We start from the raw sequence: 64,716 nt of genomic DNA, 5'->3' as shown, positions 1-64,716 counted from the left end.
AAGAAAGATGATACAGTAAAAATAAAATAAAGTATAATATAGTTATTGAATTAAAAAATATTTAGAAAAAAAAAAAAAAAGGGACGGATAGAACCTTAGGACAAATGTTGGAAGCAAAGCTATACAGAGAAAATCTTACACAGAAGCATACACATACACCTTCACAAAAAGAGGTAAAGGGGGAAAAATCATAAATCCTGCTCCCTGAGACCACCTCCTCAATTTGGGGTGATTCGTTGTCTAAAGGAGGGAAGGAAGGAAGGAAAGAAAGAAAGAACGAAGGTAAAGTACAATAAAGTTATTACAATTAAACTTAATTATTAAGAAAAAGAATTTTTAAAAAAAAAGTCATGGACGGATAGAGCCCTAGGACAAATGGTGGAAGCAAGAGTATACAGACAGGATCTCACACAGAAGCATACACGTACACATTCACAAAAAGAGGAAAAGGGAAAAAAATCATAGATCTCGCTCCTAAATTCCACCTCTTCAATTTGGGATCATTCCTTGTCTATTCAGGTATTCCACAGATGCAGGGTATATCAAGTTGATTGTGGAGCTTTAATCCGCTGCTTCTGTGGCTGCTGGGAGAGATTTCCCTTTCTCTTCTTTGTTCTCACAGCTCACAGGAGCTCAGCTTTGGATTTGGCCCTGCGTCTGCGTGTAGGTCGCTGGAGGGCGTCTGTTTTTTTGCTCAGACAGGACGGGGTTAAAGGAGCCGCTGATTCGGGAGCTCCGGCTCACTCAGGCCGGGGGTTGGGGGATGGGGGAAGGAGGGGCACTGCGTGCGGGGCGGGCCTGCGGCGGCAGAGGCCGGCGTGATGTTGCACCAGCCTGAGACCCGCCGTGCGTACTCCCGGGGAAGTTGTCCCTGGATCCCGGGAACCTGGCAGTGGCGGGCTGCACAGGCTCCGCGGAAGAGGGGTGTGGAGAGTGACCTGTGCTCGCACACAGGCCCCTTGGTGGCGGCAGCAGCAGCCTTAGCGTCTCCCGCCCGTCTCTGGGGTCCGCGGTTTTAGCCGCGGCTCGCGCCCGTCTCTGGGGTTTGCGCTTTCCGCCGCGGCTCGCGCCCGTCTCGGGGGCTCGCGCCCTCAGCCGCGGCTCGCGCCCGTCTCTGGGGTTCCTTTAAGCAGCGCTCTTAAACCCCTCTCCTCGCGCACCAGGAAACAAAGAGGGAAGAAAAAGTCTCTTGCCTCTTCGGCCGGTGCAGGCTTTTCCCCGAACTCCCTCCCGGCTAGTCGTGGTGCACTAACCCCTTCAGGCTATGTTCAAGCCGCCAACCCCAGTCCTCTCCCTGAGCTCCGTCCAAAACCAAAACCCGAGCCTCAGCTCGCAGCCCCGCCCGCCCCGGCGGGTGAGCAGACAAGCCACTCGGGCTGGTGAGTGTCGGTCAGCACCGATCGTCTGTGCAGGAATCTCCCCGCTTTGCCCTCCGCACCCGTCGCTGTGCACTACTCCGCGGTCCCGAAACTCCCCCCTCTGCCTCCCGCAGTCTCCGCCCGCGGAGGGGCTTCCTAGTGTGTGGAAACTTTTCCTCCTTCACAGCTCCCTCCCACTGGTGCAGGTGCCGTCCTTATTCTTTTGTCTCTGTTTTTTCTTTTGCCCTACCCAGTTACGTGGGGAGTTTCTTGCCTTTTGGGAGGTCTGAGGTCTTCTGCCAGCCTTCAGTAGGAGTTCTGTAGGAGTTGTTCCACGTGTGGATGTATTTCTGGTGTATCCGTGGGGAGGAAGGCGATCTCCGCGTCTTACTCTTCCGCCATCTTCAAGGTCCCCCCCTAGCTTACTTTTTAAACACTTTTTCATTTTTAAATTTTTATTGAAGTATAGTCAATTTACAATATTTCAAGTTTCCAGCAAAGTGATTCAGTTATACAGGTATAAATATATATCTACTCTTTTTCAGATTCTTTTCCATTGTAGGTTATTACAAGGTATTGAGTATAGTTCCCTGTGCTGTACAGTAGGACCTTGTGGTTTTTCTATTTTATGTATAGTAGTGTGTATCTGTTAACCCCAAACTCCTAATTTACCCTTCCCCACCTTTCTCCTTTGGTAACCATAAGTTTGTTTTCTATGTCTGTGAGTCTGTTTCTGTTTTGTAAATAAGTTCATTTGTATCATTTTTTTAGATTGCACGTATATATGCTATTTGCCTTTCTCTGTCTGACTTACTTCACTTAGTATGGTCATCTCTAGGCCCATCCATGTTGCTGCAAATGGCATTAGTTCATTTTTTTAATGGCTGATTAGTATTTCATTGTGTGTTTATATAAACACACATACCGCATCTTCTTTATCTATTCATCTGTTGATGGGCATTTAGTTTGCTTCCATGACTTACATTTTTTACAAGGTCTTTCTGACCACAGTATGGAAGCTGAGTTGAGATGGGGAACAAGAATGGGATTTGAGGGAGTTGGTAGGAGAATACTGCAGTGAGCTGGATCAAGGGGGTTCTGGCCTGGAGCAGGTTGGTGGTAGAGATGAGTGTGTTGTCCATTGAGGCCTAATTGGAGGTAAACAGTTAAGAAACATTCTCCTGCTGGGACTTTGAGGTCTCTTATCCTCACTCAAGTAGGCTTCTTTGTCATTCTGGTGAAGTTTAAAGACCTCAAACTGGAGGGGAGACACTCCAGTTATCTGGGTGAATGGGCCAACTGAGTGGAATTTTGTGGATGCGTTGAAGTAGTTCTAGCATTGAGAAGGATAGTTTATGGCTCTGTGAATAGATTTTCAGTGCTAATAAGTATCTTTCTTAATTCTTAAAGTATGTTTTATTATTGTATTATAACATACATTTATTGTAATTATAACATACATGTATTGTAATAAAATATCTGATACTTCCAAGATAACCCCATGCAAAAACTTAAGGTGAACTTTGTACAATTCATTTTATATGCTTAAGAAACATTATAGGAAAATGTATTTTAAATAAATGCATAACCACGCTTAGAAATTTAGAAGTTTTATGACCTGTTTTTTAATATTTTTCATCTTAGTTTTTTCCTTTTAATTCTAATATATTCTGAAAAAATTTTTACTACTTTCCTGCCTGTAGTTTAGCCTATTATAAATCTGGTGAATTAATGCAAAGTTAATGGCTAGAGTTTAGAGTACCCTCTTGAAATGTAATAGCTTTATTGGAACAAAACTATATTTTGCCAAAATTATGTGGAACTAATGAAAAATTAATTGCTTTATAAAATGCTGGCTTTTATTGAAAACTAATAATTCCTGTACATCTCTTAATCCTCCTGCAAACAGTTGGCAGGAAATAAAATCTAAGTTTACCGGTTCAAATTCCCTAAGATCCTCACAGCCATTTTTATTTTTGCATGATCCAACCTTTTAACTTTTTTCACAACTTTAAGCTTACAAAAACAGATTTCTAATTAAATTCAGCCATATCATTCCCCTAAAGGGGATTTAGAAAAACCAAGTCTAACTTAGACTTGGGACCAATGAGCTAACACTTTTCCTTTCTTTACAGATCATGTTGGCATTTTTATGTATCTCCTTCTAATAAAATATAATGATTTTTATACTTTAAATTGATGCCTGGGACTATGTCTTTTATCTATTGTTTACTGTGTTTCAATCCATAAATAAATCATGCAACAAAATAAATTACTTAATCCTGTGTTTTATTTGGAAACATATTAAGGGATTGATACAGAAGGAAAATCACTTTATTGCCTCTGAATTGCTCACACTTTTATGGTTTTTGCATCGTATTCGAACACTATCAAGGTGTCCTATCAATAACAATTGTACACAAGAGCCACATTTGGAGATTTTTAAAGTTTTTGCTACTTTTTGATTAGGATATATTCAAATATAATCCCCCAAACTATCGTTTGTCATCAGCATTCACCATGATTCTACCGTTTTAATAATAATTCATTCTAGCGAATAACTATTTAGCAAGAAAATTATTAATCCCCAGCAACTTTTAAAAATGAGACCACATGTGATTATTTTATCCCTCGTTTCATGCTTAGCAGTCCTTCCCGTCTTCGTTTAGTAGAAGCGGCTTTCTTAACACTCTGAAAGAGAAAAACAAAACATTACTCAACTTAATTTGTTTATTAAGCTCTTTTAGCATGAAAGGGAAATAGTCCAAATTTCAAAACCAGTTTGGAGAATGCGATACACGTGTTATCGAGAAGCCTTCTCCTCCACAGACTTCTCCCCTCAAAAATGTTCTTTTTTCACACAGAGAATGGAGTCTCGTTTCTTAGGTTAATTGCTGGAATATGATGCATTTTTAGTAATTTCCGGATTCTATTCCAGGACATTTGGGATAGAGCCCAAGAGCTTAGCATGTTTTCCTTTTTTCATGGTAAAATTGTGCAAATATGCATTAGAGTGTGAAAACAAACAGTCTAATACATTTTTGCAAAGCTCTTTATGTTTACTGCTTATTGCAGATACCAGATCCTAATTAAAATGCGCTAACAAAAGCCAAGATACAAAGAACAAAGATATAACGAAACTTCATCTTTATAAAATATTTGTGATTAGTCCTGGGGGATGGATGGCCTCAATTCCCAGCCCTGCAGGGAATTCTAAAAGACTTCCCCAACCACACCAGGAGGGCGAGGAGATGTGGTATGTCTGGTGGCTCAGGAAATATAAACCATTCTGTGATTATTTTGGGGGGCTGTATACTTCTTAGAGAGGTTCTAATGATTCTTTGATTCAAAATCTTGAGTTTTTTCACTATACATTTGAAATCAATAGCAACCAACTTCAAAGAAGTTGTAGATTGTAGAGGAAGGGTACCAAGCATTTTTAAAGATTGAGAAAGCTTGTGAAAATCCTTTCTGTCCTGCAGTAGTCCTCAAAGTGTGCTCCTGGACCAAGTGCATCAGCATCTCCTGGAAACTTGTTAGAAATGCAAATTCTTGGGCCTCCCCTCTCAGACCAGGTGCACCTGGGGCTGGGGCATCTGTATTTTAACAATCTCTCTAGGCAATTGTAATGCACATTAAATTCTGACAACCACTGATGTATCAAAATTTTTTTGTCTTCCTTTCTCTGTAACAGCACCCTTATTAATGCAAAAGTCTCCACACTCAACAGAGGTCTTCCTTGTATGTACCACAAAGATTTTGAGAGACAGTATATCATAGTGTTTAAGAACACAGGATGTAGGCCAGACTATCTTGACTTATAGCCCAGCTTATTACTGATCAGCTCTGTTTCCTTGGGTAAGTTTCTTCACTTTTCTGTGCCTTAGTTTCTGTTACTATAGAATGAAGATAATAATAGTATCTAGCTCACAGGAATTTTGTGAGAATGTAATACACTTAGGACAGCGACAGACAAATAGAAAGCTCCGAAAAAATATGAGCTATTATTTATTATCTGCTGAATACAGAGGAAATTGCGAAATGTAGAGAATCAGCAAAGCATCAATCCAGGAGGTGTTGAAACTCAAATTATGGCATATTTTTCTCTAATCATTCATTATTTCTTCAACAAAGATTTGTTGTCAGCTCAGTACAAGCCAGGCATCATAAAAGGTAGTGGAGATACGGCAGAGAATAAGGAAGATCTGATCCTCGGCTGTGTGATCCTTAGATGAAGAGAAAGAGGCATTAAAAAATATTTTCACAAATAATTGATGGACCACAACTGTGCTGAGTGCTGTGAAGGCAAAGTACAGCGTGCTGTGAGAATGTTTAACTGGTAAACTTAACCCAGCCAGGCAAAGAGATGCAGGGAGAGTGTGTAGGCGGAGCGGGTAGTGGGCGCCGATGGAAGGTCAATGAAACTTCCCTCAGGGAATCTAAAGCTGAGCCCTAAAGGATGAGTGGGAGTTTATTAGGCAAGGATGGATGTGAGAGCCGGAGTCCAGAGAGAGAACAGAATGTGTCACGACCCTGAGGTGTGTACGGGCTGCGTGCTTGGTGGCTGGGGTATGGGGGCAAAACAAAACTGAAGTATCCCGCCAGTGATGGATATCCATCATGGGGTTTAAACAAAGAGGCGACATTTGTTTTTAGAAGGACCTCTCCAGCAAAGTGGGAGAAATTGATTGGACGGGGCCAGAAATATTTCAAGGAGCCTGATGGCTGTAGCTGTGACAGATAGGATAGTAGCTGGGGCTGTGGTAGTGGGGGAGAGGGAGAGAGTCTAGTAGAATTGAGGAATTGTGGATATGGTGAGCAGGGAGTAGTAGGCAGAGGGAGGTGTCAAGGCCACGTGCCTGGGGCCATTTCCTTCAATAACAAGCACCTAGAAGGAGCATCTGTGGGGGCAGGTCATAAGTTCAGTTAAGTATGAGGGACCTCTGAACACCAAAGAAAAATACATAGAACGGGCAATTTGTTTTCTGAATCTGGACGTCAGAGAGCTGGAGACCTCTCCCGTAAAGGGAGTGGCTGGTATGTGTGTAGTAACTGAATTGACGGTAATGGACATGCTATCCAGGCAGACTTCAGACGAGAGGTCCTAGGATTTACCCAGCAGAATACCAGCATTTACAAGTGAAGTACAGGAGGAACGGGCGGATGGGTAGAAAACCTGGCTGGGATTTCATGGAAGCTAAGGGAAGAACGAGTCACCTGGGGCAAGGATGATGGGAACTGAAAGCATCCTTGGATTCAACTAAAGAAAGTTCCTTCACAACCTTAGTACAGTTTCTGAGGACAAATGGCTTGTGGAGTGAATGGGAAATGAGGAAATGGAAATCATGACATGGAGCCTAAGGAGGATGGTTATTTATAGAAGAGAAAGGTCAGCAAGTTCTGAAAATAGCAGGCAGAAAATCAGGGGAGAGGAAGAGGTTGAAGAAACGTGGAGAAGGTGTGTTGATAGTGGGTTTTTTTTGAGGTAGTAGGAGAGGGGAAACCACTGCATAGATGGAGAGTCTGGCTTTAGACAGACTTAGAAAGTACAGGCAGTTCCTCTGTTGTAACAGGAGGTCAGGGGGATGCGGTGGGTACAGATGCTGGTGGGTTTGTCAGTTTGGTGGTGGGAAGTTGCGAGGTTTCTGTTTGGTGGCTTCTATTTTCTCCGTGAGGGAGTAGGCAAGGCCATCTGTCTAGTGTGATAGAGGAGGTGTGAAGGTTAGAGATCTGAAGAGAATGAAGATTGTTTGAAATAGTCATTGAGAACAGAAAAGGAAGATGGTCAGAGAAATGTAGCACGGTTACTGTGAGAATCCAGACGAGAGGGGTGATGGTGGATTGAGCGTGGCAGGTGTGGTGGTGAGCCCCTGCTCTCACAAGGCTGATAGACACACGCACACACACACACACACACACACACACACACACACACACAGTTGTTTGCAACACAGTGTAGGAGGTGAAGCACAGGGCGCTATGGGAGATCCTAAGCGCGAGGTGTCTAACTAGGGACCTAAGACAAGTAAGCCTCAGCCAGGTGAAGAGATGGAGGGTGAGCATATCAGCGGAGAGGGCAGATGTGAACAGGCCAAGAGGTGTGGGGAGCCACGGCTCCCTTGGGGAGCTGAAGGAAGTCCCCAGGTACAGCATTGTGTGTGAGGGTGGAAGTGAGTGGATACAAGAGGAATTAGGCAGGAGGGGGATGGCGGCTCAGCATCTTCTAAGCTGGTGGTTTGAAGGTGTGGTCCCTGGACCAGTGGGGACCAGCAACATCAGTATCACCTGGACCTTGTCAGAGATGCAAAATCTCGGGTCCCGTCCCAGACCTAGCCTATCAGAAATTCTGAGAGCGCGGCCCTAGTGATTTATGTTTTACCACGTCCTCCAAGTCATGTTGATACACACTAAAGCTTGAGAACTTGTTTTAAGCAATGGGGAGATTGGTTAAAGTGCCTTTTTAGCAGGAGAATGACATGATCAGGGGCAGGTTTATGAAGATCTCTGGCCACAGTGTGGAAAATGGAGTGTCCTATGTGTGAATCCCAGCCAGGAATCTCAACAGGACTAATTCTTTAGCTGGGTTACTGACCCTGGGGCAGGATGTTCCAGCCAAGGTCTCCATGGTGACCAGAACCACCTGCCCCCTTGGAAGCTCCCTGATGAGCTTACCTCTCCAGCAGCTCTCTGCTGCCCCCCTCTGTCCACGGGCCACACTCATGGTTCCCAGACAGATGCTTCCCAGACCTCGATCAATCAAGTTTTAGCATCCCCCTGACTCTTTCTGCACCCTCAGCTTTGTCAGATGGATGGTCTCAGCTAATGTCAACATTAGACACTGTCATTTGACAATCTCTGAATGGATGGCTCTGGAGAGCCCAGGAAAGAGTACTAATCAAGCAGTTACCTGAGATATCTTTGGGATAAGGTTTGCTAATTTGAAATGAAGCTGTACCTTATATCCCTTTCCATTTCTGGGAAACACATTTGTGTGTTTGTTTTTAAAAATGTATTATGCTGATATCTCTCCAGAAAAGCTCTTTCAGAAGATAGGATCTGAAGGCAACTTATTTCTGGGGTAAAAAAAACCAAACCTATTTGTTTTTTTCCAAGACCAATAAGAATATGACATTATAGGACCTGGTGTGGGATAGGATGATTCCATCAACTTCCACCATCCATCTCTCTTTACAATTAAATTTTCTTGGTGGGTTGTCTAGTCTGCACATCATTTCATCTGGAGTTCGTAGAGAAAGATGATTTTCCTACAGGAACAGATTGGATTGGCACGGCTGCTAAAAGATGATAAAATCATTTCAGGGAGAATGGTATAGGCTGCCTTCCATCCAACGATAACCATGCAAAATAAATATGATTTCTCCTAAACATGCATGAGGCCATAGCTCCCAGTTATGGTGTCCAGAAGAGGGAGTTGCATGGGATTTGGAATCAGTCAGATTGGTGTTGGAATCTTGGTCTCACCAGTCACCAAAAGTAATTTACCTTTGGCAAATTACTTAACTTCTCTGGGTCTCCATTTTCTCTATTGTAAAATGGGTTGTTGTCAGGATTAGATAGAACAACATAATCTGGGGTATTTAGTAGGTGACACTAATTATTAATTTTTGTTTTCTGTTAGATTGTTATACTACGTTATAGGTGAAGCTAAGAAACAGTGTCTGAGAGCTCCAAGAATTTCATGCTTATGAATGTAAATTGCTGTAGAGTCTCTGGGCTAATGATGAATCCCTGAAAACAGGATAATAAGCAATAGGATCCTATGAAGGTTGATAGGACAGCTCTAGAACGTATTGTGACTATGGTCAAGGTTGATGGTAGATTCTACTCTCTCCAAACTTGTTTCACACCCTCAATTAATATGCAGCTATAGATAGCTTATTATTTTTCTACTGAACTGCAAACTAATGGAAGTCTGTGATAAGTGTCACACCAGAGGTTCAGTGAGTAAGGGGTAATTCAAGAATCAGGAGGAGGAAGAGGCCATTTGGCTCCAGAATGAACCAAACTACGCTAACACATAGATTACTTGACCAGCTATGTCCAGACACTGTCATAAGTTTTAAAGCTTCAGAAAGGAGACAGACTTGAGATGAGTCATGAAATTTGGGGGAGAATTCAGATAGCTGGAGAGAAGGGGGAGAATATTTAAGGGAGGGGAACAGCACACAAAGCCATGGAAAGGGAGGTTGGCTGGCTGTGATCTAGGGACAATAAGTATACCTGTATGGTTGGAGGGGAGTGTTACTGGAAAAGAAAAGAAAATTGTTACTGGAACAGTGATTGAGTTAGACTGAGAAAAGTCTTTACTGATAGAAGAGGAATTTGGGAGCCAGTGACCATTTTCAAATAGAAAAATTATATGATACCATGTGATGTCTTGAAAATTGTAATCAGTTTTCTGAGTACCAGTTGGGAGAGTAGAAAGAAGGTAGGTGGGCTCATTAGGAGGCTTGGCCAGAATCTACATAGTTGCAAAGGCTGTGTACAAATTAACATGGTGATGGGAGAATGGAGAGACGGTGGGGCAGAGAGAATCTCCCAGGCCTTGTGAGGGCCTGGGGAAGGGATGGGGTGAGGAAATGACAGAGAAGATGCAGTGGGTTGCTTCAAAGATGGCCTCCCATGAGCTCCACATCCTGGAATTCCTGTCTTTGTGTAATCTCATCCCCTTGAGTGTGGACTTCTAACCCATAGAAAATGGCAAATGTGATGGGATGTTACTTCTGAGATTAGGTTACAAAAAGACCCTGGCTTCTGTCTTGCTTGCCCTCTTTTGCTCACTCTGATGGAAGACAACTTCCATGTTGTGAGCTAGCCCATAGACTAATGTGGTAAAGACCTGAGGGTGGTCCCCAGCCAAGAGCCAGCAAGGAACTGAGGCCCTCAGTCCAACAGCCTTTGAATAACTGAATTCTGTCAACGATCTTGTGAGTGGATGTGGAAGTGAATCCTTCCCTACTCAAGGAAGTGGAGCCTGGAGATGACCACGGTCCTGCCTGACACCCTGTGATTATAGCTTTGCGCTGCATAACAAATTACTCCCAAATAAAATAACATACATGCATTATTTCACAGTTTGTGTGGGTGAGGCATCTGGGTCCTGTCTGGCTTGGGGTCTCTCACAAGGTAGTTAATATCAAGGCTTGACTGGGAAGGATCCACTTCCTCGCTCAGTCACATGGTTGTTGGCGGAATTCAGTTCCTCATGGGTTGTTGGACTGAGGCCTTGGTTCCTCACAAGCCGTTGGCTGGAGGTCTCGGATCTTTGCCATATGGGTCTCCCCATAGAGCATCTACAATATGGTGGATTGCTCTACCGGAGTGAGCAAGTGAGAGAACACTGGCAAGGTGGAAGTCAGCCTTTTGTGACCTTATCAGGGAAGCAACAGGCCATCACTTTTGCTATAGACTGCTCTTTAGAATGTGTTAGAATCCTTTAGCCATAGGTCTGGCTCATTTTCAAGGGGAGGAGCTCACACAAGCGCATTAATACCAGGAGGTGAGGATCACTGGGGACCGTGTCAGAAGCTGCCTACCACAGCGACAGTGATTTATCAGTTTTTGTGGTCTTTCCAAAGAGCTTTAGGCTCCTGGAGGGGGCTTGTGCTTAGTACATAAGTGCTTAATAAATATTTACTGAATAAATGAGATGACGCTTGCAAAAACTCCTAGAGGTCTCTGAACAGTAATTTTCAACTTAGATGTTAAGGCACTGATGGTCTCTTCAATTGGTCAACAGTGTAATGGGTATATAGTGAATTTCGGGGACAAAATTCTCATCCTAAGTACAAAAACCTAATTCATTTCATTGGGTGTAAGAACTCAGGGCTGACCTGTACAGTTGTGCCATATACAAAAACGCTTGGCTGAGGGGACAAGGGTGCCTAATCCAGTTTATAGTCCACTCACCAAGCTGTGCCCTGGCATGGGACTGCATCAGTGTAGACGGAAGCATGTCTTTTGGAAAGATGTCCACCCAGAAGGGGTACTTCTGTGTAAGCAGTGCAAAGGCCACACCTGTGGTTCTCTAAGGAAGTGTCAGCCTTCATCCCCCTCCTCCTATTTGCTTTCACCTGTTCTCCTTGAACTATACCCTCTGAAATGGGCTTGAGGGAGGAAAGGGAAAATGTTCCATTCACACCTGATGTTGGAGAGGATTAAGTTCTGTTTGAGGAGGCCTTTGAGAGTCCCGGAGAGAAGGAGCTATACAAATGCAGGCAAATTCCATCATCCCTGTTAAATGGCCAAGAAAATTCCGTGATACCACCCTCTCCCTGAGTGCTGGGTCTGACCTGACAATAGCAAACAAACAGCAAGCTGTGATCTGTTTATAATTCCAAATGAAAATCCACCCCAAATAGAGGCGAGAAGGAGAAAAAGCAGCTCGGCAACAATGTGTGCTTTGGCTGAGGACCTCAGGAAGCCTTGCTTCTGTGAACCTCAGCCCATCTCCCTCCCCTTCTCACGGTGACACCCGAAAAGCTCAGCTCACACCTCTGGCATGGCTGTGTATTGAGGATAAGGGTGTTGACAATAGGATTTAAGCTGCATAAATAATTGCAAATTGCTGTTCGGCCCCAGCAACTGCCAGCAAAACAAACAAACAAACAAACAAACGAGGAAGGAGATGATATTTGAAGCATAAGTTGTAGGGAGGGGGAGCCAGCAAGTAAGTCACGTGGAATCTGGCAGCCAGCTCTGGGTGTAAAAGACACTCTGACAAGGTGATCACAGGCCACCCACAGTTGTTAGGGAGCTATAAGAAGTTATTTTGACAGGACATGTGACACGCTTCAAACAGAGGAATCAAAGCCCCAAATGATCAGGGATATGTTACAGGAAAGTTCTAGTTTAAAGAACAAGCTACTCTAATAACTGAGGGATAGCACTAATGGGGGGCTTCAAGTATTCATTTTCTAACTTCCAGGTACTTCTGTTGGCGGTGGTGTGCGGGGCAAGAAAGAAGGAATGACAGAAACGTGGTTTATAGGAGCAAGGGAAAATGCCACGATGGCTGTCATTTTGTGCCCCTCAGTCCTCTAGCTTTCTCCCGGCACCAGTTTCAATGGCTTCACCAACACTCTTCCTCAAAGAACCCTGCCAGTGTTCTCCCCAGGATGCAGCCGAGGTAAGAAAGATTAGACCAGCCACACGTGTGCTTCCTTGGGTCAGGGTCAGGTGTTTGCATACAGTCCATCACTTACCCCAGCCTCTTTGGTTTCTATTCTCTCCAACATACACCTCACCTCTTGGTTCCACTTTCCCATGCATGCTGCTGAGCCCTTTGCTTGAAACCAGTCTTCTTCTTTCTCAGTCTTCTTTTGAATCACACCAACTCCAGAAAGGCATTTTTGTTAAATGTAGCAGAAGAGTTTTAAGTGAGAAAAAAAAATAAAGAATTCACTGGATAGAATGCTTGTTGAATAAAGGAATGAGAACACAGATGGAGGTTAGGGAGTTCCAGACTCTGGTGCATCTCTGTCGATCTGTGTGCCCTGCACTCTCCCCACTCCCTGCCAAAACCTTCTTCTGAGAACCATTTCCCCCTTCTCTTTCAAACATGTGCAGAAGATGTAGTTTTCTTTCACGGACAGATTTGCTGGTCACAGATTATTGGTGTGGAAGTGGCCATCTAAGTAAAACTGGGTATATCAGCTAGCTTATGCTGCCTAACAAATGACATCAAAATATGATGTCTTAAAATAAATGTTTATTTTTCTTCAAGAGTCTGAGTGTTGGTTGGACTTCTGTGCTTCATGCTTCAGATCTGCAGATTCCTGGGATGGCTCTGTTCAATGCATTTTCATTCTGGGACCCAGGCTGATGGAGCAGGGCCTACCTGGGGAAAGTGTTTCTCACAGCAATGGCAGAAGTTTAGGACGGCAAGTAGAAACATATGATGATTCCCCCTTTGTGTACTCCTGCTGGTCTCTGATCTTGCTTGGGCAAGTTTATTTCCCATTTTTTCTACAATATTCTTCCTCTGTGAGGTTAGATGGAAGCATTAGTGAATAAGGTAGGAGGTCCTACTCAGACATTATCAAAGAGGTGCTCAGAGGTATTTAGAAAAAGAGAGAAAAATTCACTTGCAAAGAGTGCAAAGGAGGCAGACTTCAGAAAGACTCACTGGTCTATCAAAAACATAACTAGTATTTAAGGAAAAACTGCAAAATTAATCTATTCATGGTGAAAACAGCAACTTGCTCACATGATTATCATATCCATGAAGGTCATGATACATCTTCAGACACCAGCTTAGCCAAAGTTGGGGATAAAATTGTTTTTGTTGCAGAGTTTACAGGAAATACTCATGGATTTTTTATTTGGGGGACTAGAAGCAAACAAGATGATCTTGATGGTTTTAAAATAGGTCTACACATATTTTGGAACTATCCCTTCAAAAAGTAGAGCCTAATTCTTCTTTACTTGATTGTGAGCCAGACAATGAATTGCTTCTAAAGAACAGGATGTGGGAGAAGAGATGGTGTGTAGCTTTCGAAATTAAGTCATTAAAGGCATTGCAATGTCCACCTTGCTTGTTCTTGGATCACTTTCTCTGGGGGAAGCCAGCTGTCGTGTCATGGGGACACTCACGGAACCCCAATGGGAGGGTCCATGTCGTGAGAAACTGAGACCTCCTACCAGCACTAACTTGTCGGGCATGAGTGAGCCACCTTGAAGGCAGATCCTCCTGCCTCAGTTAGGCCTTCGGATGACTGCAGCCCTAGACGACATTAACTGCAACCTCATGAAAGACCCTGATGCTGAACCACTCATCTAAGCCCCTCCTGGATCTCTGACCCAAGAAACTATGTGAGATGATAAGTGTTTATTGTTTTAAGCTGCTAAGTTTGGGGGTAATTTGTTATGCAGCAATAGAAAACTAATACAATGAGCCTATTGGTTTTGGTTTATCACAGTGTGTAGAGTGTTGTGGTGGTTGTTGTTTTTGATTGTGTTATGTAAAATGCTCAGATATTGGAAGAAAGACAGAGTGTCTGGCATAATATTAGTAGTCCAAGTCTCTTTCTAAGGTTCTGCATTGGAATTTAATGCACCAGTGCCTTCTGTAAGAATTTAACTTACATTCCTGTAGGCAATATATGAGACTGAATGCATAAATGAAAACAATGTGCTATCTGTGTACTAGGAATTCATTTACCCTCAATGACCGTTATAGGCAGCAAAAAACTGGCCTGACAATATGAGGCATTGTGGTAAAGTAGGATGAAGATTGATGCTTACTGGTTCTGTTGGGATCAGTTTAATCACCAGACATCATAGGCTGAGTGTCCAAGACCGTGAGCATTCCAGAGATCTATACAAATGTTTGAGAAGTGAAATAAATCATTTATTTACTCAGCTGTTTATTGATGGACATTTATTTTGTTTCCAGTCTCTTGTTGTTAGAAATAAGGCTGAAGTGAGTAACTTTGTACATATGTCATTTTGTTCTGGGTACTAGTATATCTGTAGGATAAATGCCTAGATGAGAAAACACTGGGTCAGTAGTTTCATGAATTTGTGATTTTGATAACTATTACTGAATTGCCTGTTTTCCTTCAGCCTTACCAATAGAGAGTGTTGTCATACTTTTGAATGTTTGCTAGTCAGGTAAATGGGAACTTTGTGTTTGAGGAATTCATAGTCTTGTCTGGGAAAACACTATCACTTACTTAATTTATGCTTTATTGTTACAAAAGGAGTCTGAGAACAACTTTAAAAACATAAAAAGATTTATTTTTGCATGCGTGTGTGTGTGTGTGTTTCAAAATGATTCTGAGGACACCTATAAAGATGTTTATAACAATACAGGAAAAAAACATACAGAGATTGGAAAATTAAGTAAAGAGTAAAAGTGGGAATGGAATTCTGATAAAGATTTAGTTATGACACAAATGCTTATGTCATTACTATGTAGTTGCTGAGAGAGTATTATAAATTTGACTCTGAGTTCCCTGGCAGCCAATATAAAGATGGAAACATGGTTAGTTATAAGAGTCACAGTGAATATAATATTAATAATATATCTATAATCTTTAAGCCATTGTATTTTTGTGATACTTTATTTGCCCCAATTAATTTTAGGTAGGTATATTATTGTCCTCATTTTACAGATGAGAGCCTGAGGCACAGGTAGTTAAGTAACTTGCCCATGATTGTGTAGCTAATTAATAAGAGGTACCTTGTTTTGCATTTAGACAGCATGGTTCCAGAGACCACATTTTAAATTATTATGTTATTTTTAGTGACCTCTCAACCAAACATGAGCCATTTAGGCAGTGGCTGTGATGAAAACATCTTAATTTTCAGACATTTATTATGTTTCCATTCTGTGAACTACTCATATGTAGGATGTGATTTGATATGATATGATATGACTGCTAAGTGCTGGAGCTGCATTTACCAATCTAAACCCCTCCCCTCTCCATTCTGGGGAGGGGTTTAGATTAACCCTTAGATCTTGCCTCTTTCTTGTCTTTTTGTCTAACTTTTATGGCTCTTTAAGGCCTTTGAAAGCCTAAGACAATTGTCATTCTCCTTCTCTGCCCTGCTCTGCCCCCATTTATCTGGAAGGAGATTCCCAGAGCAAACTGTGTTCAAGTTGTATGTATCTTCTAGGTCTCATTTAGGAATACTGGTGTTCAAAGCACTGGTCTAAGGCCAGTCTTCCAATCTGCCAGTTAAAGGAAGTTTCTGAACACGTTTGTGGTTGGCCACTCATTGTACTGCCCCAGGAAAGACATCAGAAGGGATTTTATGCCTATTAAGGTTGTCAAAAGTTGGTATAAGAATACAGATTTTCCTGTTTTGTTAAATCTGTCCAAACTCAGTCAACAAAGACCTAGACAATATAATGAATGACACTTTATACAAAAGAAGAATTGCCAAACAGGTAGGCACAGTGAAGCCACGATCATTAGCTCTTTGAAAATTCTACCATGACCACAATGTGCCTTTTTATTAGCTTTATACACACTGTGTGACTTTCAGAATATTCCATAATCAATATTCTCTCCTTCAGCTCCCCGAGAAAATAGAGGTATTCAAATCATATCTCCATGAATATCTACAGAGAATAATCACAATGTCTAAGATGCTTCCTGGGGAAAAAAGCATCCTCACAATTTCTGTAGGAACAGAAATACTATGATGTCTCTGGCTGGTAATAGTTCATATGACAAAAATGGTCACTAAGATGTCAACAAGTCAGCTCTTGATATCCAAACTGTTAGGGATTGCCTATTCAGATCTGTCTTCCAGAAGAAATAATAACTATACACTTTTCTTTCAATGATACTTCACAGTTTTCAAAATATTTTCATTGGTGGTGGTGTAGAAGGCATGGGAAATGTCTTGAAGGAGCTGGGTATTTTTTTTTTTTTTTCGGTACGCGGGCCTCTCACTGTTGTGGCCTCTCCCGTTGCGGAGCACAAGCTCCGGACGTGCAGGCTCAGCGGCCATGGCTCACGGGCCCAGCTGCTCCGCGGCATGTGGGATCTTCCCGGACCAAGGCACGAACCCGTGTCCCCTGCATCGGCAGGTGGACTCTCAACCACTGCGCCACCAGGGAGGCCCGGAGTTGGGTATTTTTATCCTGAGAGTCAGATTATGGGTTCCTCCTCCACACAGTAAAAATTTGCTGTTCTGTGTTAGTCATTAAGGTATTATCTCTAAGCTCCAAACCTGTCCTTTGCTTTGTGATCCTGAAGCTGGGGCTCTGCAAAACACATGCGGCTTTGTAAACTGACTGCATGTAGGCTCTGTCAATAGGGGGCACTAGAGGAAGACCGCAAGGTCCTTCCTCTTCCTGTGACTGTAACCCCAGCCCTGCTTGTTTACCCAGGTAGGGGCAATTCCTTCCTAGAGCAGCATCAGAATCTAGTTTGCCATTTCTCTAGCACTTGTAAAACCTTCACTGTGCTCTTTTCAGAGACGCCAGCACCACTTGGCTGGAGTGCCCTCCTCAGAAGTCTGGGTCCTAGCCACCAGGACCCTCCTCTGAACTCAGGGACACCAGGAACAGGTGAGCAGTGCCCCCTCCTCCGAGGCCTGAGCTTCAATTCCATGGAGCGCCTTTTCGAAGTCAGTTTTAATAATTTGAGTTTTAATAATATCAGTCTCTTCTCTTTATTCCCTCAGTCCCAGGGGCAGTAGCTATTTCCCGAAGTTGTTACCTCCAAGATACCTTAGAGTTCTTTCTAACTTTTAGTCAGTTAACAAATATATTAAAGTTTCTGTTTGAATAACTGGTGTCGTTTTTGCCTTCGGAGTAGATTCTAACTGATACATGTTCCGCATTCAGGCCTCAGAGAAGTGTCTTGCTAACACTGATGTGACCTCAAATTCATGATGTAAAGATCAAATGGGGGTGCTGAAAAAGAATTCTTTTGACTTTGTAAGATCCATTCACATGCTAGCAAGGAAAAGTTTGGATTGATGATAGAATGGATAAGAATGACAAAATCCTTTGAAAGTCTGTAGGACTGCAATGTTCAGGGTTGGGCATATCGGAAAGAGGGTGAAAAAACTCAAGGCAGGGTAACCTGTGCTGTCGCTTCTTTAAGGAGCTTGCTCCCAGCTCTACGGTCACTGCTATGAGACTGACTGATTACTTTGTAAGTTCATGCTATAGCAAACTCTAAACTGTTGCATGCTGTAGAAATGTAAGGGCCAATTGTTTTCAATAGTTGGAGAATTTTAGGCATCACCAAAAGTACTTTATTGGGAGGAAGGGGAATTTTCCTGCACCCCTGAAAATTGTCTAAAGGGTGGTAACCTACCATACCTATGTGCAAAATTGGCCCTGGTTTTCATGTTATTAAAGTTCGTGAGGTTTTCATAGATTCATATTTGTATTCATTTCTTTTCATTAATATTTATAGTCTAAAGAAAAATCTCTAAATCACCCAGTAAATATGTGAATATGTTTAATTAACTAATTAATTAATCAGGGTCGTGCCGAGCGGCTTGCGGGATCTTAGTTCCCCGAACAGGGATTGAACCCGGGCCCTGGCAGTGAAAGCCCCGAGTCCTAACCACTGGACCACCAGGGAATTCCCATGAGTAATTTTTTTTTTTTTAACAATTATCAGTATAGAAACATTTAGAATAAAAAAGTGCGATGGCCTTTTAATTGTCTCCCAACACCTATCATGTGTCGTATCTCTTTGAATCCTCTAACAACCATGAGAGACAAATACCGTTAGCCCCATTTTACAGATATGTGAATTGGCACTCAAAGATTTGTCCAAAGCAACCCAGATATAGATGGACAGTTCACACCTATTTTCCTGGCACTACTCCAGTTTATGACTGTTTTCCAGAGACATTATTTTAACACTCCCTTTTCCTCACAAATACCCTGATTTGGTTAATAAATTATATGGTCACCTGATCCAGCTAGTAAGTGAAAGAGCTGGGATTTGAGGTCAACCAAGTCCTATGTGTTTTCCATTGCTGTACACTGCCTTAGAGCCTCCTAAACCAGTTTGAACTTGTTGAATTTCATGGTACAAGAAGTCTGCACCACTGGAATTGGAGCAGATATTCCAGGTATCAGCCTAAACTTCTTAGGAGGCTACAGAGAAATCAGATCTTTCTAGGCTATTATTTCTGAAAACTATGCAAATAACCTTAGAAGATAGATCAATTAGCAGAAAACAAAACTCAGACTGGCTTAAGTAGAAAAGGAGACTTATTGGCTCATGTAATTGGAAGTTCAGGAGTTGGGTGAGTTTCACTATTGGTTGATCCAGTTCAGTGATATTATCAAAGACCTAGTTTTAGTGTGTTTTCTTCCCTCTTTCACTCTACTATCCAGTTCTAACTTCATTCCATGACTGACTTTCTTTGTGGTTGTAAGGTGGCTGCCATCAAGGTGACATGTTTCCACTTTCACATCTGGATAGAGGAGAAGGTACATTTACCCTTAACCAGTGAACAAAAACCTTGTTCTTTGCATTGTTTGGACTAAACTGAACCAATAATGGTGAATAGATGCTACGTACTGATTGGTTTACAGTTGGATTACTGATCATTCCTAAACCAATTGTCATGTCCAGGTTGATGTGGAGGTGGAGAAGGATTATTCTGATTTGGGCATTAATCAGGACTCACTCACTTCTGTGACTGGGGATGAAATTTATGGCTCCCAAAGCCCACGAATGGTATGAGGAGCCCATGAACCTGGAAATGGGGAGTGGATCCTGGTTAAGTTATCAGTGAATGTCCACTGGCTACCCAGCACCCATGCATACCCTTCTTTCCATTCATCCTCTCAGAAACACCCATGTTTCCCCAGTAGAGACAACCCAAAATTTGGTGCATTAGCTCCAAGTTTTGATTTTTTGGGTGATGTGGGGTCCACTCCATCACATCTGGGTGAAACTTCTCATAGTCTATTGGTATAGGACTATTGGTAATAATATGTTATCCATATACAACACAACCCATAGAAACCCCATGATGAAGAAAGAATAGGATAACTGGAAAAGTGAAGAATGAGAAACAACACATAATAATTACTAGTCCACAATGATATCATTCCTGCCGGACAGAAATGGTGAGAACTGAATTCCAATAGTGAATTCTATGGAGGGCCATGTTGGCTGCCCAAGGTCTTCTCTTTGGGAGGCTATCCCTTGTCCATTATTTTCCTTGGCTTTATCTGATAAGCAACATGGTATTGGTGGTTAAGAGTAAAGGCTTTGGAGTCAGATTGCCTGGGTTCTAATAACTGGCTTCTCTACTTTCTAATTGTCTGAACGTGGGCAAATTTCTTAAACTCTTTGCGCTTCAGTCTCCTCAGATGTAAAATGGGGTTAATAATCCTCGTCTTTTAGGATTAGTAAGCATGTAAAGAGGGAATGATTGCATGCAAAATGCTTAGAACATTGCTTCACATACATCAAGACATGTTATGATGATTTCAGGAAGGCCTTGGGGAGGATGATCTTTCTGAAGATTTCTTTGACAATAGAGCTTCCTTCATTGTTTAGTGGACTTCTGGCCTAATTGCTTCTGGTAAGTTCCACAGTCAGATGTCTGCTAGTCAGAGATCAGATTCATAGTCCTTGAGCTTGGCAAGTATATTTTTTGAGCCTAGGTATTAGCTTATGTGGAACTGGGCATAATTTTCTATCCTACTTGTGCAGAAACAAAAGTATCTCAGATCATTTCACTAATGTGTATGACTACCTAGATCTTGTTTCTTTTCTTTCTCTTCAACCAAACCTTCCACTAAGAGTAGCCATTGTGAACTATGTCCACAGTGGATATTTGCCCAGCATTATGTCAACCATCAGGCAAAGCTGGAAGTCTCCAGTGCTCAGCCACTCTGCTCTACTGAGGTTGGTGTTGTCTTGGCTGACTGTACATTTGTGGGCCTTATATTGCCTTTATCTTTTCTTAGCCAGGTTGACAGAAGCAGTTCATAGACAGATGAATGCCTCATGACAACACGTCAACCACCCACAAAATAAGCATCTGTTCTGTTCATGGCATCATACCAGCCACCATCCCCTTCCATTGCCATGACTCCAACTCCAGCTCAAGTTTGAGCTGCTCTATAAGACTTTTCTTTTATAAAGATCTATGGGGAGAAAATGTGAAGACAGACCTAGACGTTTATAGAAAGGCTTTATTTTGTACCTATTTTCATGTATCACCCAGACAAAACATGAATTCTACTTTTCCCCATTTTCATATAAAACTACATACACCACACTGTACATGTAAAACAAATTTGGAAAGGAGCCTCAAGCTGGCCTCTGAAATTGTGTAAGCAATTATCACATTTTTGTGCGCAAATGCAGTAATTATATGTGTAATTTGGCAGCTGGGTTTGAAAATTTGGCCTTAAGTGGAACATAGACAGGAAAAATAAATGTTGGAAAATGCCAATATTTTATAAAGATTTTGAATCAAATAATGGTGAAATTATTGCAAGCCATCTTAATTTTTAATTATAATGATCATTACACAATATACAATAATTTTTTTGAGGAAGAAAAGAACTATAGATCTGTTGCCCATCGTTTTTGTCAGAAAAAAATGCCTCAATTCTTAGGGAAGATAATTGTATTTTTCAGAGGTTATGGTACATATTTCAAAGGCTTTGTTTTCTTATGAAGAAAAGATAGTGATTGCCTACTAGTTCGAGTTCTATGACATATTTTACTATAAGAAGAAAAGGACTCTTTGTACTGGTTACTTTAGAGGAAAAGTAGTATTAACTCTGTGCTTTATTTGAGCTAGTAATCTTAACTTAGACAAAGCTTTCTTTTTAAGCATTTAAGTTTGGGAATATGAGATTATAGCCCAAATGAAGAGTAATTTAGATATCTTTGATCTAGATTTAAGTTGAAATTTTATAGTAAAATCATAGTTTTTATATTGTCATCGAGATTGAATCTAGTGCACGTGGCTCTTTCATGTGGTTATGAGTGCTGGTGACTTGGAGATGATGTAAGGAAGACCCTGGAGCAATGTTATCTTCTGTGGTTAGTAGGGCAATGGAGAGGTTAACTCTGAAGGCTCTGGAGCCAGCCAACCTGGATTCCAGTCCTGGCTCTACCACTCTGTTAGCCCTGTGACCTTGAGCCAGTTACTTAATCCTTAGCCTCTCTGCATCTTAGTCTCCTCACCTGGTAAAATGGGAGTTGTAACATGCCCACCAAATAGAGTCATCACCAGAGCAGAAGAAGATAGTCATACGTGGTAGAGTGTCTGACACTGGTAAGCCTCAAACATGATAACCATTTTTGGTTTTGATCATCATTTGTGGCTCAGTGTTGAACCAGTCATGACTAAGTGAGAAGGAAGGCTCTTCCAGCTCAGAATTGCAACGTGAGGGCAAGAGACAGTCAGTGTATACAGAAAAGTCCATGGGAAATCCAGGTTCTCCATGGTGAGGCAATGTCCCCAACAGCATGATAAAGGAAGTCCACGGTGTGGGTAGAGCTCAGTTATGGGACTTTATTTCGACTCTGTAGCAAACTATTGAGAGTCTGCTAGGACTGTGCTAAACTAGGGGATAAAGGAAGATGAATAAAGTCGCTCTATCAAGGAGCCTGCAATCTACAGAGGGAATGAAATAAGTGCCTGCATGACTATAATGTATGATGCAACACAGTCAGTGCCAGGGCAAATAAACAAACAAGATGCTCTGGGCATTAAAAAAAAAAAGGGAGAGAGAACATGCAGGTAAGTATTTTCCCCCTTCTTCTAAAATCATTCAAATCTTCTTAGAATAGGTAACTTTTGAGGCAGGTATTGAAGGTTGTGGAGATTTTGGTTAAGCAGACATAATAGGGCTGGAGATGAATCCAGTGGAGAAAAGAACATAAACGAGGCAGAGAGGAGGGAAGAAGGGGGCATCCAAGAACACCTGGGACATCCAACATGGTGGGGAGTCATGGAAATAGACCATTAAAGGAGGCTTGGCTGGATTTGGAGAGCCTTTGAATGATATGGTGAGAAGTTCGGCCTTAATTTAGTGTCCAACAGGCAGCGCTGAAAGAGCAAGGTCTTGAACAGATCTGATGTGCATCAGAGAATCACTTGAAGGTTTTGTTAAAACACATATTCCTGACACCCTACCCAAAGATTCTGATTCAGTAGGTCTGGGATGGAGCCTTAGAATTTGCATTTCCAATGATCTCACATGTCACACTGATGTGGTGGGCTCACAGGACACACTGAATAGCCCTGACATAGGGCACATGGCCTTCCAAAATGTTTTATTTGCAGGTCCTTATTAGTAAAAAAAAATCCAGTATACATCCTCACTATATGTATATTTATTTATTTCCAAATTATAGACAAACTACTGTGTCAGTACCTGTTATGCATGTCATAAGGTCTATACAATTATAACCCAAAGAGGCTGAGCTCATGACGAAATAAACAATTATTTTTATTTTAATTAGTAATGGCACAAAAGTCTTTTTGCTCTCACTGAAATTACTGTTAAATTTGAATATGCTTCATTGTTTTCTGAAACTCAAAATTTTTCTGATACAACTATTTAAATGTCTTTCTTAATTCAATTTTTTTCAGTACTTTGTTGTAGTGGTTTTTGCAATTGAGAACTATGTCTCACAAAGGCACATAAATCCAAAGGGAAAATTTTCCTTTATTGGCTGTTTTAAATAAATTCCATTCACCAATTATGGAAAGGTTTTTGTTAAAATGTGGCTAGTAGGTTTTCATCTTCTCTGATGTCAATCAGTTGTTCTTGCAAAGCAATAAATAGGTTTTACCATTTTTCATTGTTATCAAAATTCCACTGAAATTCTTTGTTTGGAAGAGTTAAAACTGGTTACAAAAATCTTATTTCCAAGCTTTTAGAATGTGCTGATATGAGATTTTAAAAAAATAGATGATATATTTATTAGTCTAGTTTTGTATCCTAATTACATAACAATGGACATCTTTCTAATGTGCTCCGTCAGTAGCCTGAGTTTCTCTCTCTTTTTTTTTTTTTTTTTTTTGCGGTATGCGGGCCTCTCACTGCTGTGGCCTCTCCCGTTGTGGAGAACAGGCTCCGGACGCGCAGGCTTAGAGGTCATGGCTCACGGGCCCAGCCGCTCCGCTGCATATGGGATCTTCCTGGACCAGGGCATGAACCCGCGTCCCCTGCATCGGCAGGTGGACCCTCAACCACTGCGCCACCAGGGAAGCCCTCTGTTTTTCTTTTTCAGAAGAAAAGGTAGTTCCTTCTTATTTACTATTGAAACATTACTTCCACCTTGAAGGGACAGATTGTGTTATTAATGTTATTGTTATTGTCTTTTAAAAAATACTTGATAGGTAGCATGTTATTGATAGCCTGCTTGTTATCATAGAAAAGCTTAGCATGTCTGGAGCACTTGTCTTTCTGTAAATATATGTTTTTAGCCCTTTTGAGTACTTTGCCATAAGCAAATCTCTGTGTTGTAGAAAATATGTTCATGGTTACTTCCCATTTCAATTTGTTCCTAAAGAGTCAAACATATTTTAAAGATTAAAAAAAGTAAACTTAAATTTACCACACTGATGGTGTTCTGTGCTTGCCTGTGTATAGAGCAGAGCAAGGTGAATGAATGTCACATATGATCTGCCTCAGTAATCTTCGCCAAAATCCTTTAAAACAGTTGATAAAAGGAGTGGCCCCATTACTTACACAGCTTTACCATTAAAGAAGTAATTTACTGTTGAGAATATATCTCATGTCTATATTTTACCTTTGACGGTTTGAAAAAAAAAGAAATTCTTCATGTATTTTATTACTGAAACACAACCAAGCAAAAACCATATGCTGAGACTTGATAAAATAGAAATAGGGATACTTTCATTATATATCAAACATAACACTGTGTAATTTGTCCCAATTCTTGATTTAAAAATAATTTCCAGGCTGCCAGCGGCCTGCAGGTAGCGGCGTGGGCTCTGAGCTCCGAGGACCATGCTGTGTGAGCAGCGGCTGGAGGAGGTGCAGGGTCCGTGAGCGGTTGGAGTTTGGGGGACCGGGCCCTCAGAAGACCTCAGGGTGCCAGCAATGGGGGAGGAGGAGCTCTACTGGATAGCTTATGGGATTTCACAGAGGACTCAGGAGATGATGAGGACCAAGGGGACCAGTCAGACACAGAGGATGTAGTAGACTCTGACTTTGACGTGGAGAAGGGGACTGAACACTCCGGTGATGGAGAATAGCCGAAAAGAAATCATGGAGCTGCCATCAAGGAGGATAAGAAGGGCTGCTCTGGTGGTGCAGTGGTTAAGAATCCACCTGCCAATGCAGGGGACACGGGTTCAAGCCCTGGTCCAGGAAGATCCCACATGTCGTGGAGGAACTAAGCCTGTGTGTGACAACTACTGAGCCTGTGCTCTAGAGTCTGTGTGCCACAACTACTGAGCCCGTGAGCCACAACTACTGAGCCACGTGCCACAACTACTGAAGCCCGCACGCCTAGAGCCCGTGCTCCACAACAAGAGAAGCCACTGTAATGAGAAACACGTGCACCGCAACGAAGAGTAGCCCCTGCTCGCTGCAACTAGAGAAAGCCCACGTGCAGCAACGAAGACCCAACACAACCAAAAATAAATAAATAAAATAAATACATTTATAAAAAAACAAAAAAAGGAGGATAAGGAGCCTCTTAAGAGCTTGAGGCCTCAAAATGTCAGCAGCACCTGGGCTGGTAACGCTCAGAAAAGCCGAGAAGAGAAGGCACTGCTCCTGCCAGAGCTACAGGACAGTGCCTCTGGCCGTGGGAAGTTCCTGCGTCCATCTACAGCTGTGCACACACCACATTCCTTCAGGTACAGGAGAAGCAGGGCCGGCCACGGGAGCGAGAGGGGCCCCACTGGGAGTGGAGGAGCTGCTCAGGGAGGCCAAAATCACAGAGGAGCTTGACTGACATTCACTGGAGACACATGAGTGGCCCGAGGCTGACGGAAAGAAGCAGGTTCCCAAGAGGCGGAAATGCCTGGGGTCTGTCGCCACCTCCCATTCAGTGACAGTGCCACTTCTTGGGGAGCCAGGCCCTAAAGAAAAGGACTCGATCCTGCTCCCACAGCTTCTGCAGGGACTCCCGGCGCTGGCCCTGGACCCGTCCTCCTTCCTGCTGGCGGTCCACGTGCCTCCATCACTTTTAGGGATGAGGGGACAGTTGAGGAATGGTTTCTCCAAGTGAGGTCCCCAAAGGTCCCTGCTGGAGAGGTCTGCCCAGGACCCTGTTACAGACATCCACCACGTCACTGCTCCAGCTTCAAGATCATCCCTGAGGCCTACAAAAGGTACATCACTGTCCATGGGCTTCTGCCCACTGCCTCAGCCCTGGGAACCTGGTCCATCACCTTCTGCGCCCCTCTAAGGCTCTGGGCCCCGAGCCATGCGCCAGAAAATTGTCATCAAATGAAGCGATGTCTTGTCCTCAGAAACCTCTTTCCTGCTCTGACTTGGGGCTCTTAATGTCCCCCCACCCCCTCACCTTCCGCTTCTCCTGTCATTGCTGATTTTTGTCCAGCCCTGTCCTGTATTTCTTTCCCCATCTTTCCCCTTAGTTCCTACTGGTTTTGTTTGTGTTTTTTAATCTAATAAAATAGAAAGATAAAAAAACAAAATTTCAGCAATGTTTTCCATGCATCTTATCAAAATGGGTTCAGATTCCACTGAAATTCTTTGTTTGGAAGAGTTTTAATCTGGTTAAAAAGTCCTGTATTTTCTGACAAAGGTGTCCATGTTGGTTTGTACCATATCATTTTGTATGTATTATTTCAGCACTCACCAAAGCAAAAATAAAGGATATCTGCAATTGCACATAGCCTTTTGTTTTTCACAGTTAAAAGGAAATTACATGTTTCCTGAAATTTTGTAAGACAGTGGATTGAGTAATGCCTAACTTAAACATCTTTCCAAAAATTGCAGCGGCTTGTCTCTTTGTTTCAGATGCTTATTTTAAAAAATGTCTTGTGAGTTGTGACTGGTTCGAATTATCATTAGCTTTTACTTCAAAGCACAATTCTACATATGCATATCAAAGTCATTAACCAATATGTCAAGATACTATACACACACACACACATATATATATATACATATATATATAGGATGAAGTTCACTGTTAATGAAAATAAATATAAATCTATGTTTTAAATGGTCTTTGAATTTTTTTAGCCACTTTCTTGTCACTGATTTTATATTATAACGTGTTAGATGAAAAATCTGTACTGGGGTAAATATGTTAATGCTGTCATTTTCTTGTTCATTTGAGCTTGCAAAATTGGTATTCTTGTCCATAGAGGGCTTCTTTGCAGGAATTTTTAAGCCAGGTGTCCACTTCCCAGAGTTAGTTAAAACTCAGTTATATAGTTTGTAACCTCACTGTTACCTGGATATACCTAAACTGTAAAGCACTAAATAGGCAAGAGCGGCAACAGGGTCCTGGTCATCTGCTCTGTGTTTAGGTGTCTCATGTATGTTATGTGCTCTTGACATTCTTACATATAGACCAGGGGAAGACAGCAGTATGAGTCTATGTATATGAAATGTAATAAAGCTTATGTAATTTTTTATTTTTAAATCTATATATTATATATATATATACACATACATACACACACATAATAAACATATGTTTCTGCAAACCCCCAAAACCATCTGTTCATTACCTGGATCTGTGCACTCCTACTTTGGAGACCACGGTCTGGGAGAATGAATCAGTTGGTGGAAGTACAGACAGGCTAGAGCAGAGGGAGATGGGAGGCTAGGATAAGAGACAAATGCAGTTTTCCAGGAACACCTAAGAAATAAAAGCCATGTCTGATCTTAAGGAGCTTTCAATGACATAAAGAGATGGAACATAGTCTCATGACGCAATTTCAGGACAGTTACAAAGCAAAGAATCATTACTTTGGACAGGACTGTAAATTCAAGAGTATGAGGAAGGAAGGAGCCTTGCTTTCCCCGTGGAGTCCTTGTCTCCTGATGCACGAACTTGTAACAGAGGGATTCATTGCCATTGACTACGTCAGCTTCCTCCAGGCAAATAACTCTGAGGGGAACATACAGTAGTTAGGTCCCAAACATTTTAGTATGAATGAGTTTTAAGATATTTTCACACTTTTCAGGGTTGTTGTGAGGACTAAATGTCCACCACCATGCCTGGCACACCGTATGCACTCAGTAATGAGTAGTCATTATTAATGCAGAATCAGCATGAGGGGTTTGCATGTGGGGAGGGAACATCCCTGTGCATGTCTATGAGGGGGTGTGTGGTGGATAAAGACAGGCTGAATCTACTTTAGGATATTATGTAGTTGTGTGAGAATGGGTAAAATGCATAAAGTACACCTTAGGTATGTATGTGCCGCACCTAGGGGCCTTGAAAAAGAATGACTAGTATGATTATGGAAATGGTTATATCAGAAGTGAACCTAAGTGGGGGAAGGGAGTTTTGGAAGTTAAGTTTTGAGTTGAGAGGTGGCCAGTGAGGTTTGGTGAAATTAGGAGAGGAAGAAGAATAGGAAAACTTCCAGATGGGAGTTTTAACATCAAGAGGCAGGTCACGTATAAAAACCTGAACTTCTCTAGTTTCTGTGTTTTTGGAGCTAAATTCCACACTTGCAAACAAACTTCTCATTTATTTATTTTCTAAACTTTTATTAAATGCCTATAGGTGCTAGGCACTGTTCTAGCTACTGGGAATACTGCATCAAACAAAAGAAACCAAGTCAGTGATCTCCTGCGGTTTCTATTTCACAGTGGGAGATAGACGTAAAGATAGCTGACTACAAGCAGTGAAGTGAAATATAGCAGGATCAGGGTTTGCAGTAGAGCTCTCTCTCTCTCTCTCTCTCTCTCTCTCTCTCTCTGTGTGTGTGTGTGTGTGTGTGTGTGTGTGTGTGAGATCGCACGTGTATGCATATCTTAGATTCCCTAGGACACAGAACCTGAGACAAAGCTTACATCCTAATACTTTTGGGAGGAGCAATCTCAGACCAGTAAAGGTGAGGGAGAAAGGAATGCAAAACAGAGCAATCAGGAAAACAAATAAAAGGTGGTGCATTTTTTAACTGGTCACAGCCTCAGAAGAAACGGGTGGGTCACTCAGGACATTCCCAGAGAGTCCATATGGAGCTTCCTACTTGGGGGAACTAACAAGAGAAGGAGAGCAACTTATGTTGATTTCCTTCTATTTCTGGTCTCTTACTGATCAAATTCACTTCTGGTTTGTGTTATCTGGCCTCTCTGGGCAGCTACTGGGGTGGCTGGAATCTTCATGGGTCCAGCTGGGTTGACCCCGGATTCAGGAGCTGCCAAGGGCTGACTCTCTCCCAGAAGGAAGAGTTGAATCAGCCAGCAAAGGTAAGAGATGACATCAGGGTTTTGATCACATGCACCGTATTTACTGGGGCTCCTCTACCTGGGAAGCAGGGCAAACTGGTGATGCCTGGGGACAGGTGGAACAGAACAAATCTGCAGAGGCACATAAATTGGATCCAGTCCATGAGCTCTTTTATGTATGATGGCCAAACCTCCCCAATAAGGTACTGTTTGAGCAGAGTTCTGAAGCAAGTGAGAGAGCCAACCACGTGGATATCTTGCAGAAATTGATTCTAGACAGAGGGCATATCAAGGGCAAAGACCTTCTTCAGGCAAGAACAGAAGGTGAAGGGCAGGAGGAAGCCAGACTGGCTAGACGGGAATAATTGAGGGCAAATGGTGGGGATGAGCTCAGAAAGCTTTAAATTTCAATCTACTTATACGGAATGAATCTAAAATATATAAATTAGTTGAACATATTATGCATTATTGGTGAAATGCATAATTAGCGGAGAGCCCTCAGCGGAGGGCTTTCTAAACCTTGGCCGGTCTTTGGCTTTTACTCTCAGTGAGATGGAAGCCAAGGAGTGATGGGATGTGACTTACATTTTTAAAGGATCTTCTGCCTTCTGGTGGAGAATAGATTGTAGAGGGGTGAAGGAGGAAGCTGGAAAACCAGCTTGGAGACGCTTACGTCAGGCGGTGACTGTGGAGGTGCTGAGATGCTGGATTCCAGTTATGTAAAATTAGGACTGTCGGGGTTTGCTCAGGGTTGGAAGTGGGGTGTCAAAGAAAGAGAAATCAAGGATGATTCTAAGAGTTTTGGCCTGAGCAACTGGAAAAGAGAATGAGTCTCAAAAAGACCAAGTTCATTTCTTTTGGTGGGACTTACCTATTTTGCCAATAAGAAGCTGTCTCTGACAAACATATGGATACCAAGGGGGGAAGGGAGGGTGGGATGAATTGGGAGATTGGGATTGACATATTACACTACTATGTATAAAATAGATAACTAATGAGAACCTACTGTATAGCACAGGGAACGCTATTCAATGCTCTGTGGTGACCTAAATGGGAAGGAAATCCAAAAAAGAGGGGATATATGTATGCGTATAACTGATTCACTTTGCTGTACAGCAGAAACTGACACAACATTGTACAGAAACTATACTCCAATAGAAATTAATTTAAAAAATGAAGCTGTCCCTGAGCAGGATTCTCTATTGTAAAATATTGCAAGTCGAGTTCACCGATAATGCATAATATGTTCAACTAATTTATATATTTTAGATTCATTCCGTATAAGTAGATTGAAATTTAAAATTTCCATCATGTATTAAGTCTGGTTATAGTGTCTCTATTAAGGAAAAAAGGCTTAATTAGCCCTAGAAGTAGTAAGTTGCCTAAGTGGTGTGCTCCGTGCGTTGGGGGAGGGGTGGTGAAATGTACTTATTTTTAGTATTCCTCCAATGAAAGGCAGGCTGGAACTCCCCATACAATGTTTCAGATTGCTGTTGCATGTTGTCATGTCGGTTTCATTGTTATCGATGCTCAGCTCTCTGAGAATATCTCTGGCTCATGCAAAAGGGCCTGAAATATTTCAATGATTTTTGAAACAAAGAGGTTTCCTCAATGTCTGTGAAGCAACGCTGACAGCTTTAGCGAATGCAGTAGTAAGCATTTATTACAGCACCAGCAATGCAGTTACCTGGCTGCTTTCTGTTCCATTAACAAGTTGTGAAAAAGTCTTGATGGAGCTTTTAGCCATCAAACATCATAGAGTGTTATCTGTTTTTCGAAGATTAATTCCATCTGAAATAGTGAAGCAAATGATAAACAGCTTAAAGGAGACCAGAGAAATAGATCATGTTACAGTTGAGGGCAATAATATCGTTCCTCACTTCAGAAAACTTTTCAGGAGAGAGAAATCTGATAAGAAAAATGGGTTGGGCCATGTTTATTGGATGAAACCTGTTAGGCTCTTCCTGCCAAGGTGTGTTAAAGGGGAGGGAATAAATAGTTACAGGTTAAAAAAAGAAAGATAAGATGTAGAATATTTTGTTTAAAAATATTTTTGGTTCATACAATTATTTGAACACCCCCATACTCTAAATATTTATGTTCAACTTGTGGTTTCTGAACAGACTGGGCTCAAACCCAAATGAGTCCTGGGGCCTAGCACAGAAGCATTCAGATGAGGTCTAGTTGGCAGAAGTTTTACTTGGGACAAAGATTTTAGTTGAAAAGGGGGAAATGTGTTCTAAATTCTTATTGAGAGAGGTCAAAGCACATGGCTGTTGGCAATGCCAAGAAGGTAAGACCACATCTGTAACTCACCCCTACTGAGCAGGAGAAACTGATCCAGGTTTTGGTACAGCTCAAGACACACTCTGAATGATAAGCAAACACTGAGGACCCAGCTTTTGCCCAGTGGAAAGACACACTTGATGACAAATAACTCTCCTTAGAGTTTTAGACAGGCACAGAGAATGATATGCTATTTACCCAGGAGGTAGTAGCATATGACATTTACCACCCCAAGGAGTTGTTGCAAATGGAAAATATGATCAATTCCAGAGGAGTCTTCAGACTACAGATGATACACTCATGGAAGTTTTAGTGCTTCTGCAACATCCCAGAATCTGTGGCCTTTGATGTCATTCACTAGTCGTCCTTTGATTATGAGCCTGATGTGCCATTCTTTACACCTTAACATAATATCTTTTATGTTCCAATTTCAGGGAAACCTGAGATAATAAAGTAGTCATGCATTTATTTATTCATTTAGTCAACATTTATTCAGCACCTGTTTGTAGGGGATTAGGCTAGGCAGTGATTAATAAGAAATGAAAGGCAATTTTTTCTTATCAAGATTGCTATTATCTGGTAAATAATAATAGTAATTATTACTATGCTTCCCCAGGCTACATAAATCCTTGTTGAAATGGGATGACACTAACAGTAGCAACACAGATTTCTCTGACTCTCATCTATAATTGCGGGACCTCTGCTTCTGGAAAAGAGTCCAGCATTTATTGCTGGGAGTCCCACATCGGTTCTGCTGGGTACCATTTATGGCCCCCATTTTTTCCCCCTGCTGCTCTGGCTTCCTTCTGGGTAGGTCTCCAGTTATGGGGCACTTCCCTGCCTCTGGGGCCCGGGGCTGAGCTGCTCTCCATGGGATCTTCCTCTTCTTCTGAGCATCACTGCCGCAGATGTTTGGGCTTCCTTTGGTGGCAACTGTGCATAGCGCTTTTTGGAGTTCTCAGGATGCCAGAGCCACACTGTATTCCTGGCAGAAGTAGATAATATATGTCTCTCCCAATCTGGGGTCACATGATGAAGCAGGGCTATTTGTGCCAACTGTCTTACAGAGCTCTACTGCCCCAGTTCTTCCTGTTGCTATTCATCGCTTCTCCTTCATGATGCTTCCTCTGTCCTCTCTCCTTCTCTCCATCCCCCATTGCCACAAAGTTCATTGGGGCTGGGGCTGGAGGGCAGTGAGGGCAGGGTGGACAAATCCAAGCGACACTTCGTAACTCAGAATCGTGCCGTCTTCCAATAACCACTGTTATTAGACCAGCTTTTCTATCTGATGCCTTTTCCCCATAGGGTAGGATTCTCTTAGTTCTTGTTGTAAATAGACTTGTAGTTGGCCGGGTTTATCAGGCCTGTGGGCACGCTCAAACATCATAGGCTGAAGTCTGTTAATCATTTACATTTGAATCTCATCACAAAGCATTTTCAGAGACAGTGTCTCATTTTTCTCACCACAGCCCAGGGTCATATAGCTTTGACTTCCCGTGCAGACTCCATAGTGTAGCATCCAGATCTCTTTACTCTCTGGCCTCCACATATCTCTGTTAATTTCCTCTCTTCCCCTCTCCATCTCTCCACGTGAAAGCTATGTGCCAGTTATAGAGGGAGAATCACGTGCAGTTTTCTGAATTCCCCACTCACCCTTTTACCTTTGTGACTTTACAATTGGGCTCCCTGGAAACAGGCTCTGAGATGGAGAACTGCATAGGGAGTGCTCTTGGGAGATTCACTCACAAAGAAGTGAGGAAAGCAGGATCGGGCATTGGGAGAAGCTGATGTGCAGTGTGGTTGCAACTGAGGTTTCAGACAGTCCTACAGAGAATGTAACCCTGGGCAAGACAGTTCTCTGAGGCTGAGGGCAATTGCCAGTGAGGAACGAAGATGTGAGCAGCCAGCATTTGATATTACCAGCGACTGCGGGAATGGGTGAGTCAGCCCCGAGGAAGGGCACAGGGGGAATACCAAAGTATCCATTATACATATTTTCCTTCCACTTTAGCGTTCTTACCTAGCTTAATCGCTCAGAATCATGCCATATTTTAGTTTCTTTTATATTTAAGTCATTTTTTGTCTTATACAATTAATTTTTCTTGGACTTTCTAATTGATATTTTGCCCCTCCCCACCATGACAAAATAAACATATGTTTTAATCTAACTGCTAAGCTCAACTTGCTTCTCTATTTAAAAATGAGTGGGGGGCTTCCCTGGTGGCACAGTGGTTGAGAGTCCGCCTGCCGATGCAGGGGACACAGGTTCGTGCCCCCGTCCAGGAGGATCCCACATGCTGCGGAGCGGCTGGGCCCGTGAGCCATGGCCGCTGAGCCTGTGCATCTGGAGCCTGTGCTCCGCGACGGGAGAGGCCACAGCAGTGAGAGGCCCACGTAACGAAAAAAAAAAAAAAAAAAAGTGGGGACTTCCCTGGTGGCACAGTGGTTAAGAATCCACCTGCCAATGCAGGGGACACGGGTTCAAGCCCTGGTCCGGGAAGATCCCACATGCCGCAGAGCAACTAAGCCCGTGCACCACAACTACTGAACCTGAGCTCTAGAGCCCGTGAGCCACAACTACTGAGTCCACGTGCTGTAACTACTGAAGCCCGCGCACCTAGAGCCCGTGCTCTGCAACAAGAGAAGCCGGTCAATGAGAAACCCACGCGCCGCAGCAAAGAGTAGGCCCCGCTCGCTGCAACTGGAGAAAGCCCGCACGCAGCAACGGAGACCCAACGCAACCAAAAATAAATAAAATTAAAAAGAGAAAAGAGTGGAATGGCATTGACAAAAGAATAGGTAAAGAAGATGTGGTGCATATATACAATCGAATATTACTCAGCCTTAAAATGAACAAAATAATGCCGTTTGCAGCAACATGGATGGACCTAAAGATGATCATACTAAGTGAAGTAAGTCAGACAGAGAAAGAAAAATATATGATATCACTCTTATGTGGAATCTAATTTAAAAAAATGATACAAATGAACTTATTTACAAAACAGAAACAGACACATATTTCGAAGACAAACTTATGGTTACCAGAGTGGAAACATGGTGGGGAGAGGGATAAATTAGGACCTTTGAATTAACATATACACACTGCTATATATAAAATAGATAACCAACAAGGACCTACTGTATAGCACAGGGAACTCAATATTCTATAATAACCTATGTGGGTAAAGAATCTGAAAAAGAATGAATATATGTATATGTATAACTGAATCACTTTGCTGTACCCCTGAAACTAACACAACATTGTAAATCAACTATACTCCAATAAAAGTTTTTTAAAAAATAAATGGAATGGGATACACTTTTTTCTTTTTTAAAAAAATTAGAAAAAATTATTTATTTATTTGGCTGCGTCGGGTCTTAGTTGAGTCACACAGGATCTTTGTTGTCGCATGCGGGCTCTTTGTTGTGGCATGTGGGATCTTTTAGTTGCAGCATGTGGGATCTAGTTCCCTGAACAGGAATCAAACCCAGGGCCCTTGCATTGGGAGCTTGGAGTCTTAGCCACTGGACTACCAGGGAAATCCCTACACCTTTTTCTTAGACATAATTTTCTTGGATTCCCTTACCTCCCATTCTGTTTTGGAACAATTGTTTCCTAGTTCTGTTGCATAGCTCTCCTCCTGGGATATGTTTTCATTGAACTCCTGCTTTAGAAATAATATTTCTTTTATTTGGCCATGCCACGCAGCATGCGGGATCTTCCCTGACCAGGGATTGAACCCGTGCCCCTGTATTGGGAGTGTGGAGTCTTAACCACTGCACTGCCAGGGAAGTCCTAGAAATAATATTTCTTAGATTCCATGTCTTCCTCGCATTTCTGTTTACAGCCTCAAGTTACTTTTTACAAAGGATTAGTGGAGATAAACTTTTTGTCTAAAAATGCGGGATTTTTCTATGAAATAGAATTTTTGGTTCAAACTAATTTCTGCTCATAACTTTAAAGGATGATTCCATCATCTTCTAGCAGCTAATGTTGCTGATGAGAAATCTGATGTCTCTATGATTCTCCTTCCTTCGCAGGTAACCTGTTCTTCTTTGGTGGCCAATTTTGGATCTTTGTATTATTATCTTCAGTAGTCTGAAATCTCATTAAGGTATCACTAAGGATGAGTCTTCCTAAGTTCATCCTGTTAGGCGCTTTGTGGTTGCCTTCAATCTCATAGGCTCTGTCTTTTCTTAGCTCAGGAAATTTGTCTCCAACTATTTTTTCACTTCATTTTCTTAGTTTCTTCTTGTATCTTGTTCATGAATCTCTTCAACTGATCCCCCCCTATATTTTCCATTTCTTTGTAATTCTCCTCAGTGTTTTGAGAGATCTACTCTTCTTTTTTTTCATCTTTTCTGTCAAATTTATTATGACAATTGTAGTTTTAATTGCCAAAGTCTCTTATCTTTGCTCCTTTTTATGACAATCAATTCTTGTTTTACAAATGCAGTTTTTCCAAACCTATGGCAAGGAAGCTGGACTTTCATACTCCTGAATCTCTCAGTCATTAGAATGCACAAGAGTGTGTCCAGTGGCTTGAAGGAAGTTCTCCAAAACAAGCTCCTGAGAGATCTATGGGAATCTAGATGGAGCACTGAAGTTATACCCTATTGATACAATTTTGACTGTGGTGTGACATTCTTTTATTGAGCTTTATGAACATGATGAAAATGAGCTGCATCTCATGTAAAATTTGTTAAAATACTATCTTGGAATTTCTTGGGATTTATCATGAATTTTCTGGCATTTTCTGGGTCTCACTTACTGGCAAGATGGAATTAAACTAGACAGGACAGGAAAAATAGTCAAAGTTAATTGGATTTATTCAAAGTGAGGAAATTAAGAGCTGCCATTACATACAGATTAGGGAGCCATAAGAGAGAAAGGGAGTTTTATTGCAAGGTGTGGACTTTAGTTGAAATCCATAGAATTTGGTCAGTTGTTAGAGGTTTTTTGGGCAAAGAACGATGAGACGGTCCAATCTAACATATGTATTCTCTCTTATTCACGATCTTCATTGTTGAAGTGGTTGCAAACAAGTAAGTATTTACTGTAAATAAAGGTTGAAAGATTGAGAAAACATTTCCAATGTCATGAGATGACAGTGCTGGTGAGTCACTTCCTTCCTAAGAACTTTAGATTAATCAAGACTTCAGAAGAACTTAGTTTCACATAATATGTTGCAGTTAGTTTTACATTACAAAATCTGATTATTTGCAAGTGTTTCCCAGGTTCAGTTGGAGGTTGAATTGTTCCTGAAGGCTTTTGGCATAATCTTCACTGTATTGTTTTTTTAACATCTTTATTGGAGTATATTTGCTTTACAGTGGTGTGTTAGTTTCTGTTTATAACTAAGTGAATCAGATGTACATATACATATGTCCCCATATCTCTTCCCTCTTGTGTCTCCCTCCCTCCCACCCTCCCTATCCCACCCCTCCAGGCGGTCACAAAGCACTGAGCTGATCTCCCTGTGCTATGCGGCTGCTTCCCACCAGCTATCTATTTTATGTTTGGTAGTGTGTATATGTCCATGCCTCTCTCTCACTTTGTCCCAGCTTACCCTTCCCCCTCCCTGTGTCCTCAAGTCTATTCTCTAGTAGGTCTGTGTCTTTATTCCCGTCTTGCCCCTGGGTTCTTCATGACCTTTTTTCCTTTAGATTCCATATATATGTGTTAGTATATGGTATTTGTTTTCCTCTTTCTGACTTACTTCACTCTGTACGACAGACTTTAGGTCCATCCACCTCACTACAAATAGCTCAATTTTGTTTCTTTTTATGGCTGAGTAATATTCCATTGTATATATGTGCCACATCTTCTTTATCCATTCATCTGATGATGGACACTTAGGTTGCTTCCATGTCCTGACAATTGTAAATAGAGCTGCAATGAACATTGTGGTACATGACTCTTTTTGAATTATGGTTTTCTCAGGGTATATGCCCAGTAGTGGGATTGCTGGGTCGTATGGTAGTTCTATTTTTAGTTTTTTAAGGAACCTCCTGTATTTTTTTTTTTTCTGAGGCATGGGAGAAAAGGAGTAACATTTTGCTCTGGCAAAACTTCCACATTTCTCCCTAACCCCTCTAATAAAAATATCTTCATTGAAAGTTTTCTTTTTGAAAAGGCACTAGATTGAGAAATTAATGCCCTTGGGAAAAAATCTGCAAAAGAGCTTTCCATTGGTGAATAGGTCCGTCTTTGCCTCTGTGGGTTACAAAATACTACCATTAATATATATGAGGGCATTGCTCAAAGCTATACGATCCACCTATCAAACAACTTGTTCATTTTTATAAATGTAATTGGATTAATGAATGCATTCATATAGGGGTACCAATTCCACTCAACCCCATTAGATGGAAAGCTTTCCTTTTACTTCTTGACTGTCTTTCCAGATGAGGTAGGACAGGGTTCTGTGAACATTGGGATGGATATGTTAAAGGCTACTGACCCATTATTTCCTCTAAGGCTTTGTTGACAGCCCTTGGAAATACCCAATATTAGTGTAGATTTTAGAGTCTACTGAGAAATATGCAGTAAGGGAATATTCACTTTTGAAATTTAGAGAAAAGGAAGTAGCAGTCCTATGGACATGGAGATGAAAACATTTATTAAATTTAAACATTAAGTGTAAAGTCAAATGAGCATTACCCTTTAATCTTATAAACTGTAAAATAAAATAAATCAAGTCCAGGAGCTTCAAGCTGGCACAAAAATGTTTCCCCTCCTCCCCTCTCCTACGACTCATCACATTAATATACACACAGGAATAAAACCAACATCATCCTTATCCATTTTTTCTATTTACCACTATCTCTTTTTACAAAACATTATTTCCCTATCTCGGATTTTGAAATATGGAGGCATTGATAACAAATTTCAAATAAGAAGAAAACCCCATACAATAGTAGGTATGAAAACATTCCCCATGGTTAAAGAGCTCTTGATATTTACCACTCAACAATTTCTCAGGCACCTATGAAAGGCTTTCAGGTTAACTATTGCAAACCCAAACATTATGGTCTTGTCCCATCCATCTTCAGAATCCAGGAAGCAGATCAATATTTGAGCTACAGGCCATTGAATCTAAAGCAAACCTTTCAAAGATGCTCAGTACAAACAAGTACAATCATCTAATTAATCACATAACATTTTAGAAACCTATTTTGTTATAGTGCTTACTATATAAAAATTTTTGGTCTTTGTTAATGGTCTATTATAGGTAAGTGCGCAGATTTATGCCTTACAAAGAAAAGTCCAGTTGAACATATTTTGTTTAAATTAATAAAGAACCATGGAGAGAATTGGGGGTTGAAGGCTTAGGTAATGAATAAGAGAAACAGATGTGGATGAAATATGACTTCCTTCGCGTGGTGTATTTCAGGGAATCTTTAATTTACCTGAATATGGCCATGAGTTATGCTTAGAGTATTGTATTAGAATTCCTAGTAGAAAGGGATTTAGATATACACGTAAAGTTAAATATGGTTAGACAGTAAAATATTGATTGCTTACCACAAACAATGCAGCAGGGTATCTAACACTTGTTTTCCTTGTGGAACATAATAAGGTAATTAATTTCTCTCTAGCTGACTTTTATTTGTGAAAAATTTTTTTTTGGTGGAATAGATTTAAATGTGTTTTGTTGTATGTCTCCAGCAGCTCTCTATTTGCGCTATAATAACCACGTGCAGTTTGTGGCAGCCGTTTTAACAATCATCACCTAGGAAATGGGGATACTTTCTTCTTCTTTTAAATAGTGAAATACAAGGCTCAGTAGTAAAACAGCGCTCTAGATTTAAAAGCTAATGACTAATAGGAGAGTTCTGACCCTCTGAATTGCCTTTACTGTTCACCAATGATTATGTCATTAGGAATGAATTAGATAGTCAATGAGGTGAATCTTCAAATCAAAGCTGCCACTTTGAAATTTTCAAGAATCTGTTCACTTGTAGGATTAGGGTAGTATTTAGTAGCCATTACTGCTCTATTGCTGCAGTTATGTGGCTGTGAAAAAGTTTTATTATAGTATGGTTTTCTCTCTCTCTTTCTTTCTTTCTCTCTCTCTCTCTCTCTCTCTCTCTTTCTTCTTTCTTTCTTTCTTTCTTTCTTTCTTTCTCCCTTTCTTTCTTTCGAGTAACTGTATTTTTTAAAGCTAGAGTTCTCTGATCATTTATTCCTGGTATGAACAGCAAGCTAGAGCCAAAGTAACCTACTATTTACTATCTGGATATCACAGGAGAACAAAGTGTAGGGGCATGAGCAGAGGTTAGAGGAGTACCCTGACCTTGGACATTCCAGAAATGTTGATGGATGGTGATTCTTGCACCTGCCTCTTATTATTTTTTCTGCATATTGTTTTTACTATCTAAATAATGTAAAGAAACGTAATGACTATCATTTTTTTGTCTTCTGGAAGAATCCATTTATGACTTTTTATATCTAATTTTGCATACTCTCTTTTTTATTGCAAAACCATTACTTTAGTTCTTTTGTGGGTACTCAACTATTTATATAAATGGGAATAATGGCTACAACAGTAGCTGACCTTTCTTGCATGTTTGCTGTTCTGGATGCCATGCTAGGGGCATTATTTGCGTTATCTCAGGTGGCTCTTTCTGTACACCATGAAGTTGCCGGGTGGGATAAAAGGGGAACTGGCTAAGATGCAGATAGTAATGTAAACTTTCATTGTGTACAGAGAATCACATTACTGATTGCAAACCTCCCTCCCCCACTCAGATTTACCGAGTTAAAGGACAATATTCTCTAAGAACACAGAGGAAAAAATATGATAAAACTGACTAGAGGGAAGAGAGCAGATAAATAATAATTCAAGCATGCAGAAACAATGTAAGAAGAAAACTTGCATCAAAAACAAAACAAAACAACTCCAGGCCAATGGATTGTAAGAGTTTACCACAATTCAGGCAAAGTGACTGAACTAGGTATTATGGAAATAGCAAGTATTATTTATTTTAAAAATTTATTAGTTTTTTTTTTTTGCCTGCGCTGTGTGGCTTGCCGGATCCTAGGTCTGGGACCAGGGATGGAACCTGGGCCCCCTGCAGTGAAAGTGTCAAGTCCCAACCACTGAACTGCCAGGGAATTCCCTGGAAATAGCAATTACTGATAAACATGTCTGGTGAATTTTCTAAAGTTCAGGATAAAGAAAAAATTTCCTCTGAGACTTTTTTTTTGATCCAGGGATTATTCAGAAGAGTGTTGCTTAAACTCTAGGTTTTTCAGACTTTCCTATTGTCTTAAAAAAAGTTCCTGGTCCACATGATACTGGTTACCAAGTGATTGGATCAGAATTACCTAAATGTGTTTGGTAGAATATTAAAGTGGGATTTCTAATTAGCTACCTTGAGGAAAGGGTCAAATACGTTTGGGAAATACCAAGTTAAACAAAGTTAAACAGGTTTATTTCCTGCAAATATTAGCTCCTTTAATCTAAGAAGAATGAATTTCCAAGAGCAAAGTGAAGTATGCAATGTTTCCCAGACATTTAGCCATTGAGCTTCCTTACCTGTGTTTTTTCAATGAATCTTTTGGGATTTGACTCTGGAGAATAAATTTTGGGAAAAATCTTGAGTTGTGGTTGCTGAGCAAATTTTAAGGGATGTTAAAAAGAATCATGGCCCCCATGTTTGAGAGCAATGGGTTGTTGATGGGTTTTTTCCACCAAGCTAGAAGTAAATTAATATCAAAGAGAGTTTAAAAACAACTCGCCCACTGCCCCATGGCTAGGGAGCCTGTTGCTTAAGAAAACAGTCACAGAGCACTTAGGTGAAGGAGGGAGGGAGGGAAGGAGGGAGAGAGAGAGAAGGAAAGAGAGAATTGGAGGTTGGTATCTGGTTCCTTGTATGTGTTAAGTCATCTGTAGTTCTCACTATAGAAACAGAAGTCAGTTATTTTGAACACATTCTTTTGTAGTCATCCCAAATGCTAATTTCAGACACTCCCTGTGTGTTGTCATATAGCACATAGAAATTCAGACTGAATGGGTTTCTGCAGTTTGATTTTGAGTCAGGATTCCAATGACCTGGTCATTTTAATGAAATTTTGGCTGACAGGCTTATTTCTGTTCAGTTTTGCTGCATGTTACTACAAGGCTGTGATACTCTACAGATGAAGAAACTTAGGTTCAGAGAGTTAGGGATTTGCTAGGGTCACACACACTGAATGATGGAGATGGTACTTGAACATTGTCTGATTCTCAGACTGTTCTCCTTGGCCATTCTCCTCAGAATGGGTTGTAGTTCTTGCCCAATGGGACCATGAAATATTTCCCCAAACATCTCACAGGGATGGGTTAGTAGGAATATGATGAATATAATGTTACCATGTAGTAGTTACTTATTAAAGAGAAAGAATTGTATGGAGATTTCCTTCCGTAAGTAAGAATACCACTCTCTGCCAAGACTGAAATTTTATTCAGTCCATAACCTTTGTAAATGAAAAAATGAATTATTCTAATGGGATGTTTAAAATTGGTTTTGTATTGTTTTCAAAGTGTATGCTCAAATGACTGATTTCCTGAATATGACTTTTGAGAAAATGACCTGTCAAAACAAAAGTCTGGTTTTTAAAATTATTTCCCTTTGAAACACAATTTTTTTAACACAATAAGATACATCCAATTAATGTTCTTTAGAGCAAAAGACATTCAATTAATTTCATATTTCAAAGTTAACCTCTCCGAAGGACAGAGAGTTCACATTTTAAAGTGTCCTTGATTCTAGTTTCCATACTTTATTCACTGCTAAACAAGCCCAATCTGGGGAGGAAAACTATATGGTTTAATATGAAATTGTGTGAGAACCTGATGAATTCAAATTTTACTTGATTGAAACAGTTGACTTTATTTCTGTTGTTAGATGGCATTCAAGGTTGAACCAAGTAGACCCCAAATGCACAAAGACTGTGCTATAATTTTTTTTCTTCTTAGAATTCATTGAGTTTTGAAGTCATTGGAACATTTGTTTGCTTTTTAAGATGTCTGCCATCTGACACATCCTTTGCTGGGTATTCAGAAACATGCTTACTTGCTCTTTGTTTTGTGTTATGAGGTGAATTCTTTCCCTTTAGCCTGGTTTATCTGCATCTGCAGTAATTAGTTGGGTGGTGAATTAAATGAGTTACACCTGAGTTAGTTGAGAGCTTTAATCTGCCTGCATGAGTAGGAAAATTCTAAGCTTTCAGTGAACTGAAAACTCGACTCATTGGCAGGATAGAGGGTGACAATGGTTGGAGCTAATGAGGTTCTGTTGGAAGAGATTGAATAATCATTAAAAAATCCATTCATTGGCTGATCCGGCTGTCAGGATAGGGCATCATCACACATATGGCATAGTTGCCTTGGCCTCTGTACACTGTGGTTAGTATAATTCTTTCAGGAGAGTCTACTCCCCAAAGCATCAACAACCACAATTTAACAATAGGAGCAAATGTATGGTGGACTTGTGTTTCTTAATCAAACTGAAATTCTGCATTTGGCTAACAGTATCCTGTATCGAAGGAAAAAAATGGCTGTTCCATCTTCTGTTTGTTTCTAAGAGCCAGCAACAAGCTCTTGGCATCAATATTCACAGTGGGTTTTCAAACACTCGGCAAAAACCATCAATAGCATCTGCTCACACCCCATCACCCTACCCCACATTCATTTGGGGGATGGTTGTAGCTAGCTGAGTGGTTAGATTCTGCATCCTTCTGTATTTAAACTCAGCACTATGGTCTAACTTCAGCCTAGTTAGAATGTTGCTTCAAAAGAGTTGAATATTATCTTCAGCCTCACTCATGAGGCCCAGGCCACTTGACCAAATAGCAGAGCCAAAGACTGTAGACTCCAGTCCTAGCCTCTCTGATTTACTGAAGGACCACGAAAATCCCTGGATAGAGTCAAGAGGCCACAATTTACATCGTAACTCTGTACGGGCTAGCTTTGAGATCTTGGTCAAGTACTTTAGTTTTAGCCTTAATTTTCCTTATTTATAAGTATGCAGATCAAATTATAATCCCTGTTCACCCCACAAGGTTACTTGTTTTAGCTGAGAGGAGCTTTAAATATTACTTCTAATATAATAGTTAAATAAGTGTATATTGTCTACCTTCTGGTCATAGGTTAATGCTTTGGAGAATGTCTAGCCCCATTCCACATGACAGATATTTGTGGAGAGCTATCTTACAACTGTTAACCATTATGTTTCCATTGTAAGCATCCCTCCTTGCTGCAATCATGGCGTGGTTTCCCGCACATTCATCCTTCTGTTCATACTCTGTTAGGAAGTCAGTGCTTTTCCCAATGTACCTGTTAAGATATGGCACCGAAAACTGAACACAGAACTCAAGTTGGAGGTCTCATATTGCCTTAATATATCCTTATTTTGCAGAGCTCAGAATGCAGTCCTAAGTTGCCTTAGCAGTGTTGGGCAGCTAGATCTACTGACCTCATTTAGATTTTCGTCCATGAAACCCATAGATCTTTTTCATATCAGCTTCACGTGCATCCATATCTACCTTCCTATACTTAACAATAGTAAGTGATAGCTAACTTTTATCAAGCACTTACAATGTACAAGACACTATGCTATGTGGTTTGCATATATTAAATGTTTAATTCTCATAACAAACTTACAGGAAAAATTTATTGTTTTCCCTGTTTTACAGATTAGTAAACTGGGACTTAAAAAATATATAATAGAGTTTTCTGTGTTGACCTTGTATAGTGCACCCCTGCTAAGTTCACTTATTAATTCTAGGATTTTCTTGTCTTCTTTCTTTCTCTTCTTTCTTTCTTTCTTTCTTTCTTTCTTTCTTTCTTTCTTTCTTTCTTTCTTTCTTCTTCCTTCCTTCCTTCCTTCCTTCCTTCCTTTTCTTTCTCCTTCCTCCCTTTCTTCCCTCCCTCCCCCTCCCTCCCTTTCTTTCTTTCATTCTTTCTTTCTTTCTTTCTTCCTTCTTTCTTTCTTATAGGTTTGTTAGAATTTTCCACATAGACAATCAGTTTGTCTTTTCCAATCTGTATATCTTTTCTTTCTTTTTCTTGCCTTATTGCAGTGGCTAGGAGTTCCAGGACAATACTGAGTAGGAGTGATGAGAGTTAACACCCTTGTCTTGTTTCTGACTGACAGGGGGAGAATTCAGTCTTTCATTATTATTATTATTATTATTTTTTGTGGTATGTGGGCCTCTCACTGCCGTGGCCTCTCCTGTTGCAGAGCACAGGCTCCGGACACGCAGGCTCAGTGGCCATGGCTCACGGGCCCAGCCGCTCCGGGGCACGTGGGATCTTCCTGGACCGGGGCACGAACCCGTGTCCCCTGTATCGGCAGGCAGACTCTCAACCACTGCGCCACCAGGGAAGCCCCAGTCTTTCATTATTAAGTATGATATTAGCTGCAGATTTTTTGGTAAGTGTCCTTTATAATTTTGAGGAACTTCCCTTTTATTCCTAGTTTGCTGAGAGATTTTAAGAAATCATGAATGGGTGTTGTATTTTGTCAAATATTTTTTCTAAATCTATTAATATAACCACATGGCTTTTCTTCTCTAGGCTGTTAATATGGTGAATTATACTGATTTCTGAATATTAAACCAGTCTCACTTCCCCAGAATAAACTTCCTTGGTTGTGTTGTATTATTCTTTTGATATATTGCTGGGTTTGATTTTTTTTATGTCTTTCTGAGGGATACTTGTCTGTAGTTTCATTTTCTTTTAATGTCTTTGGTTTTGGTATAAAGGTAATGCTGGACTTGTAAAATTACTTGTGACATATTTCCTCCATTTCTACCTTCTGGAAGAGAAAGTGTAGCATTGCTGTAATTTCTTCTTTACACATATAGTAGAATTTGCCAGTGAAACTATCTGGGCGTGGAGATTTCCTTTCCAGAATGTTTTAAACTACAAATTCAATTTCTTTAATATTTTTAGAATTTTCAGGTTATCTATTTTATTTTGGGTTTCAGTAGTTTGTGGTTTTCAAGGAGTAGGTTCATTTCATCCAAGTTTTTGAGTTTGTGTACGTAGCCGTTTGTTATGATCCTTTTAATATTTTGAGGGAGTATAGTGAGATCCTCTATTTCATTTCTGATACTGATAATTTGTTTCATCTCTCTGCACTCTTCAGTATTGTTCGAGGTTTGTCCGTTTTATTGATCTTCAAAAAATCTTTTTGTTTCATCAATTTTCTCTATTGTTTTTCTGTTTTCAGTTTTGTTGATTTCTGGTCTTATCTTTATTAGTGCCTTTTCCAACTTAAATGGGGCTCATTTTGCTCTTTCCTATTTTCTTGAGGTGGAAACTTAGAGAATGTTCTTTAAAAAAAAAATAGAAGCATTTCATGCTATGAACTTCTCTCTAAGGATTTTGTTCAGTTCAAAATATTTTCTAATTCCCTAAGGAAATTTTTTCCTTTTTATCCATGGATTTAACTGTGTTTTGTTTAATTTCTAAGTATTTGGAAATTTTCCTGTTATTCTTCTTTTATTGATTTATACTTTAATTCTATTATGGTCAGAGAATATGCTTGTATGTTTTAAATTAGCTAAAGTTTGATTGAGACCTCAGATATTATCTCCAGCTATAAAGGAAAATCAGTCTCCAATAGCATGTACCTTTCCAGAGTGAGAAGGCGGATCACTTGCATAGAAGTCCTTTTTTAAAGGTTTTGATGTATGGGTGGTATGTTTTGTTTTACAGCAATGAAAGGAAAAGCAGACCAAACTATTCTGAAAAATCAGAGATAAAATTTACGTTAGGTACTTAAGAAATTTAATGGGTCCAGGACTAGAGATGTGCATTGTGAGATAATTAAACCTACATTCTAGTATATAAGATACAGTTTGCTTGGTAGAACAGATTGGATGGGAACACCAGGATTGAAGGAAATTCAGAAGGTTCCTGAGTTCTTCCAGGAGGAGGGGGACCATATCTGTCTTTGTCGTTCACTGGATTCTCTCCTCTGCGGGCCCCAGGCTGGTGCCTGCCACTCCTTGTGGTCTGCTGAACCTCCCCTGGGATGTGGTTAGCCAGCAACTGCCGTATCTGTATGCCTGCATCTGTGGCTCCTTGCAAATTAACCCCTGGCCACTGGATGCCACTCTTCCGTCAGAGTTTTGATTTGCCCACCTCTTGCTATTAAAATCCTACCAGTGAATAATCATTTCTGGTTTTGCCCAAGGGTTACAGTGTGAAGTTTGATGAAATTGTTTAACTGATCATAACGTCCATCTCTCCAGAGAGCTGATGCCTGGCTTAGGTAAACCACAGAAAGTTTCAGTTCCAGTGTGCTTGTCTCCTGGGTTAATCTGAGTCATCAAAACCTCTTCTACTCCCTAGGCTGCTTCCTGCTGGGACCAACTTGCTGAGGCCAGAGCTTGACATTTTCATGCCTGCCCCTCTCCTTGACTTCAGTCAGAAGCCATTTGAGCTTAATTACTTTCTTTTTAGCAGTCTCCTCTCTTGCTGCACCTCCTCCCTGACCCTCTGGGCTGAGTGAGGTTTCCCTTTCACCAAAGATTCCCAGCATCTTAGATGCATTTCAATTACACATATTTTATTTATTTGTTTATCTGGAGAGACTGGCAGCAATGTGCATAGGTTTTGAAATTAGACTGTGGTGGATTACCTAAATGGCCCCTTTGCCATATAACTTTGCAGTTTCTCTCACTAAAAGGTAGAATATATTCCTCTGCCCTTACCTGAGTTTGTCCATGTAGCTTTCTTTGGCCAATGGAATGTTGCCACGGGCCATGTAACCAAGTCTCAACGGTGCTTACTGTGGTCTTGACAACAACACACCTGAGGCAGTCTGATGCTCCCAAAAAAGTGAGAGGCATTTGGAGTCACCCTGAATCAAGCCTGGTCTGGATCAAATGGCCCTCAGCCGACCTCCAGATCACTAACAGTAAATGAATGTAGGTTTAATCTACTGATATTTGGGGTGGTTTGTTGGCAGCATTTTTGTGGCACTACACAGATAGGCTAGGATTCCAATCTGATCTCTGAAACTCACCAGCTATAGTTTTGAAATATACCAGCCTTTTAAAATGGGGTAAGTAGTAGCTTCTCTTTAGGGTCATGGCCAGGAAGGGTAATTACATATGCAAAATGCCAAGTGTGGGGCCTTAAAGTCACCTTTACAGCTACTGGCCCATAGTAGGTACCCAATAAATATGTGTTGAGTGCATAATGAAAGCTTTAAAGAGTGATGGTGGGGACTACCCTGGTGGTCCAGTGGTAAAGAAGCCACCTTCCAATGCAGGGGATGTGGGTTCGATCCCTGGTTGGGGAACTAAGATCCCACATGCCACGGGGCAACAAAGCCCGAGCACCACAACTACTGAGCTTGTGCACCTCAACTAGAGAGCCAGTGTGCCACAAACTACAGAGCCCATGCGCTCTGGAGCCCACGCCACAACTAGCGAAGAGAAAGAAAACCTGCACGCCACAACTAGAGAGAAGCCTGTGCACTGCAAGGAGCATCGCAATGAAAAATCCCACATGCTGCAACGAAGATCCCGCAGGTCGCAACAAAGACCCGACACAGTGCAAAAAAATAAATAAATAAATAAAATAAAAAAGAGTGATGGTTGTGAGAAAAATCACATCATGGGATTTAAGGGCTTGTTTATAATATCGCAGCCATGGAGCGGGTCTCTAGAATTTTTTAGTGGCATTAATCTTTCTAAATTTCTGGGGGAACCAAGAGATTCCATGATGCCTGGAGCGTGGTATGAGGAGGTCGTTCTACACTCTTTTGAGACATCTTTCACCTCTGTCGTCTTCTGATCCCAGGATCCTTGTTTTCTGAGAGTCCCTTCCATCCCACATGTCTTGTGGCTGTCTGATCCTACTCCTTGGTGTTCCTATGTCATGACTCCTCTATCAGAAAGCCCGGAATTATCAAGGGTGTTTGAATAGGGAGATGTTGTCTGCAGAGGACAGGGGATGCGACGTTACTGAAGAGCCCTAACTTCAAGTTTGCTGGTGGTCCTGTTAGCAACTCAGATGCATAAGACCTTTTTTTAAAAAATGTCTTCCAGTGGTTCCTGAGTCACCCACTAGTTGTTGAATCTTAAGATCATTTGTCACTGAGTCCCAGGAAAGGTGCTAGGTGGCCTGCCTGTTTGTCCTCTGAGCTAATTGTGATGGGCATCTGTGATTCCAACCTTGGTATCATCTCAGGAGGGTCACGGATCTTTCCTAATTAATGTTTATAGCTCACTCTGGTCCACTGAGATGGAAACAGAGGGAGCAATGTGCCAAATGATTGCACCGTGATTTTCATCCCCCTGATTGATAATAGGCTCTGAGGATAACTAAACTCTGTCCTTGGTTTTAGGGCTGGCCGGCCTGAAAGTGTTACTGACCCTCACGTGTGAGCAGGTTAACTTGGGCAGTGGAGTGCATGAGATACAGCTGCAGGTTGGATAACTTCTTCACAGCTGCCACAGTCAGGCCTTGCCCAGGATTGGGTCCAGTTCTCTCCCTCCCAGCTTCAAGGGATCCAGGATTCAAAGTTGGACTGTCTTTGTTTAAAAAAATTATTTATTTACTCTTGGGTCTTTGTTTCTGTGTGAGGGCTTTCTCTAGTTGTGGCAAGCGGGGGCCACTCTTAATCGCGGTGCACAGGCCTCCCACTATCTCGGCCTCTTGTTGTGGAGCACAGGCTCCAGACGCGCAGGTTCTGTAGCTGTGGCTCACGGGCCCAGTTGCTCCGCGGCACCTGGGATCTTCCCAGACCAGGGCTCGAACCCGTGTCCCCTGCATTGGCAGGCAGATTCTCAACCACTGCACCACCAGGGAAGCCCTGTCTCTCTTTTTTTTTTTTTTTTTTTTTGCCCATTGTTTACTGCTTTATTTCTACCATGTTGAGCTGATTAGAAGCACTGTCAATGAACTTTGTTAACCAAAATTTCAGAAACAGAGACCTGATGGAAATAAGAGATGTTTATTTGTGGCCTGTTAAGGACTGCAGCCTGGAGACGCAGATTCAAGAAGCACTTGAATTATGTTCCACCAGAATACAAAATGCGGGAGGCTTAAAAAGGCAAAAACCACAAGGTTACATAAATTGTTTGTCAAGAATTAGGGTAGGAATTGGTAGGGAAGAGGTAAAATAGTCATTATACACAGATGACATGATACTATATATAGAAAACCCTAAAGATTCCACACAAAATGTGTGTTGAATGTATGATTGAAGCTTTAAAGAGTGATTGTGGTGAGAAAGATCACATTGTGGGATTTAAACGAATTCAGCAAAGTAGCAGGATACAGAATTAACATACAGAAACTGGTTGCATTTCTTTACACTAACAATGAAATATCAGAAAGGGAATGTAAACAAACAATCCCTTTTAAAATCACATCAAAAAAACCCCAACAAAACTTGAGAATAAACCTCACTAAGGAGTTAAAAGACTTATATGCTGAGAAGTACAAACCATTAATAAAGAAAACTAAAGATAACTCAAAGAAATGGAAAGATATCCCATGGTCTTGGATTGGAAGAATTAATATTGTTTAAAAGGCCATACTACCCAAAGCAATCTATAGATTTAATGCAATACCTATCAAAGTACCTGTGACATTTTCCACAGAACTAGAACAGATAATCCTAAAATTTGAAAGACCCAGAATTTCCAAAGCAATCCTGGGGAAAAAGAACAAAGCAGGAGGCATAACCCTCCCAGACTTCAGACAATCCTACAAAGCTACAGTAATCAAAACAGCATGGTATTGGCACAAAAACAGACACACGAATCAATGGAACAGAATAGAGAGCCCAGATATAAACCCACAACATATGGACAATTAATCTTTGACAAAGGAGGCAAGAATATACTGTGGGGAAAAGACAGTCTCTTTAGCAAGTAGTGCTGGGAAAGTTGGACAGCTGCATGTCAATCAATGAAGCTAGAAAGCACCCTCACGCCATACACAAAAATAAACTCAAAATGGCTTAAAGACTTAAATATAAGACAAGACGCCATAAAACTCCTGAAAGAGAACATAGGCAAAACATTCTCTGACATAAATCGTACCAATGTTTTCTTAGGTCAGTCTCCCAAGGCAATAGAAATAAAAGCAAAAATAAACAAATGGTACCTAATCAAACTTACAAGCTTTTGCACAGCAAAGGAAACCATAAACAAAATGAAAAGACAACCTACAGACTGGGAGAAAATATTTGCAAATGATGCAACCAACAAGGACATAAGAAGACATACAGATGGCCAAGAGTTGCATGAAAATATGCTTATCATCACTAATTATTAGAGAAATGAAAATACAAACTACAATGAGGGGCTTCCCTGGTGGCGCAGTGGTTGAGGGTCTGCCTGCCGATGCAGGGGACGCAGGTTTGTGCCCCAGTCTGGGAGAATCCCACATACCGCGGAGCAGCTGGGCCCATGGGCCATGGCTGCTGGGCCTGCACGTCCAAAGCCTGTGCTCCGTGGCAGCAGAGGCCACGGCAGTGAGAGGCCCGAGTACCACAAAAAAAACCAAACCAAAACAACAACAAAAAACCTACAATGAGGTACTGTCTCACACCGGTCAGAATGGCCATCATTAAAAAGTCTACAAATAAATGCTGGAGAGGGTGTGGGAAAAAGGGAAACTTCTTACACTGTTGGTGGCAATGTAAAGCAACCACTATGGAAAACAGTATGGAGGTTCCTCAAAAACCTAAAAACAGAGTTGTCATATGATCCAGCAATTCCACACCTGGGCATATACGCAGACAAAACTATAATTCAAAAAGATATATGCGGGCTTCACTGGTGGTGCGGTGGTTGAGAGTCCGCCTCCTGATGCAGGGGACACGGGTTCATGACCCGGTCCGGGAAGATCCCACATGCCGCTGAGCGGCTGGGCCCGTGAGCCATGGCCACTGAGCCTGCGCGTCCGGAGCCTGTGCTCTGCAACGGGAGAGGCCACAACAGTGAGAAGCCTGTGTACCGCAAAAAAAAAAAAAAAAAAGATACATGCACCCCTATGTTCATAGTAGCACTATTTACAATAGCCAAGGCATGGAAACAACCTAAATGTTCATGGACAGATGAATGGATAAAGAAGATGTGGGGGCTTCCCTGGTGGCGCAGTGGTTGAGAGTCTGCCTGCCGATGCAGGGGACACGGGTTCGCATCCCGGTCTGGGAAGATCCCACATGCTGCAGAGTGGCTAGGCCCGTGAGCCATGGCTGCTGAGCCTGCGCATCCAGAGCCTGTGCTCCACAACAGTGAGAGGCCCGTGTACCGCAAAAAAAAAAAAAGAAAAAAAAAAAAAAGAAGATGTGGTACATATACACAATGGAGTATTACACAGCCATAAAAAGGAATGAAATAATGCTATTTGCAGCAACATGGATGGACCTAGAGATGATCATACTAAGTGAAGTTAGTAAGAAAGAGAAAGACAAATGCCATATAATACCACTTATATGGAATCTAAAATACAATACAAATGAACATATCTATGAAATGAAAACAGATACAACAGATATAGAGAACAGACTTGTGGTTGCCAAGGTGGTAGGGGGTGGGGGATGGATTGGGAGTTTGGGATTAGCGAATGCAAACAATTATATATAGTACTGATAAACAACAAGGTCCTACTGTATAGTGCAAGGAACTGTATTCAACATCCTGTGATAAACCATAATGGAAAAGAATATGAAAAAAATATGTATAACTGAGTCACTTTGCTGTACAGCAGAAATTAACACAACATTGTAAATCAACTATACTTCAATAACATTTTTTAAAAAAGAATTAGGATTGGAGCTGGCAAGAAGTAAGAATGCTTGCTAAGCAAGGATTAACTGGGGTCTGAAATGATTACATAGTCATGGGGTGGGGGGTGGTCTTTGAAACTTAAAGGTTGCAATTGGCAGCTACTAGCAGATATTGTTTTGAAAATGGCTGGTGGTGTCCTTGAGTTTGATACAGTTCAGAGAAAATTCAAGTTCTCAGTGATGCAGGTATGTGTCAGAAACCACATCCACATGGCCATGTGGCTCCATTTCAGATGCCTGAACCACAGTTACTCCATTTAGATTTTTAAATGATCTTAAAGGTGTCATCTACCTGAAATCATTCAATTCCTGCTGCCCAGAGGGTGGGACTTCTTCTGATCAGGTCAAGCGGAGTTGAAAGAATACTACTGGTTCCTTACCTCAAATAAGTTCCCCTACCTCTCTGCTGAAAGAACTCCAGTTTTGTTCATATAAGTGCCTTTCAGGTGACTCTATCCCCAGCTTGGGAGTAAATCCTGATTAGTCTAAACCTCGTGTGGTCTTTTCATTGCTCTAGATGGTTAACGGCGTGGGGTGGGCATAGGACCCAGTTCTGGCTACTGGGATCTGAGGATCAATCTTCTGGTGCAGAGACATTTGGAAAGATATTTCCTCACTCTGTAAAAGGAGACACAAGGAAGAAACAGACCCTCGTCTGGCTGGTGGTTGTCCTGTCTACAGGTGAAACTTAAGTTGCGGCAACCGTCTTGTGACCATGATGGAAGATCATTGAGGACAAAGCAGTCAAGCTAAGGAGGGTAGAGCAGAAAAGACTTGGTCCTTGATGGTTTCACTGAGTCTCAGAATAAATCATCCTTGGAGCTATCCTCCTTTGGAACTTGTGTTATGTGAAACAATAAACTATCCTCATTGCTTAAACCATTTAAAGTTGAGTTTTCTGTGGGGTGCAGAAAAAAAAATACAAAATAACACCAAAGAAGTCGTTTGTCAGAATATAAACATTTCACATAGATTTCAGGGTGGCACTGGCTGCCTCAGCTGTTCTGTAGCTTCTCTCTCTTTGTTTCACTGCTCTTTGACTCTGGGTCATTCAGAGGCCAAGTTGGGTCTTGTCCTATGAGCTTCCTTTGTCCTCCATTCAGCGCTGGCAGACCCTGCCGACTAAGCCCTTGAGCCTGGTGCTCACTATGCGATGCATGAAGTCCACAGGAAGTGTAATAGGCAACCTCTGAGCATTTATGAGCAGTGGCAGGACAGCAAAAGGGGTAATTCAGGGAAGCAGATTTGCTTCATTTCCATTCAACCACTTACTAGTGATGTGACCTTGGATTGTGTTATTTAGACTCTGGAACCAAGACATCCTCCACGTAAGATGGTTATAAAGTTTGACCTGGCCGTTGCTCACCTCTCCTGTCTGCTGCTCTACGTGCTGTCTCTATTCCAGCCACTCTAACCCTCCCTCACATCTTCTGAAGTGCTTTGCTTTCTCTCACCACAGGACTTTTGCACATGCTGTTCTCTCTGTGAGGAATGCTTGTTCCTCACTCTGTCATCTCCCACCATTTGTTGAACTACATCCTTCATGCTGTCAGCTCAGGGGTCTCTTCCTTTCCTGAGTCTCCTGCATCAATTATCTTTCTTGTTGTTCTCATGGAACCACAGAGCGTTTATCACAGGTCCTAGTTATTTCCTCATTACTGTGATTTTTGCTTAATCTTGGTCTCTCCCAGTAGCCTGAAGTTCCAGGAAATCAGGGATCACATCTCATGTTAATATCTGTTGTATCCTCAGCTGTCTAGATCAGTGCTTTTCCTATAATAATATTCAATAAAATTTGTTGAATGAATGCATGAATATGCAAATTTCTGATATTTAGCAGAGCTCAGTAAATCGTAACTGCCTTTGTTATTGGGTTCTCTTATCAGACTTTCCAGCCATTTCATATTTTCTTATGTTCTTTTGAATAGAATCCAGAGTATTCATCACTAAGTTGCCCTTTACATATGGTACAAAGGAGCAGATGGTAGAGTGTCATCAGAAATCCCAAAGGACTTTACCTCTCTGAGCCTCAGTTTCTTCATTTATGCAGTGAGTTAGACCCTTGCTTCTCTGGCATTTGTAACACTCTCAGGTGCAGGGCAAGTCACAGGGGAGATATGGCACGCCTTCCTGGTTCATTGATTTTACTTGAATATTCGTGGAAAAGAAAACCTATCTAATTAATGAAACAAAAATGCCTTATTGAGTCGAATTACAAAATGTGCACAAATTTTAAGACAAGAGGATCCACCCTCAAGTTCCTGGGTGATGTGAGTGTGTGTCAGAATCACCCAGGCTCTGTTCCCAAGGGATTTGGCTTCTACTGGCCTGGAATCTATGTATATATTTTAAATGTGTATCAATATATGTACATATTTAAAAACACTCCACGGGATATTAAAGTACAGGCAAGGCAGAGACCACTGTTCTGGGGTATTTTGGTGGAAATATGAGACTCAGTGCCCTGGATGAATTCAAAAGTCCTTTCTAGTTTTCACCTTTTTCCTCTTGCTCAGTTCTTCTCAAACGATCTTGCAGTCCTAGAGTTCTACAGCTAGGTCTTTCAACAGCTACTTTCGGCTTTTCCCCGTGGGAGGGTTTTCACAACAATTCAGGCAATAAACTCAGGAGAATTGTCAAGCGTGCTTGGAAACCATCCTGCAGCCCCTGCTGGTAAGCTTGTCTCTATGTTTTCAGAGAAGAAAAATGCATGCATCTAAATTTCTTTTTCCAAAAAATATTAATTAATTAATTTATTTGGCTGCACTGGGTCTTAGTTGTGTTATGCAGGATCATTTTTAGTTGCAGCATGCAGGATCTTTAGTTGTAGCATGCAGGATCTTTAGTTGTGACATGGAAACTCTTAGTTGCGGCATGTGGGGTCTTAGCTCCCTGACCAGGGGTTGAACCTGGACCCCCTGCATTGGGAGCGCGGAGTCTTAGCCACTGGACCACCAGGGAAGTCCCACGTCTAAATTTCTTGGTGGAACGTCTGGCCAGCTCGGCTCAGTTTTGGAACTGGGAGTTTCAAGGCACCTCAGGCCTGCAAATATGAGAGGCTGCTGCTGCCTTCTGGCTCAGTTTCCCTACTGTCTCCCATCTGGCCAGTGCCTGGATTTAATTGAACAAGAGTCTGACCTTCCGCCTGAGCCTTTGTTACCGTGCAGGCTGCACCGCAAAGGATGTGAAAGCTCCCCTCTATAAAGCATTTCCACACACTGCCTATTTGAGCAGGCCCATCCAGAGATCTTAACGCTCAGCATACAGGGATGCTATGAAAATCAAGTGTGTTTTATTTATAAGTCCCTGTGCTCCCCGTCCCAACCTCCCAAAGAAAAAAAAATTGCAAGCAGCGAATGCAAATAATTTTTCAAATCAATCGTTTTATGAAAGTGCCTGTTTTTCTTTTATCTGTTTTAAGGACTAGAGAATCACATAAATGACAATTCCAGAAACTGTAGATTTATGACTTTTTAACTTTCCAAGTATGTTGGCACGGAGTAAAAAAATAAAATAAAATTTTGTAATTTCGGGAAGAGAATAATGTACTTTTTTATTAAAATGGAAATGACACACTGCTGCATATCTAAGTTGATTTAGTGTTTTTATTAGTTATATAACTGTTTTAATACCTCACTAACTATTGCGTTCTCCCTTAAGGTTTCCATTGTTCACATACCCTAGAAACAAATTGATAATTCTGAAAAAATAAAGTATTTCTTGGTTGTTTCCTAACGGCAGAATAGCAATCAGTCACCACAGGGTTACTACAATGGGCATCATTATATCTGGATCCTTATCAGTTTCACTATACGGGTAAGTATTATTGCTGTCTACCGGAACTCCTTTGGTGTTATTGCTTAATTTTAATTGTGATTGTAAAATGTGAACAATGTGGATCTTTAAACCACAATTAAACACCTGCTATACTTGTCTGTTGGCATTTAAAGATATATCGAGTATTTAAAAACTGCTGATTCAGATATGACATGGAGCATCTAAATAGATTTAATTTGAGAACGAATGTTTGCTTAAGGAGGAAGTGCCAGGAAAGTTTTTGGAAGTCAGATAGATGAGTCCAAATTTAAGTTTGACAGGAAAACACGGACTCGATAGAAAGTGTAATCATCATGCAGGATGTTCTCTGGCCTCCTCCTGCCAGGGCTCATGCCAGCTTCCTTCAGCAGTGGGGATCTGGCTTTGTCCTACTGACAACTTGTTAATGAAGAACCTCCGTACAGGAAGCACCTGCCCGATGTTGATGAGATATTAATAGGAGAAATAACAGAGTTACTGAGGCACAAGGGAGGGTGGTAAGGAGAAGGGGGGTGGTATCTGATTTCAGGCCCAGGTCACAGCCCAAATATGAAAAATAGAAGGTTCTGGCCTTGGGAGCTTAAATCCTGCAGATGGAGGGTGATTGGAAGTTTCCTGAAATCCGTATTCTGAGCGAGCATTGGTCCCTGATTTAGGTCTGCAGTCTGGAGACCCGAGGCTTTCTTTCTTTTCCTTTTTCCTGATAGGTCTGTGGGTGTCTGCATAATTTCCATCACCATAATTAACCATTTACAAAGGGCAAAACACCGTACAGGATGCGGTTCTGAGTTGCCAATATCACTTAAAACAGCATCATTTGCCTAAGCTCAGATATGCTTCAGTTTCTTTGGAAAATCACATTTCTTGTTTTAATTTCCCAGCAGTATTTTTACATACAGTGAAGTAGGGAGTGGTATGGATGGGACAATGGGGCAATAAAAGACTCTTTCCTTGGAGAAATAGGACCATAGGTTGGTTTTAAGGGGCAGGAAAGAATAAAAATATACTGGGTTATAGTCATCTAAACTTCATTTTTTTACTTATAAAAACTCAAATCAAAATAGATTTGCAAATACCTACTTTCCATTTCAAGTAAACAAATCTGATGGCTTGTGAGGGAGCCCCTCAGCTGTGTAGGAAGGTCCATGTGAAACAGACTTTCTGCAAAGACCGCAGAACATCTAGCTAGGAGGCAAATGCGTGATGAAACAGGACAGGGAACATGCCTGCTTGGGAGCTGAATCTGGAGTAAGTTGCACAGGTAAATCCCATTTAATTCTGTACATCGGAATGCCACATTCAGATATGCTCTAAAACTCTGGGTCCTTTTGCTCTCCTGCTAAGCTCTGTCTCAGGGCTGTGACACCAAATGAGGAATAACCAGACTTTAAAAAGGCTTAACAAGTAATCTGGGCGTTTAGTGAGAGTCACTCGAGGACCCAGAGGATGGGATCACATGTAAAAAGAATCGAAATCTCTCAATTCTCCAGGGCAAAGCATGCTCCCTCTCTGTGTCTCTCTGATGTCACCAGCACAATGGAAACAATATCCTCCCATATTGAAGTCCCTGTGAAATCATGGATCTGAACTAAGGATGAGCAAGAAAACCTCTTGGGGAAAACTTCCTTTTCTTAAAATCATACAGCCTGAAGCTCCACCTGTGGTTTGGCACACAGCTGTGCAGGGGTGGCGGCAGGAGGGTAGAGAGGAGGGAAGGGATGGGCGTTAAAGAGTCTACAGATGAATTCTGCTTTGTAATCATAGCTCTAAACCCAGTCACTTTTGAACCAAATTAGAAGTAAGAATTATTCTCTTGTGTCTCAATTTAAGGGACCCTTAGATATGATAATTGTGCCCAATGAAGACACAAAGTAAGTGCTCAATGAATAATTTTTGAATGTGTCCAATGAAGACACATAGTAGGTGCTAAATAAATAATTTTTGAATGAAAAGATCCAGAACAGGCCCATTGAATGGATCACGACAAGAGTGGATGAATAAAGAAGTTCTAACTCACCAGCCAATTTGCATAATGATGGAGAAAAATAGTTGAAATAGTTGACTATGAAGGCATATTAACTAAGGCAACATCTGCTGCTATAATGTACAAACCCCCAAATCCCAAAGGCATAACCCCATTTCAGATTCACTCTCAGTGTCTGGAATGGATGTTACTGATTGGGGAGAGGCTTCTCTAAGCTCGGATTCAGGGACTCTGGCTCCTTCAGTTTGTGGCTTCTTCATAAACAGCAGGCAGCTTCCAACCTTGCCGGAAGAGGAAAAGAGCGTGAAGGACCAGGCTTTGGCAGGTGTCTATTGGACAGGACCGGAAGTAATATACACATCTCTTCTATCCAAGTTCCATTGTCCCGTCCTGCAGGGAGGAATGTAAACTAGTCCAAGAAGAAGAGAAAATCGTTTGATGAACAGAGGTGTTAGAAGAAGCTAGTGGGTTAGGAATTATGCCCTGGCTCTTCTACCTTTGGAAGGAAAATATGTTGAACAGTTTGCATGATCTTTGGCATAGATAGGAACATGAAATCTTTCCTGCTCATGGTGTGAACTTTGAAATGGCCAGAGTGTCTCAGACTCAAAGCAGGAGGGGAAACAGGGGAGGGTCAGAGTTCTTTTCGGAATGATGGATGCTTTTGTTTTGGGAATTGCCTTGGACTTAAACATGTGACACTATTAAACAAGTTCACACTCTCCGTGATGATCCCTAGTATGGTGATCTAAATATATTGTTAATATGTCCCTAGAGACCAAATCACCCATATTCCAAGGACTGACCTTTCCTTGATCGTTTATGACAGATGTAGGTCAGTGAAACTCACATGATATTCAAGCTGGATTCATGTCATAAAACCGATGTGATTTATTAATATATTCTTATCCCCTTCTAAAAAATGAATCCTTAGGCATTTTGTGTTTCTTGTGTGTATGACTTTTTTCTCAAGCAGAGTGCCCAGAGGGAAAAAGAAAGAGAGTTTGTCTGGTGTGCTAAGGGGTTTTCCAGCACGCTTTTTAGACCATTGCTACTCAGTGTTTATCCCTGACTGGTACCAGTCTGCAACCGTTACTGGTATATGACAAGTCCAGATTTTAACAGCAAATATTCAGACACTTTTAAAGAAATTTGAGCCTATTTTATATCTGTTGAATATAATAATAAAAGTGTGGGCTTATACTTTGTACATTTTTATTATAAAAATGAAGAAATAATTCATTATTTTATAAAAGTATTGATATACAATGGATTGGAAACAGTAAAATCAAGTGATTCATCACCAGGGATAGTTAGAGAAGCCCTGCTTTAGATCACTGTCTTAGGATCCAGGAGGTGGGTTGCTATGAGAATCAAGATGTGATTATATATGAAACTATATCTTGCTCTACAAATGGACAGCATTTTTGTCACAGGTACATTTGTCAAGCTGACACCCTCTCAGGAAGACCCTCCTTTTCTGCCCTCCTAGAATGTTTGGGAAAAAAGACAGGGCAGGAGGATGCATAATGGAGTATGTTTTACAAAACCACTATTTCTGGTTCCAAAGGGTTTGACCTGTGTTCTGACACACCTGTGGTCCCAAGACTTACTGGACATTTAATCTGGGCATGGGCATAACAGTGGGGAGGTCCCTGAGGGATGCCCTCCTTGCCCTCCATTTCCCAACTCCTGTTTTGTTTGTTTTTTCTCCCCCAAAATGGAATTTTTTTTTACATCTTTATTGGAGCATAATTGCTATACAATGGTGTGTTAGTTTCTGCTTTATAACAAAGTGAATCAGTTATACATATACATATGTCCCCATGTCTCTTCCCTCTTGCGTCTCCCTCCCACTCTCCCTATCCCACCTATCTAGGTGGTCACAAAGCACCGAGCTGATCTCCCTGTGCTATGCGGCTGCTTCCCACTAGCTATCTACCTTACGTTTGGTAGTGTATATATGTCCATGCCTCTCTCTCGTTTTGTCCCAACTTACCCTTCCCCCTCCCCATATCCTCAAGTCTCTAGTAGGTCTGTGCCATGGAATGTTTTTAAGGTAAGAGATAACACAATCAAAGTTATATTTTCAGAAAATCAGTTTTGTGTTCATTTACAGGTTGCACTGGATTAGGGAAAACAAAGAAGGCCCCTGGGAGGGCAGTTGTGATTGTCTGGCAGGTTGATTTTTGAAGCGGGTCATTAGAATCACCTTGATCTTGGCGTTATCACGGTTGCCTGCAGGAGAACCGATGCTGTAAGGCCCCGTTGCCCATCCCACTGATTAGGGAGCCACAACACTGCAGGAGCATCCATTGGACGCTAAAGAAAAAGTTAAAGAAAAAGTCCTTTTAGAGTCTGAAAAAGAATATGTATATATATATATAACTGAATTACTTTGCTGTACAGCAGAAATTAGCACAACATAGTAAATCAACTATACTTCACTAAAATTCTTTTAAAAAGAAAAAGTCCTTTTACTACTTTCCTAGAGAACCAGCAAAGGATTTGTTGGCAAATCCTTATGAAAGAACAAGCTATGTGGAGATTTTGAGCACTTAACTTTCATATGTTACTAAAATTATAGATGAAGGTATAACTGCATAACTGCAGGGAGTCCTGAATCTGAAGAAGTGTATTTTACATTAACACAGGCAGTGAAGGTGTGACCCTTCTCTGCCCAGATTCCAACGTGAGTCCTCTTCAAGGCCATCTTTGCTACCTCAGGGTGCTCTGGCTGCTCCACACTCACTACTGCTCTTTGTCAAGTATTATTGAGCACCTACTATGTGCCAGGAATCATGATGGGCATGGAGAATACAGAGTAGTGAGATGTATCTCTGCCCTTTGAGCATTTATATCTCAGTCTAGAATTGGCCTCTGTATAGCTTTGGTCAAAGTGAAGGTCAAGTTGATATCTGAAGTGGCTGAACCAAAAGACTTTCTAACTTTATTTCTACAAATTGTTTAAGTTTTATCTCTGAATCTGGTTAGACCAACCAAATGCTTCCTATCTGGATATGTTGCTACATATGATTTAACAGTGCAGACTTAGCTTTCAGTAAGGAGTAATATTAGAAACAGAAATTTAAAGAGCATAAATTCAGCTTTTGTAAAACTTGGGTTGAAGGCTTTGACCATAATATCTGGGGTCCCTATAGAAGGATTTGTACATAAATTCTTTGTATAATTTATGCAAATGAGCCTATAATTTGCATATTGTATAGTGAAAATTTTCTCTTTTCTGGTATTATTTCCTTATTAGAAAATAAGATTTGTGTGGGTTGTAAATGCATTAATGCATTCTTTATTATGGCTGAGTAATATTCCATTGTATATATACCACATCTTTTTTTTGGCCATGCCGCACGGCATGTGGGATCTCAATCTCCTGACCAGGGATCTAACCTGCATTGGAAGCATAGAGTCTTAACCACTGGACTGCCAGGGAAGTCCCACTACATCTTCTTTATCCATTCATCTGTTGATGGACATTTAGGTTGTTTCCATAAATATATATTGTGAATAATGCTGCTGTGAACGTTGGGGTGCATGTATTTTTTTGAATTATAGTTTTGTCCAGATATATGCCCAGGAGTGCAGTTGCAGGATCACATGGTAGTTCTATTTTTAGTTTTTTGGGGAACCTCTGTACTGCTCTTCATAGTGGCTTCACCAACTTACATTCCCATCAACATTGTAGGAGGGTTCCCTTTTCTCCACACCTTCTCCAGCATTTGTTATTTGTAGATTTTTAAATTATGGCCATTCTGACTGGTGTGAAGTGGTACCTCACTGTAGTTTTGATTTTCATTTCTCTGATAATTAGCGATGTTGAGCATCTTTTCACGTGCCTGTTGGCCATCTGTATGCAAAATGATTCTTTTCAATCACGAGGCTGACCTTCCCCAAAAAACAAACAAATTAAAAAAACTTCTGTCTCATGGTAGAATTTGCAGTTGAAAAGTGTAAACCTTATGGATACTATAGAGTTGGGGATCAGGATGGAGTGAACCTATAGAAGCTACGGAAATTAACTTCATGAAAATAAAAAAGATAACACCCAAAGTGAAGAGAATATTGTGATACAAAATTCTCCAAAGCTTGGAAATAAGGCATGTCTTTGCAATGATATATAGGAGCATTGTCTAACAAGACCACCTAAGGATAATTAATTATCTTGGGGATGCTCCTTTGCTTGACTTTGCTATTTACTATTAATTAAGGGCTCAAACTCTGTGAAGTTAAATGTTAACTTGTAGATCTTGTAGGGCAAAGATGCAAATAATTTCTGTCTGGTAGCAAAGATAACCCCAAAGGTTATGGTTTTCATTGTCCTGTGGAACATTACTCCCATTTTGTATCTAACCTAGCAATCTAATTCTCACATTTATTTTTAAATGCCGATAAATAACCCGTTCCTCAAAATGTTCTTTGAACTAGATTTACCTTTTTCTTACTACCTCCCTCATTAGTGAGTTAATAAATCTTAGGCAGGTGTTCATTTTATATTTGTAGGACAGTCTTGTTTTCAACTATAAAAAGTTATACTTTGCCATTATGTATAGGATTTTACACATCTTACATTATTATTAGTGCAAAATCAGTTTCATTTCACCATCCTTGCTTAATATAAAACTTTCAGAATCTCTCTTCCCCTGCAGTTTCAACAAGACATAAAGTCGTTTGCTTTTTTGTGGGTGCGATGAAGGGCCCAGATATCGCCGGTCTGATCTTCTGTCTGAGAGTTCAACAATTTTGCTTTTTTATATTTTTAACTTTTGATGAGGTCCCACCATCGTTCACAATACAAGGATACTTGATGTGAAGATAGAACTGAGGAGTCTTCATTTAATCCACTCAGCTCACGAAGGCAGACAATTCCTCTGACACTCTTCCCAGTATCCCTGCCATAATAGCTCCACGTAAGAACTTGTAAAGAAAGAGCAGGACATGATCATCAAGGTCTTCAAGGTCTTCTCTCTCATGTTTGATTTAGCTTTGTCTTAGTCCTTTGAACCATAATAATTAATTAACTAATCCAACAAATATTTCTTGTGTACCTGCCAGGAACTTTCCACAACTACAGAACAATAGCAACAAACATTTTTAAAGTGCCTATTATGTGTCAGGCATGCTTCTAAACACTTTATGTTATTATCCCAGACAAACAAGATCACTATATATGAAACCACATGCAACTTTTAGGATTAAAAACTAAGATTGCATTAACATGACTACTCTCCCAGAAAATTTTTGTCTGGAAAGATGCATTCGCAAATAAACTTGTTTCAGGAACCTGTGAAAATCTACTTTTTCTAGAGCAGAAGGCAAGTAAACTAGGTCTCATGAGGATAATAAGAACCCTTTCTCAGAATAATACTTGACTAGGTTATCAAATGGCTATTTACTCTTCAAAACCTTTGCCCACTGCACCCCAATATTCATAGCAGCACTATTTACAATAGCCAAGACATGGAAACCACCTAAATGTCCATCGACAGATGAATGGATAAAGAAGATGTGGTATGTATGTGTGTGTGTGTGTGTGTGTGTGTGTGTGTGTGTGTGTATACATATATATATATATATATGTATATATATATACACACAAACACATATGTACACACACTGGAATATTACTCAGCCAGAGAAAAGAAAGCGATAATGCCATTGGCAGCAACATGGATAGACCTAGAGATTATCATACTAAGTGAAGTAAGCCAGACAGAGAAAGACAAATATCACGATATTGCTTATATGTGGAATCTAGAAGACAAGATACAAATGAACTTATTTACAAAACAGAAATAGACCCACAGGCACAGAAAACAGACTTATAGCTACTAAAGGGGAAAGCAGGGGAGGGATAAATTAGGAGGTTGGGATTAACATATACACACTACTATACATAAAATAGATAACCAACAAGGGCCTACTGTATAGCACAGGGAACTATACTCAATATTTCATAATAACTTATAATGGAAAAGAATCTGGAAAAGAATCGATATATATGTATAACCGAATCACTTTGCTGTACACATGAAACTAACGTGACATTATAAATCAACTATACTTCAATTAAAAGAAAAGAGAAAAAAAAAATCCTTGCCCTCCGAGTCCACCAATCCTAAACTATTCTATCACAAATGTACTCAATTCCAATCAGGATACTTGTATTGAAATACTTGTCTTAAACTGAACCCCCAGACTTTAAACTCTCCTGCCCTTCACATCTCCCTTCTGAGTTGCTACTAAGACTTTGTCAAGGCATTGGCTTTCTTGGCTGCAGTGAGCCATACACTTGGCTTTGCTTGATCAACAGCTGTTAATGATGGTCAGCCGTTAACACCAGTCTTCATGGAAGCTATGATCCACCAAGGGAGACAGATCTTAACCAAGCACATAAGATAGTTTAAGGTACTGATAGTGCAATGAAGAAAAATAAAACAGGGAAGAGAAACAGAGAATGGTAGGAGGCAGGGGCTATTTCAGGTAACGTGTTCAGGAGGACTTCTTTGGGGCCATGACATTTGAGCAGAGACCTAAGGGAAGTGAGAAGATTTGGGGAAGGGATGCTTTAGCTGAAAGGAACAGGA

General features: G+C 41.0%; 1 long non-coding RNA gene and 1 pseudogene across 1 annotated transcript; both read left to right on the top strand.

Annotated features, from left to right (window-relative positions):
• Positions 1–5,765: 5,765 nt before the first annotated feature.
• Positions 5,766–23,966, top strand: LOC116752536. Its single transcript, XR_004349548.1, has 4 exons — positions 5,766–5,896; positions 12,307–12,507; positions 17,314–17,406; positions 23,926–23,966. It is a non-coding gene; the product is annotated as an uncharacterized LOC116752536 (long non-coding RNA).
• A 1,537-nt stretch (positions 23,967–25,503) lies between these two features.
• LOC116753176 lies at positions 25,504–26,685 on the top strand (annotated as a pseudogene).
• Positions 26,686–64,716: the final 38,031 nt, after the last annotated feature.

The sequence above is a fragment of the Phocoena sinus genome, chromosome 4 (assembly GCF_008692025.1).
Source record: "Phocoena sinus isolate mPhoSin1 chromosome 4, mPhoSin1.pri, whole genome shotgun sequence".
In the NCBI taxonomy this organism is placed as follows: domain Eukaryota; kingdom Metazoa; phylum Chordata; class Mammalia; order Artiodactyla; family Phocoenidae; genus Phocoena; species Phocoena sinus.
The sequence above is the reverse complement of the archived record's forward strand: the minus strand, read 5'-3'. Positions and strand labels throughout refer to the sequence as shown.